Source organism: Phacochoerus africanus, chromosome 5, assembly GCF_016906955.1.
Source record: "Phacochoerus africanus isolate WHEZ1 chromosome 5, ROS_Pafr_v1, whole genome shotgun sequence".
Lineage (NCBI taxonomy): Eukaryota > Metazoa > Chordata > Mammalia > Artiodactyla > Suidae > Phacochoerus > Phacochoerus africanus.
In genome coordinates, this window is record NC_062548.1 from 56,354,808 (window position 1) to 56,426,896 (window position 72,089).

The 72,089-nt window shown below is 47.4% G+C and overlaps 1 protein-coding gene across 1 annotated transcript; it reads right to left on the reverse strand.

Annotated features, from left to right (window-relative positions):
• Positions 1 to 9,672: 9,672 nt before the first annotated feature.
• On the reverse strand, positions 9,673 to 47,874 carry IL1R2 (interleukin 1 receptor type 2). The gene is made up of 9 exons (XM_047781350.1): positions 47,650 to 47,874; positions 29,000 to 29,127; positions 27,920 to 28,175; positions 21,905 to 22,085; positions 18,985 to 19,156; positions 16,826 to 16,888; positions 14,416 to 14,551; positions 12,457 to 12,599; positions 9,673 to 9,980 (listed from the first exon to the last, which is right to left on the reverse strand). The coding sequence occupies exons 1-9, from the start codon at positions 47,661 to 47,663 to the stop codon at positions 9,832 to 9,834; spliced, it is 1,242 nt and encodes a 413-aa protein (XP_047637306.1). The 5' UTR covers positions 47,664 to 47,874; the 3' UTR covers positions 9,673 to 9,831.
• Between the last annotated feature and the right edge of the window lie 24,215 nt (positions 47,875 to 72,089).

The window sequence follows — 72,089 nt, forward strand, 5'->3', positions numbered from 1 at the left end:
GCCTAGCACGTGGTCAGGAGGTCATTCTCACTGGTCCCAGGGCACAGGTGAGGCCATGATCTGCTGAGGGGGTTTCTGAAGCGGGGTCACAAGAGAGCTCTTCCCTTGGGCAAGGGGCAGAGGCCCAGAAAGTTCCACGCAAGAGGTCATGGTCTTTGGGATTCTGGCCCAGAACTGCCTGTGCCAATAACACACCCAAGACACCCACCAGACAGGGCCTGAAACATGACTCAGGGGAGAGGACACACAAACTGGGTGGGGAAGAAGGCACCCAAACCAGCCTGGAGCCTGGGCGCTCTGCAGAGATGCCTGCATCCCTCAGGAAAGCATGAAGACCCAGATGCTAAGCTAAGATGCACGGGTGGGCAGCGTTTCCTAGATACTGTTAGAAGAGTGCTGTCACTCACACCTATCAGAGTATCTGGCCCAACAGAATTTACATGCACAGGACGTGGATTCCAGATGAACCACAGGGGACTCAAACCTTGAGCAAGCCTCAGAACCACCTGGAGGAATTGTGAACCCGGTCCCACCTGTTCCCCGTCAGCAGCTCAGTCATTTCCAGTGAGTTTCCAGGCCTACTGATGCTACCAGTCTGGAGTCTGCACTCTGAGAACCCGCAGCCTGTGCCTCCCTTCCCCCCCCAACCCCCACCCCAGGCATCCTTGAGGCTCTGCTGACACTCAGGACCTGGTTCTGGGAGAAGTGTTTGCCTGGGAAATCTGCAGAGGCCAGGGAACAGCTTATTTTAAAATTCAGCCCAAGTGGGGTCAAGGCTGTGATGATCTTGTACTAACACCTGGGGTTTTTTTGAGTTACAGATCCAGAGAACAAACAGGGGTTGCCCAACAGGATAAACATGGGAAAAAGAAAGAAGAAAGTTCCCAGACGAGGGATCAAATCAGAGCTGTAGCCGCCAGCCCACACCACAGCCACAGCAATGCCAGATCCAAGCCACATCTGTGACCTACACCACAGCTCAGGGCAATGCTGGATCCCTAACCCACTGATCAAGGCCAGGGATCAAGCCCACAACCTCATGGTTACTAGTCGGATTCGTTTCTGCTGAGCCATTACGGGAACTCCTGGTGAGGCGGATTAAAAGGTACAAACTTCCATTTATAAAATAAATGAGCCATGGGTATGACATGAACAGTGTGAAGAATACAGTCAATAGCGATGTACTATCTTTGTGTGCAGGCATAACATAATTAGGCTTGTTGTTCTGATCATTTTGAAATTATAGAAATATTGAATCAGCACGTTGTGTAACAGGAATCAACAATGTGCTATGGGTCAACTATACTTAAAAAACCAAACACACACATAGAAAAAAAAAAAAAGAGATCAGATTTGTGGTTGTCAGGAGTGAGCGGTGGGGTGCAGGAGGAATTGGATGAAGGCAGTCAAAATGCATAAAATTCCAGGCATAAAATATATAAGTACATGATAAGTATAATTCACACTGCCTTATGTTATATACGAAAATGGTTAAGAGAGTAAATCCTAAAATTCTTATCACAAGGAAAAAATATATATTCTACTTTTTGACTTTTGTATCTATAGGAGACGGATGTTCATGCGTATGTTCAACTTATTGTGATAATCATTTTACCATGTACTGCGTAATCAAATCATTATTGCCATATACTTTCAATGTATACAGTGCTATATGTCAATTATATCTCAATAAAACTGGACAGTAAAATAAAATAACATATAAAGGTGAATTGGAAGTCCAAGGCCCACCAGGCCACCCCCTTCCCTACAGAAGAAAAGCCAGCCCAGACTACAGCCCTGGAAAAGCAACCTCCTTGCTGAGCTGAGCAGGAAGGAATTGTGGAGGAGGAAACAAGCTCAGCATTTTTGAGGTTTGGTTTCTTTGTACTTGAACTTACAAAGGCAACATAATTTAATCTTTGAACTTTGTCCCCTTAAGAACTTGATAATGGGCAAGTGTTGAAAATCAAACCTGGGTGACAGAAGAATATTTTACAGCCTATTTGGATCCTGCCAAGGCCCCAGATAGAAAGGTCTATATCTCTGCAGCACTAGCTCTCCCGCCGATGTTTGCCAAGTTTATAGCGATGGTTTTACTGGCTTGATTACGACTTAAAAAGCATATTTGATCATCTCCTCGCAAAAAAATAAAATTGAGAGGATATTTATTTTGTTGGCTCTTGACTTTTGGCCATGGGATTTCCGTGCAGAAGATGAGCTGGGCACAATTGGAGTCAGACAGGCTGGGCATAAGTGTAGTCACTGCTGGTTTCTGATGCTTTGACATTCAGGCCTTGCTGGCCCTAACTGGACTTCCCCTCCCCATGCTAGCCAATTCCTGGAGCACACTTTTCAAATGCAAATGAACCCATTCAGGTCCACACCCCAACCAACTTCTTTATCAACTCAGGGCCACTATTCACCTGTCCAGAAGTCAGACAACCAGGGAGAGTCCCACAGCCCAAGAGCCCACTGAGATTATTCAAACCAGCCAAGGCTAAGCCTACACACCCCCTCCTCACTCACTCCTTCTCAGAAACCACAATAAAAGCCATGTTTTTCCCCCATTGCCTCTGCCTCCTGACCGGTGCTGGTACTTCCCCATGTGGCCCTCCACGGCTTGGCACATCCCTTCTCTCGGGATCTGTAAGAAACAATCTCTCCAATGACAGCTTCTCCTCCTCTGTTGGCCTCACCACACCTGAATGATAACAAAACCTACATTTTAAAAAAAGGTGCTCTGGGACTGGAAAAAGCATTGGGTGACTTTCCCGCCTTGGGGAGAGCATGATTTTGCAGCTCATTGAATTCACATACCGTTCTTAACCACTTCTGAGCCTTCTGGAGGCTAAATCCATATTCCCAGCACCTCAGAAACATCCAGAAAGCACACCTGTATTTCCCGAGCAAGCAGCCTGGGGAAGGGTGGGTGGGACTGTGTTGATGGGCTGCTCACCCCCATTCCTGTGTGGTGAGTGGCACCCTGGCTGGAGTCCCACAGTCCAAGAGAACAAACCATGGGCAACTGTAGGCGAACACAATCACTTGCATCCCCTTTCTGGTGCTTCCTTCCATGTGGACATCTCTCTGCCCCTCACAGATGCGACATGTTTCTTGGATGAGTCTGGAGTGGAATTGGACAAATATAACTCAGCCCTTCTCGGGAGCCGGGCTGCCCCCCCAGAAAGCAAATACTCCCTCTGCTCCCCTTTCCTGCGCTCTGGCCAAGGACTTGCTCCAGCTTGGGGCCAGCTGTTGTCCAGCTGTGCTGAGTTCTGGGATTCCATATTAGGAAAATTCATGCCTGCATCTAAGCCATCCTCTCTGTGATGTCATATTTATTTTTTTTATTTAATTTTAGTGGAGTATAGCTGATTTACAATGGTGTATTAGTGTCAGTTGTACAGCAAAGTGAATCAGTCATACATGTAAATACATAAATTCTTTTTTTCCCATGTAGGTTATTACAGACTATTGAGTAGATTTTCCTGCACTAGACAGTAGGTTCTCATTAACCATCTACTTTATACAGTAGTGTGTATATGTTTTTCCCACTCTCTCAATTCTTCCCTCCCCCCAACCATGTTACCTGTGGTGACCATAAGATTGATTTTGAAATCTATGAATTTCTGTTTTTTAAAGTAGTTCTTTTGTATCACTTTTATTATATTCCACATATAAGTGATATCATATATATTTGTCTTTGTCTGACTTACTTCACTCATTATGATCATCTCTAAGTCTGTCCATGTTGCTGCAAATGGCATTATTTTATTCTTTATTATGGCTAAATAATATTCCATTGTGTATATGCACCACATCCCCTTTATCCATTCCTCTGTCAATGAACATTTTGGTTGCTTCCACCTCTTGGCTACGGTAAATAGTGCTGCGATGAATATTGGGGTGTGTATGTCTTTTCAAATTATGGTTTTCTCTCAGAGAGATGCCCGGGATTGGGATTGCTAGATTGTATGGTAGTTCTATATTTAGTTTTTTAAGGAAATTTCAGCATAGAAGGTTCCCTCTTCTCCACATCCTCTCCAGCATTTACTATTTGTAGGCTTTTTGATGATGACCATTCTGACTGGTATGAAGTGATACCTCATTATAGTTTTGACTTGCATTTCTATGAAGTATTTTTTTTTTCTTTGTAGGGCTGCACCTGCCACATATGGAGTTTCCCAGGCTAGGGGTCAATTTAGAGCTGCAGCTGCGGGCCTACACCACAGCCACAGCAATGCCAGATCTGAGCCATGTCTATAGCCTACGCCACAGTTCACAGCAATGCTGGATACTTAACTCACTGAGTGAGGCCAGGAATTGAACCTACATCCTCAGACTATGTCAGGTTCTTAACCCACTGAGCCATAGTTGGAACTCCACTATGATGTAATATATAAACTCAGTGACCTTAGGTTTTTTCATCCCTCAAAAGTGAGTTTACCACACCACCTTGTAGATTTGGGGGAGGGGGCTGAAGACTAAATTGTGTAAGACCTGGAAAATCTTACTCACTGTAGACACCTAAATGTTGTTTTCCTCTTCCCTCTTGCTTTTTCCTCACTGCCACAGCTAAAGCTCCCCCCACCCCTCAGGCCCTGACCCCAGCTGAGCAGCTCCTGACCTCAGGTAGCCTAACTCCTTGGCCTCCCTCGGGGCCTGGTAGCAGTAGCCTGTGCCATTCCTGAAGAGCCATCAGGAAGCCCCTCTGGGAGTTTCTCTGCAGGAGGGTTGCCTTGCTTTGCTTTGTTTGAAGAGGAATGAGGCAGTGGCTTCGCAGGCTGGCCAGGAAGGAAGAGAGACAGCTCCATGGCCGGGCCCATGGGAGAGGGGCTGCTGGTCCATCACCACCACCACCACAATGCCTGGCAGGCCACGTGAGCCATGGAAGGGGGTTTTCTGTGAATGCGCAAGACGGCTCCTGGCACCGCAGCTACCAGAGGCCACATCCCAGGGTCCTCCAGACACCCCAGCACACTCTGTGGGGTGACAGTCACCATTTCAAGGAGCCCTGATGAGATGGCACGGGCTGCAGGTGCCAGCGAAGGGGGTTGACAAGAAGAGGAAAACAACCACAAAAGCACGAGGCCCATTATGTGTCCAAGTGAGTGGCTGACAGGAGTTGTGGAGACAATCAGCAAGAGTTTGGGAGCAGGGGGGTAGGAGCAGAGAAACCTGAAGAGTTTCACTGATGGTGTCCTGTTTGTTCACAGAGGCTGGCAAGTCCCAGAAAAAAACCCAGGTAACACAATTTCTGCCTCCTCTCAGCAGAAACTTCCTCAGTGTCTGTAGGTGGCAAGGACATGCCAGGTGCTGGGGCTCCTGCCCTGGAGGGTCTCATTAGAACAAGCCCACCCTCTCTGAAAGGGACCTGTTCCCATAGCATATGAAATGCTTAGCACACCAAATTTAGTTCTGTTTGTGGGAATTATCACGGGTGCCTGCTACCGGTGTCCACTGTCATCCTCAGTCATTTCTTGGGGAGGCAGCACATGATAACATCGGGCTTGTTTTTCCTCTGGGGAGCACAGAAGTGTGAGGCTATCACGTGCTAGTTACTGCCCAGGCTCTCCCAGTTTTGTAGGAGGAGGTGAAAAAAGTAAAAAGTCACCTGCAGAAAGTTAAACCAATAGAATCAACATGAAATGGATGAGCTCAGCCCCATTGGTTCTTTTTTGTTGTTTCATTTGGACTGGAAATGGAATTAGCATGGAATTAGGTCAGAATCCTTGGTTCAAGACATATATTCTTCATCGGTTCAAGAGTGGCCTGTTTCTTAACCTGCTTGATAAGAACAATAAGAAGCCACCACCCAACGGGAGACCTAAAACATCAGGAAACTTACATCTTTCTTGCTTATTTCAACCTAATATATTCATTATCTTGAAACTTGGCTTTCTCATTCTCCTGCTTTCTTAAAATATAGGCAATTTTAAACCCTTAAAATCACATATGCACTCTTCAAATATAGATACATACACCCACCTATAGTTCAAATATAGTTTTATCACATATGCGTTCTTAAATATATGTTAATAATGTATGTACAGGTGTGTGTTTAGAGAATTTGGCTTTAGTTGTTTTTCACTTTATAGAAAAGGACATCAAGCTATACATAAATGTTTCTGGGACTTATTTATTCAATAAAATAGTTCAAAGTTTTATCCATATTATTGCGTGTGGCTGTAGTTATCATTTTCACTGCTATAGAAGATTCCACCAAGTTGAAACACCTGTTTACATGCTCATCATCTCATCTACTGGGTATATGGGTTGTTTCTGTTTTTTTCTCCTCTGTCTGATGGAAATTTTTAAACATACTCAAAAATAGAGAGGATGGTATAAGAAACGCCCCACCCCCACCCCACGCCAGGACCAGGGTTAGCAATCATCAAACACACCGCCAATCTTATGTCACCCCCCACCCCCACCCAGCACTGGATGATTGTGAAGCAAATCTCAGCTCTATCCGTAAGTATTTCCACACGTCTCTTAGAAAAACAACAACTCTGCCTTCAGTATGTAACAATCCCAGCATCACACTTCTACTTGCTCTTCTCATAAATCAGTGCCCCAGATTCCCCAAATGTCTCCCTTGTTTTCTGACCCCATGGCTCACAGTCAGAACCATGGGGGAGGAAATGCATAACCAACCCAGCAATCAGATGGAGCCTAAAGGCGGCTCTTGTGACTGCAGACAGCTGCTTTTCTGGGTCACCGCTGAAGCTGCCCCAATCTGAAGGTGAGGTGCTCGGAAAAGCTCTGGAGGAGGGGCCCCAAGAAGGAGGTGGGATGAGCACCGCATGGCAGAGGAGCCCAAGACCCAGGAAGGGAGAAGCACCTGCAGCGGCTGTTCACAGGGTCCTCGCCTGTCCCTCCATCTCCAGCCCTGCTTCCTATGCCTTCCCCATAAAGTTTCTGGTTGGGGCTAAAAAGCCTTCTTCCTTCTCTCTCCTCATCTGCTTTGAAGACTGATAAAGAAAGATAGAGAAGAAGATAATAACAAGGAATGTAAAATTAAGGGTCAAATCTGCCCATAATCTCCTTGGTCCAAACCAGCCATCAGCAAACCTTTTCTGTAAAGGGCCAGATGGTAACCATTCCAGCCAGAGCACCCCGCTGAGCTCTGCCTGCAAAGAGCAAGAGCAGCCCTGGACATGGGTGGATAGACATGGGTGGGTCCTGATAACACTGCATTTAGAGAAACACAGGCCAGGCTGGATTTGGCCAGAAAACTAGTTTGTCAACCTTTGGTCTAAACAATACAACTACTTTTATTTCTGTCTGTTCCTCCTACAGTTTTTAGTTATTAAAGAGCTAACAACACTCCAGGAAGTATCCCCACTTTTCAGATAAGAACGCTGACCTACCGTGAGATGAATGGTTTTGCCCAGGATCGTGGAGGCATAGCTTGACTTGAAACCAAGAAATCTGTCTTCTAAGTCCTTGTTTTTTTCTCGTTGTGTAGATGCAAACAGATTTTAATATTGTTGCACCGTAAAAACCGCTGTGTAGTCAGGCTACCCGAGATGGCTGTTCTCTTGTTCTTTGTACATTCCAGCTGGACCAGTGCCTGCCTCACCTGCAACCCACTCACACCACCAGGCTTGCCCCCTGCCCCAGCTAGTTAAGAATAGCTCCACCTCCTAGTTTATTAAAGGGAAATGCCTGCCCTCATGATGAGTTTTACCCTGAGGGGCTGTGAGGGATGCGGTTTCCCTGGTAACTGAGGAGCCCATCTGACATCAGTTCTCCTGTAACTGGTAGCCTCCTTCTCCCCAGAGTAGTGAAGATTGCTGCTCTGTCCTGCCTGATATCTGCCATCCATGGTGGGGTGTCACTCCAGGACTTTTTGCCTCTGCTGTGTAAGATGTCCCATCCAATAAGCCATTGACATCTCTGTTGCTGTCTCCAGGCTCTTCCTTGGGTCTCGAGGCTGAGCAATGACTGGGCTTGTAGGCCTGCAGGGTGCAACCCAGTAATTGTATAAAACAATTTTTGTTTTGTTTATACAATTCTTCCTTCACATTATAAATATTCTGGTCTCATACTCTTGATAATTATCATTTGTAACTGATACATAATTTACTGTTTTCAGGATAGTATATTTCACTGAACACTTTCTCAGGTCTAATTGTCATCTCTTATTGAATTAGGTCTTCAATTCCCAGGAGTAGCAGTACCGGGCATCTCTATGACCCTCGTAGAGGGTTGCTGGGAAGGGGAGTGCCAACTTGCAGAATTTGCCAATTTCTGTGGTATAAATACTCCCACAATAGCCAACTTTAAGCTACCAGCGTGATTTCACTGAACAGAGTTGGAAGAGGTGCCACACTCGGCTCTTTAAGAAGGTGCAAGCTGGCTCCAGCACCCCATTGGCTCCACACACATGCCTTGTCACTCCCAGTGCCAACCCACACATGGACTTGCAAGGTACAATGGTGACTGGTTTGTAATGACCTTGGTATCACCTTTTAAATTGAAAGGGTATGTGAGTGCTTTGGTACTCAATGCTCTTGTGCTTATATCTCTGAATATTACTGAAACCAGGGTTCCATTGTGTTTCTTCTGCCAAATCCCTACTCACAATCTTCTGTTTGGTTCTGATGCCTTTCTTAAAACCTTGAAGAACTCTGTGTTTATAGTGATTAATGCCTTGAACTTGTTTAACAGAATTTCATCTATATTTTGCTTCTATTATTTTATTATGCAGAATTTGCTTCTATTATTTTATTATGCATAATGAACCCTGTCCATCTTGACTCTGGGGAATAAAGAATCCCCAGGTTCTTGGTAGGAAACACAAGATAATTCATCCTATTTTGTTCTAGTCTATACATAATTATTAAATGCCCAGTGGAGGCAGGCTTGATTTAAGGTACTGAGGATACAGCTGTGACCAAAATAACATCTCTTCCCTCATGATGCCCCCATTCTGGTGAGGAAAACAGAAAATAAATCAGAAAATATATAATGGATGGTCTGGTGGTGATAACAGCTATAATAACACAAAGCAGAATTGGGGTTCAGAAAGGAATGAAAGTTCTTTATTAGGGCCTCTGGGAAGGTCATATTTTAACAAAGATTTGAATAGGAGAAAGTGTGAGTCATGCTAATTCTCCTGCAATTTGATTTTTTAAATCTAACCCATTAATTCAGCTGGAATTTATTTTTGGTATATTATATAAAAGAGGCTCTGATTATTTTCCGCCCAATGTGTATGCCGTTATCTCAGTATGCTTCCTTTCTCTTTATTTTCAGAAGTTGTGTTATGAAGTTGAATCCACTTCTCAGTTCACTAATATGTTCAAACATGCATTTTTCCGACCATCTCTTTGAATGACTATTTTTTGGATCACCCTTTGGAAAACACATACCAGTTCTCATGGATTCTTTCTCTTTAAGACATCAAAATAATCCTTTTCAGCTTCAAAATGAAATTCCATCTTCCGGAAAGGAAAACTCTGTCTTAAATCTCTTTGTTATCTGTAACGCCTTCCATGTATCTAATAACACATATCCCAAAGAGATTTTTAATATATTTTGCGAAATGAATAAATGAATTTCAAAACTCATTTAGATGTTTTCAGCTCTTATTCAAAGGGCGCCTCACACCCACCCACGTGCACTTAGGCTCCCGTGATTCAGTTTCAGAATAAACTTTACATGAACATTTCAATCTTTTATTACAAACCCACTATAAACAGAGCAGCTATGTTAAACAACTGAGGAAAAGAACAGTATCCTTCACAAGCCAGAGCTGCTTCCATAAGAAAGGACATCACTGGATTGGAATTATTTAACTTCCTTTATTTTACTGGGACAGGACTAGGAATCTTGATGGCCAGTCTTTAACTCTACTAAACCATAGGTTTTTCCAGTTCTCCGTTTACACCGTCTGTGCATCCATATTCCTCCCAAAACCAGGATGATGAGGGAGAGGGGGGCCAGCGCAATCCCCCAGGAGAATGAGGCAGCTGTGGGAAGAACAGAAACATGAGGGGCGAACATACTCCCACTACCACACAGGATGCTGTGCCCTTTCCCAAAAGGAAGCAATCAGGGTTTGTTTTTTCTAAGAAATGCATCCTGATTTTCAGAAAGTACGTCCCTTACCCCAAGATCAAGGATGTTTTAGGGGAACAAGCAAGGTAGAACAAGTAACTGGCCAAGAGATGTATCAGGGGTGGGAGTGGGGGAGGTTGGGTTCCAGGGTCTGACTTTGCTTCCCCATCAGGCAGCATCCAGTACGGTATCTGTCTAGGTCTCCAACTGGCCAACTGTGACATGGCCAGGGTTCCATTTGCCCTTTTCCAATGAGCGTGGGTGTCTTGAGGATTCAATAAAATAACAAAGGAAAAGAAAACCAACTTTGAAGAAGGGAGCTTTAGGTGTAAAGATGGTTGCTGGGATCCAGCTATTTCATATTCTACTCCTTGGCATCTCTGTGCTATGAAACTATAGGGAGCAACTAGGGATAAAAATTAACAAACACCTTGGTGATGGGGCCAGGGTGCCACCTTGTTAAGCTATGACTTATCCCAGTCTGTGGAGGCACTCAGGGATCAACACAATCTCAATGATTCTTAGACCTTAAAATCCCATGAGGCTTAGAAATGAGTGAAGCTTTCATTTTCTGAGCAGCTACATGGAAGCACCTTTTGGCCCTGGTGAAGGTCTTCAGCTGGGCCCTTCGTTGATCACCCTTGGCCAACACAGCGAAGGACACACAGGGATAGGGCTCATGCTCTAGCCACGCCTGAAGGTTTCCAGCATCAGGACCAGGCAAATCATGGCTTCCTTTGGGTCACTATTCTGAAACCCAGCAGTGGATCCTGCGTTCTGTGAAATCCTCCATTTCCATGGAAACAACCTAGGACACCAGCCTTTGCCTGTGTCCTAGGACAGTGGTTCTTCAACTTGAACATGAAAGGAGCTTGCTAAACTGCAGTCTTTGAGAAGCAGACTCCCAGACTTTGAAAACAAACTTATGGTGACCAAAGTTGGTGGGGGGCGTGGAGAATAAATTAGGAGGCTGGGGTTAACAGACATGCAATACTATATATAAAATAGAGAATAAGCACTCAATATTCTATAAGGGAGTCTATAAGGGAAAATAATCTGAAAAAGAATGGATATATGTATTTGTATATATATAACTGAATCACTTCGCTGTACGCCTGAAACTAACACAACATTGCAAATCAACTAAACTCTAAGATGAAATAAAAATTAATTAAATTTTAAAAAGGTAAAACAACTAGAAACCAAAAAAACAACTGCAGTCTTTGGCCTCATCCCAGCAAATCAGACCAGGTAGACGTGGAGTGTAGCCCAGGGATCTGCATTTTCAACCACTGGCTCAAGGGAGGACACTGGTGCTCACCAACCAGTCAGAGAGAAGACGTGTGATCATTCCTGCCCTGAGGCTTCCTTAAATCCTCAGCTTTCCAATTAAAAGTATGTCTGGAGTTCCCACTGCAGCACAACGGGATCGGCAGCATCTCTGCTGCGCCAGGATGCAGGTTTGATCCCTGGCCCAGGATGGTGGGTTGAAGGATCCAGTATTGCTGCAGCTCCAGTGTAGCTGTGGCTGGGATCTGATACCTGGCCCAGAACTCCACAAGCCATGGAGCAGCCAAAACAGAAAAAAAAAAGAAAAAAAAAAAAACAGAAAAACAAAGCCTGTCTGCAGCTGCCTCCTCCACAAACATGGAGGATGCTGAGCAACATGTCTTTATTGGTTGTGCAGCCTGCCTGGAAGGCAGGGAGGGCCCCCGCTGGCTTGCCTTCTCCTGGGGGCTGTCAACAGACTATATCACCTTATGTCTCCCTTTCCTGTTCAGTGCTCAGACAGGGAGGAGAAATCCACTTGTCCAAATGATAAATCAGGTTTTTCTTTTCCTCTTTTTGAAACATCCTTCCATGAGCACTGGGCTGATCTAGCTCCACTCTTGTACTTTATTTCCTGGAAATTGATGGCTTTAACCCTAAAGTGGCCTGAGTCCTAGGTCCTTCCCCATCCTCTGCTTTGGGGAGGGTGAAGTTTTTCAACCTCAGGATAAAGGCATGCCAGCCTCCTCAAGGGGTCATGAAAGTACAGTGGGTCCTGTGATCCAAGCAGAACCCCAAAGGGACATGGGGGGTTGGGAGGGGTTCTGGTTAGGGTTTGTTTGTGTTTGGTTTTTTTTTTTTCAGTCAATCAGAGCATCATTGCTATCTTTTTTTCCAAAAATTTTTCCTCTTTAAATTTGCGTTTGAGTATAAACTCCCCCAGCCAGGCTCCACTCTCTCAGAAAAGTCACAAGAAATGAGAGCATTGCTTTGTGTGCTCCATTCACAGGAAACTCACAGGCCCTCCTAAGTAACCATCAGGAGGATCAGCTGCTTTATTTAGCATCCACAGAACATTCAACATGTAGCTTTCCCCTCTAACATGCCCCAGATCCATACCTTCTTTGACTGTGGTACGAAGCGTCTGGAAACTCATGGTATTAATGACAACACATTTAAAATCCGTATGCAAATCCTCTCTTATGACTCTTTCAAAAATCAGTGGCACTTCAATGTAGTTCTCATTATTTTCTGAGTATTCCCTGAGTGAGGAAAACATTTAAAATGTCAAAGGCCAGCTTTGCCTTTTCCACACAGGCACCTTCTCAAGGCTTCACTGCACTTCAACGGACGTCAAGATTCACCAAGCTGGGGACACTTGCTATTGCATTTGTTATTTCTTGGGGAGAATTTCTAAGCCTGTTCCTAAAGGTCAGAGTGACACTGAAGATGTTGGTCCCTGTGATAGGACGCTTGTAACAAGGAGACCTTGCAGGAGCCAGCTTAGTTGGGATAATCGGGAGGTGGGGATCACTTTTTAAGTCCCTTAACGAACAAAGAAACAGTAGTGGGAGTAGAAATGTCGAGTTTTGGGAAACAGGACTGTATCACCAAGAAATGATTTGCATGTGGAGGGTAGGGAGTTTCCAGGAATCCCATCCTCCACAGGCTCTCATCTTATCTCCATTCACTGCCAACTCTCAGCCTGGAAACTCAGGTTCAGAGCTGCAGGCAGCAGACAGGCTGTGGGGAAGGGCTAGAGCAGCAGCTAAGCATCATCTAGCATCTAGAGCATCATCTAGCATCTAGCAGCATAAAGAGCAGCATCTAGCATCTAGGCAGCATCGCCACATTTTGTAATGGAACAGGAGTCCAGAGATGCTTTACTACTCTCTGTTCATTGAATAAAAATCTCTGTGACGTAGACCCACCACTTTTTTTTAACCTATGGGGAATAAATAGGTGCCTTTAAGTAAACGGGGAGCATGAGTAAGCTGCCATGCGGCATGCGAGTTCTGCCCAAGTATTTCGCAACAAGGATTCGCAAGCTGTTGGGCTAACCACACACAATTTCTATCCACTAAATTGCATCCAGAGAGATCTCTTTTGCGAGGTCTTTCCAAAAAGACAAAAATCTGGCAAGCCAAAGTTCAGGCCAATTCAGAGTATTGAAAACATATTTTAAAAAGCCTTTCTAACCTGGAACACTGAATGGCTGGCCTTTCTCACCCGCAAATGGTTCCCATTTATAAGGTCTGACCGGTCTACTTTCAGAGTGAGAAAACATTTTCCAGAGATGAATGCTTATGAGAATAGAATTCTCTCTTTCTTTTGTAGTAAACTTCCTTAGAGACAGTAGCAGCCCACAGCTCCCTGAGAAACAGAGGAGGTTCTCAGATGCCGCCACTAAGTCTCAGAGTCTCTTGTTAAGGGCTGTGAACATGTTTGACTCTCAGCTTGCAGAGTCAGAAATGGAAATGTCTTTTTTTTTTTGTCTTTTTAGGGTGCACCCGCTGCATATGGAGGTTCCCAGGCTAGGGGTGGCATCGGAGCTGTAGCTGCTGGCCCACACCACAGCCACAGCAATGCCATATCCGAGCCACATCTGCAACCTATACCACAGCTCACGGCAATGCCAGATCCTTAATCCTCTGAGTGAGACCAGGGATTGAACCTGCATCCTCATGGATACTAGTCAGATTCGTTACTACTGAGCCATAATGAGAACTCCAGGAATGGAAATGTCTTAACTCAAAGTAGGTGTTTAAAAACTGCAAAACTCAAGAAAGACATGTTGGATTCAACAGCTAGAAAAAGTAACACCAATACCAAGGACTAGGCTACAACTCAGAGACTTACAAGTGTCAATGCTTAAGAACAGTTGGTAATTCTTAGCCAAACTCGATGTTTAAGATGCTAAAAATCCAACAGATTAAAATGAAAAAAATCATTTTGAATGTGGTGGGTGTGTCTTATGGGTCGCCTGGATGGGACAATGTCTCGTAAAGGCAGAGTGGTGCCTACAAAAGTCCCAGGACAGCTCTGCCCCAGGGTCAGGGAAGATCTTGGCCCACTTACTGGCGCTGCCCCTCAGTCACGCGGCCTCCCTGGTAGGCATCATCTATGTGAGTGTTGTTGGCCATCCACCATAGCACGGTGGTCGTGGGGATCCCAGCTCCCAGAAACACCTTACATGGGATCGTCAGTCTCGAGCCTGCAACAGCAGAAGACAGCGCATCAAAGTCAGAACGCAGCCGGGGGACAGGGTCAACCCAGCTCCTCGCAGCCACGAGCAGGTCTGAGCAGTGGACACTTCCCCACCTCTTCAGACACCTCACAGGGTAATTCTTTTCTTAGAAGGACAATTGGGTCCCTCTAGCAATTCTGTTCACCTAGAGTGCCGCCATTTACCAGGTGTCTCAGGCTCTGTCCACTTGTCCTCGTTGCAGATGGAGACACACATGCAATGGCTTCCCCAAGGCCACCCAGCACCCACAGAGCATCTGAACTCCAGGGCTGTCTTCATCCACAGCTCACACTTGTGGCCTCCAAAAGCCCAGATGAATGTGTGGATTCTGACTATGCCCCTTGCTGGTCTCAGCCCTCCTGTTTCCCCCGGGATCCCTCCAACCCAGATCATGCTCATTTAGGATTAACCCTCTCAAAGGCTGCTGTATTTGACATGAATGGTGCCTCCTATAGTTGTGCAACATGATGGTCCTGGGTCCCCTGCCTCAACCACGACACATTATATACATTTTGGGGGGGGGGGGTCATCAAAGGGAAGGAAGAAGGGGGAATAAATGAAGAAATCCCTCCCATTTGTTTCCCCTTGTGGCTGATGTGCTGCCCTGTGGTGTGTTCTTGAATGCACCTGCCCCATTTCAAGCTCAAATGCCTGCTTTCTTCCCTTGCCTCACACCCGTGATAAGCTTAAAGAGTTCTCGGCCAAAAGCAGCCCATTAAATCGAAGCTCTGTGACTGCCACACACATCAGTGTATGCAAAGCGGTGCAGCAGGAGACTCAGCTCCATTCGGCTGGAGAACACAGAGGAACTGGGACGCCAGGGCTCCAGTCAGCACTAACCCAGGTCCCTACATCCCCAAGCTTTCAGGAGGCGGTTCCAAGAGCCAAGGCAGCCATCAGGAGCTGCAAGTCACACGTCAGGCGGCAATCCTGGTGTCTGCATAAGAGGCCTCCTTCTCACGGTAGCCAAAATTAAAATATAAGCCCAACACCAAACAGAAGAGATAGATAGGTGATAGATTAGATAGAGAGAGAGAGATACATAGACAGATAGATAGATAGATAATAGATGATACATAGAAAGCTAATAGATGATAGAAAGATAATAGAAAATAGATGATCAATGGATAGATAATAGATGATAGATAAAAAGATAATAGCTAGATGATAGATAATTGATTGATTGATTGATAGACAGACAGGACTCTGCAGCTAGGGTTTAATAAATGAGCTTAAGACCTACAAAACCATTATACAAAAACAAACACACAAAAAAGGTACAGGCTTCACAGATTCACAGGCCTGAATCTAAACCCCAGCCTGACCCAACTGTGGCTTTTTGACAGACACTGAGCCAGTGACCAGTAGGGCACCTTTCTTCTGGAAATTGGGAGAAGTAAGATCTTCCCACAGGTTGGATGTTGGCATCAAATGGCATCTTATTAGACTTAGCAGTGTTCAATAGTAATAATAACATTCAATAATGTTCAGTAAGAAAGTGTGTGTCAGCCAACACAGGAAAAAATGGTGGAAAATGGCAAACTCTCAACCATTTTCATTATCTCCCTTGACCCACTGACCAGCTGTTGTGGCAACAGGAGACTGTCTGGGATTGGGGTGGGAGCAGGAACATGGAATCAGGGAAACACAGAGCACCAGCCAAGTGTTGGCAAAGTGATTTATTTTTTTGCTTTTAAGGGCTGCATCCACAGCATATGGGAGTTCCCAGGCTAGGGGTCAAATCAGTGCTGCAGCTGCTGGCCTACACCACAGCCACAGCAACACCAGATCTGAGCCGTGTCCACAACCTACACCACAGCTCACAACAATGCTGGATCCTTAACCCACTGAGCAGGGCCAGGGGTCATCCTCAGGATACTAGTTGATTTTTTTTCCACTGCACCACGACAGGAACTCCCAAGTGAATTATTTTAAATATACTGCAGGCGCAGACCCTTAATCTTTTCCCACTGTGTATAACTACCAGAATGGTCTGATGTTTGCCTTGAGATTTTTGTAGGTGGGGTTTTCACAAAGCAAAATATACCTGTTTCCAAAAGGCCATTTCTGACAGTGCTGGACAAAGGGAAATGTTCCCTGGCCTTTGTTATTTCAGCCTCTCCCACTGCAGAGGGTCTCCACCCAGGACCTGCACACCCCAGGGCGGGCGTGATCGATGACACAGGGGTCGCAGGACCCGACTTTGGGACAGCAGGCACCCGTGGGGATCATGGCCCTTACCCAGTGAAGCAGATATGGTCTGGCGTGGGGAGATAATCACGGGAATTGTCTCCTCTTCTTTTTCTGAGAAAGACACAAGGAAGAGAGTCAGGAAGGAAAGCCTTCATTTGAAATGAGGGTGAAGTTCTATTGTTTAGCTAATTAACTGAATTGTCCTCTGCAACAGGGCCAGCATTTGTGAGGCTTGGAAAGGAAACTGGTTCTCCACCAAATTGAGCTTCTTGGGCCAATGCCTTTCCCAGAAGACAGATTCCTGGAAGAAGCCACAGTTAAACACACATTCCACCAAAAGATGGGGTAGTGGTTAACCATTTCCCTCCCCAGCCTCCTGGAGGAACACTTAATAGGAACATTCATCATGTCCACCAGAAAGGTTTTACCCTAAAGTTTTCTGGCCCTAAAGTTCATCCCCCCACTCCAGCAGCGCCTCCCCAAGTGCCTGCAGCAGGACACTGGCGTTACCTACAAAAAATTCAATATGAAAAAGGCACAGGGGCTCAGGAACCACCTGTCTGAGATGCTCACTCCACACTGAGGGACAAGCAGAGTGACCCAGCTTGGGGAAAGCGTCCTGCTCACTGAGAAGACTGGCACCTCAGGGAGGAATCAGAACCCAGCTCTCCCAGAGTCAGGTCTCCTGGCAGCTTGAAGAAACCCGGGGCAGGAGAACTGGAGCCAAAAGGACAGCATGGGGCGGATGAAGGGCTGCGGGTCTCCACCTTCACCTCTTAAAGAGCATTTGAAACCCTAACAGGAGGAAGCATTAGGCAGCATCCCAGGAGAGCCCAGGGAGCAGTTGGCTTCTCCACCATGACGGTGACCAGGAGCCTTTCCCTCCCCAGTCACAGGGCTGCTGCAGGGAGGCTGGGGAGCAGGGAGGGGGAAAGGAAGCTTCCAGGACTAGATACGTCAGCGGGTCCACACTCTCTATGCATCAGCATTGCCTGGAGGCTTGTTAAACACAGATTGCTAATCGTTTCTAATTCAGGAGGTCTGGGATGGGGCCTGAGATTTTGCATGTCTAATGATACCCAGGTGATGCGCTGGGTCTGAAGAAGGACCACCGTTTAGGAACAGCGGAGACAGCGTAATCATGAAAGAATAATGCGTGGGCTGGCGCACCCTTGTGTTCATATGCAGTATCACATGAATAGGCTAATCCTGGGCCCCTTCAAAATCGCAGGAGTGGAGGGATTCTGCCATCTTCCACTCCCCCTTCGGGGAGCAAGGTGTTAATGTGCACGAATCCTCATAGAACAATCAAAGAAAATAGAGATTTCCGCTCGTAGGAGACATGATTTTCCCTAAAGTAACTCTGAAGCTCTGGACCCTCTGGGAGAAAAAAAAGTCTTTTTCCCTCATAGACCAACAATGTAACCTTAATCGCTGTAACGATTAAGGTTCCGACCTTAATTGTTGGAACTATGAAGGAACTATAGTGGAAGAGAGATTTGGAACTATGCAGAGCTCTCATCAATGACATCAATTGTGTCGTCATTCCATGTATAAAAGTGCCATATTCTCCAGAACAGGGGCCAGGACTTCAAACTTTGTGTGGCCCTTCCCCCAGCCTTGACATCCAGCATGTAGGAGGTTTGGAAGAAATGATGGACAAATTTGACATACTGGTCAATATTGTCCACAATGTAGTTTTTAGGTAGAATTCATTTAAACCAATGAGAGCCCTCCCTTTTCTATAAGCCTGGTTTCATAGGTAACTAGACATGCCCGGAGAAGACCAAAAAGGGCAATTTTCACCCGCCCTGCCAGTGCATAGCCTTGCAACTGAAAAATCCAATACAATCCTAGTATCCTAGAATCATACCTAAAGTTATGGCAACTGTTCTGACGGCTGGACCTGGAGGTGCAAAGGGACCTTCCAAGTGAGCCAGCATTTGGCCCCCTCTAGTGGTATGTGTTTTAGCCTCAGACTGGGAACTCTGTCAAATATCTGGGGATTCACTTTTCCTCATGAAAACACCCTGCTTCCTACATTTCCAAGTGTCACACATGTCTCAGAAGGCTGATACTTAGATGTCATATCTATTTTCCTTTTGTACAAAGATAGTCAAGGAATTCTAGGTGAAACCTGATTTTTTCCTTGCACACTTGTCACTAAACCAGGGTGAAGAAAGGCATCTTCCACGGCTTGTACTCACTTTTGATACGGAGTTTGATATTCCTAGTGATGTTGTATGACCTTCCTCCATGGGCAAATGTCATGGCACAGGTGTAATAGCCCGCATCCTCCACAGAGACATTGTTTACAAGTAAGCGAGTTCCCCTCACACTCAGAAACTTCTCACCACCTTGATCCAAAGGGACAGACTCCTTATGGGAAAAAGGTTTTCAGAGTTACACTCTATCCTAATTAACATCTCAAAAGCTATGAACAGCATATGTAAGTATTATCAATCAATCACTATCGAATTTGCAACCCATGAAATACCCCGGCATTTACTTTGCAAATATTGTCCTTTGGGACATACTTGGGAAACTCCAGGAGGAGTGCTATGATGTAGTCACGATGACTTGGAGAACAAAATGCAGAAGAGATAATGATGCATTCATCACTTTAAAAATCATTTCCATTTTAGGAGGCAGTAGAGATGGAGAAAAAAAATGCACGGCAAAACTAAATATGAGAGATGAGGCCTCATTTGGATGGACAAAAGGCACTGTGGGGTCTACAGAACAGAACCAGCCAGAGGGAGGCCTTCAGTAACAGAAAAATCTGAATGAGATTTGAGAAAACATTCCAATGAGCACAAAATGTTCTCAGGAACATTTCTTTCAAAACCCTGATGATTACAATAGTCAAATATAACCCTGAGTCATTTCAGAGTGAGAACACAGGCATAACTAGAAGAGTTTGTCAACCACATGGCTCATGATGTCCAACTGTACAGTATATTTAATTAAAAGGAGAGATTTCATTGTTCCTAACATGGGTGGTCACAGATGAAGAGAGCCAAACAGGACCCAGCAGCACCATTCTTCAGAGGCCCACGTGTCCCCAGGGCTCCCCTACTGGGCAGGGCTGTGTGGGTTGGGTCTGGCCTCCTGGGTTAGAGATTTGGCTTCACCCTCTTCCAGCTGCATGACCTTAAGCACATGCCTTACGTTTCCATGTCTCCATCCCCTAACCTGTAAACTGGAGATGTCAGCCTTCCCTACCGCATCAGGTTCATGTCAGGGAGCTTAGTACAGACTTGTACACAGTATGTGCTCAGTAATGATTAGCAGTATTAGGTTGGGAATGAAGATTATTAGGTGCCACCAGGATATCCTTATCCACCCATATTTGCTGGGGACCATTTATGTGTCAATCATGGCAGAGGATGCTTCACACCTGTCCTCCATCTCATCTCAAAACAATGCCAGGCAGTGGACTGATGCCCTGCCGTCTTGCAGAGGGAACAGTTTTAAGAAATAAAATAACGGACCACGGCTGTACACCAGGTCAGTGAAGAAATAGAAATTTAGACCTAGACTGGCCACCTCAAGAACCTCTGCTCTTTCCTCCAAGGTAACACTTCTCATGTGTCCTCTTCCTAAACCAAGAGCCCCATAACTGGGCAGGCTAATTCACTGGGGCTAGCTACTTACTTTCTCTAAAAATCAGTTAAAAGTTTCCAATATTAGGAGTTCCCATTGTGGCTCAGTGGGTTAAGAGCCTGATTAGTATCCATGAAGATGCAGTTTTGATCCCTGGCCTTGCTCAGTGGGCTAAGGATCTGGTGTTGCCACAAGCTGTGGAATAGGTCATGGATGTGGCTCGGATCTGGCATTGCTGTATCTGTGGTATAGGCTGACAGCTCCAGTTCCAATTTGAGCCCTGGCCTGAGAACTTCCATATGCTGCAGGTGTGGCCTAAAAAGAAAAATAAAGTTTCCCATATTAAATTGATATCCTAAAGATAACATGTAGTTATAAAACCAGTCAACTGGTCAATCTATTTTTTGATTAAAGTGTTAATTTCTATCAATGTTTAAACAAATAATGGTACTTTTCAAAATCAGCCTATGGTCTGTATCAGGGGTTGGCACACTTCTCCTATAAAGGGCCAGGTAGTAAATATTTAAGGCCCACAGTCTACATAGCCTCTGTTCAATACTCAACTCTGCCTTTGTAACAGGAAAACAGAGAAAGAAATGGACATGCCCATTTCTTTCTCTGTTTTCCAGTTTATACCCACTGGAATTTGAGTTTTATATCATTTTTAACATATGACAAAACATTAGTCTTCTTTTCATTTATTTTAATTTATTTTAATAATTTCATTTATTTTAAAAAGTGAAAGCTATTCTCAGCTGGCACACATACAAAAACATGTGGGAGTTCAATTCGGCCCTGGCTGTGGTTTGCCCATGCCTGGTCTAAGCAAAGGAGCTGATGACAACATTCATTCAGCCAGACAAGAGAGGAAATTGATTTCTATTAACTTCTTTAACCTAAAGGCTGATTTTCATGTGCTTTTAAAAAATTCTATTAACATGTATACAAAGCTGTTAAATAATTTGTTCTAAACTTCTACAGACAAACAACAGAGTAAAAAGCTATTTTCTCCAGCTGTTATGTATTCTGCATTCATTTCACATTCTGTCTTCTCAAATCACTTTCTGAAGATATTTACCCAAGCCATATAAAGACTAATAGAACATGTATATATTTTTTCTTTTCTCTTTAGGGCCGCATCTGCAGCATATGGAAGTTCCCAGGCTAAGAGTCAAGTCAGAGCTGCAGCTGTCAGCCTGCACCACAACCACAGCAACGCCAGATCCGAGCTGCATCTGTGACCTCCATCGCAGCTTGCAGCAATGCCAGATCCTTAACCCACTGAGTGAGGCCAGGGATTGAACCCACATCCTCACAGGTACTAGTCAATTTCTTAACCTGCTGAGCCATAAAGGAAACTCCAGATTAATGGAATATATTAATAATGGCCCTTTTAAAAATCACTGGTTTAAAAAAATAGAAATATAAAAGTGAATGTGTTATCTTCAGAGTAGGTATTTTCTACCTGTCTTATGGTTAATCAACCCATTTTTGTTAAATCATAAATTTTTAAAAATGTACCTTGTACCACTGAATCTTCACATCTGTTTTATTATGGATGAATTCACTCAGATCAGGGCACACTAATAAGCCAGAGGTTGACATGGGTATAATCTGCGGGTATGACATGAGAGACAGGGAAGCTTCTGTCTTCTCGAAGACTCCAAGCTCCACAGACATTTCATCACAGTAAGAGGCATTTCTGAATTAAAAAGGGGAAAAAAGATAATGAATGGCAAGGCACAAGGAAAGTATAACTAAATGAGATTAAGAATAATTTCCCCAGAGTTCCTCTTGTGGCTCAGTGGAAACAAATCTGACTAGTATCCATGAGGATGAAGGTTCGATCCCAGGCCTTGCTCAGTGGGTTAAGGATCCAGGGTTGTCGTGAGCTATGGTGTAGGTCACAGATGCGGGTTGGATCTGGGGTTGCTGTGGCTGTAGTGTAGGCCGGCAGCTGCAGCTCCAATTGGACCCCTAACCTGGGAATCTCCATATGCCATGGGTGAGGCCCTAAAAAAAAAAGGACAAAGAATAATTTCCCCAATCTCATACATTCTGCATTCTTCATTTCCCTCATTAGAATGAAATACTTCTGTCTCTGGTCCTTTTGAATCTTTGGAGCACAAAAAAAAAAGTACCACACCATAACTGTCATATAGAAGCGGTGATATATTTGGTGTGTTTCCCAAAGGACCCTCCACAAGCCATCAAGGGCCACTAAGAGACCCCCACACCCTCTTCAAAGGGGCCTAGACCCCTCCAGATTCCACAGGTCCTTGAGCATAACCCCAACAAACTCCAACTTCCTAGTCCAGGGAGCCTTATCCCGAGGGAGAGACTGTGTCCTAAAAAACACTGTTTCCATATAAAGAAAACTTCTTTATTTCTCCTAGAAATCATTTACCAACTGAAGTAATATTTCAGAAACTGCTGCAAACTTTGTATAAGATCTAGAAAAGATTTTTGCAATACTACATGGGAGAAATGAACTTGTTGTTTGATCCTTTTTTTCGGGGGGAGGGGGTTGATCTAACAATAATCTCAATGTCTTCATTCTCTCAAGACCCTAGAACCAGGGAAAAGGCAGAGGCAAAATGTCAACAGAAATTGAAGCACAGAGGAAATGGAGGGAAGGACAGAGGCTATTAAAACAATTTCTTGGAGTTCCTGTTGTGGCTCAGCAGTTAATGAACCCAACTAATATCCATGAGGACGTGGGTTCGACCCCTGGCCTTGTTCAGTGGGTTAGGGATCCAGTGTTGCCATGAGCTGTGGCATAGGTCACAGACTCGGCTTAGATCCTGCATTGCTGTGGCTGTGCTGTAGGCTAGCAGCTGCAGCTCTGATTCCAGTCCTAGCCTAGGGACTTCCATATGCCATGGGTGTGGCCCTAAAAAGACAAAAGACAAAAAAAAGCTATTTCTTGAAGTAGAAAAACACAAAGATATGATTATCTCAGTTAAGTTCCTGGCTACCTAAGAAACACAGGACATCAAAAGAGACAATGAGAATGTGTACATTATGGGGTTGGGGAGGGGGCAGGAAACCCAGAGAGCAAAACCTAAAACAATCTACAATACAATCCAAAGAAGGAAGAACAGAGAATGACACAGCAATCTGCACACCAGGCAGAGAGCCCTCATTAGATACCAAATGTGCCAGCCCCTTGATCTTGGACTTTCCAGCCTCCAGAATGAGAAAAATAAATGTCTATTGATTAAGAAAAAAAAAAGAACAAAATGTGAAAAATATAATATGTGAAAGAAATAAGTGATAAATGCTTACTACCTAAAAGCAAAAACAAATCAATGCAAATATGTGAGGCCACTATCTATGTTATAGGTCATATCTAGTTTAGATAAAGGAAAAAGATGAACCAATATTTTATGCACAAAGAAATGCAGGAGTTCCCGCTATGGTGCAGTGAGTTAAGAAGGAAGTTGGAAGCCCAGGAGGGCTGTGGGAAAAGCCATAAATTGGGCATCATTTCCATAAACCAAACTTTGTAGATGTATGGAGAGTTACAAAGCTGTTCATGTAACCGACCCAATAATTCCCCTTGGGCAACACACTCCGTGGAAATAACCCAAAGAAAGACGGGACTGGGGGTGGGGAGCCATTTGTTCACCATTCATATTCTCCACGTAGTGTGGCAGCCCCACAGCAAAGAGTTTGGGGTGCTGCTTGGTTCAGTGGCCTCTGCTTGCCCACCCTGATGGACAGAGTGGCTCTGTGGGTTCTAGGTTACAGAACTATAAACATCACAGGAGTTGGACAGTTTTAGGCCCTGGGACCATAAATGCCAAAGGAGATTCTGGCAACTGCTGGTGATTCTGACCTTATTAGAACCCAATCCTAGGCTGGAAGGGAGGTTTAGACAGCAGCCAGGGGAACTCTCCCACAAGCTAAGAAATGTTAGCCCACATGGGGTTTCCACGGCCCTCAATCTCAGATCTCTTTCTTTTGACCAGAATAGAAAACAAAACAAGGTGTTAGGTACACATGTTTTAATCAAGTATAAGGGCAGACTTTTAAGACAAACATGACTCAGCTCACATCTCCCTGATTTTTGCATATTAGCACCTCAGCAGTAAACAAATATGGCATTTGGGTAGAGAATGGGCATTTCCATGTGTATACTGACTACTTGCCAGGGTCTCCCTACTCCAGATGCTCTGTGATTTCAGACTCCTGCCAACTGACCTCCTACCAAGGGCAGAACCGAGGCCCATATCAACTCAGAAGACTGAGGTCCTACCAGATAGGAAATGAGGGCTGAGATCCACATCCCTATCACCCTGACTCCAAATTCCATCCTTTTTCTATTAAGTTTTCCTAGTAGTGTTCCTTGGGGGGGGATTAAAATTTTTAACACTGAAAAGGAAAGAAAAACTATGCATTTATCATTACTGTAAAATCAGATATCCACATTTCCAATACAGGCACCTGAGATTGCCAGCCTGCTTCCATTGCCAGGATTGAAAACACACACACACACACACACACACACACACCACACACACACACACATGCCCATTATCATCATCATCATCACCATCTAGGACTGGGATTGATATCATCTGAAATTCTCCAATTCACCAGTCATTTCTTTTTCTTTCCTTTTTTGCCTTTTTTTAGGGATTTGTGGACAGCATATGGGAGTTCCCAGGCTAGGGGTCGAATCGGAGTTACAGCTGCCAGCCTACACCCAGCAACACAGGATCTGAAACCTACACCACAGCTCACAGCAGCACAGGATCTCCGACTCACTGAGCAAGGCCAGGGATCAAACTCCCAACCTCATGGATCCTTGTCTATTCATTTCCACTGAGCCACAACGGGAACTCCCGACCAGTCATTTCTATATATTAAGAATGTCACTTTCTTTGGTTCTCTTTGCAAATGTAAATACCTGTGGGTATTGTTTCTCCTTAAATGAGTTTATGAAATCTGGAAAGACTCTAAGGCTGGCTGATAGAAAGAATGATTATAGCCTTGAGGTTAGGATAGAGGTCGCAGCTGGAGAGATAAGGTTAAGAACTCTATTTCACCATTGGGCCAACAGTCTGGCCTCCTCCTTTCTGAAGAACTAAGCCAGGAGATGTTTCAGATTGCCAACACTACGCCTCCAACTTTCTCCTTCAAAAAGCAAACGGTATGCCAAGGCCATTCAGTGGAGGAAAGGACAATCTCTTTAACAAAAGGTCTTAGGAAAAGTGGAGAGCCACATGCAAAAGATTGAACTTAGACTATTAACTTACCCATATATAAATTTAACTCAAATGGATCAAGGACCTACACACAAGGGCCAAAACCATAAAAGCTCTTAGAAGAAAACCAGGAGAAAAATGTCTTAGCATTAAGATATGAGTTCCTGGCAATGACATGAAAAGCACAAGCAACCAAACAAAAAAATAGATAAGTTAAACATCATCAACAGTTAAAACTTTGGTCCATCAGAGGTTGTTAGCAGCAGAGTGAACAGGCACCCATGGGAGTGGGGGGAAAAAATAATCACATATCTGGTAAGGGATTAACATCCAGAATATATAGGAAATTTCTACAACTCAAAAGCAAATAAATGACTTGATTTTAAAATGGGTCAAAAGACTTGAATAGACACTTCTTCAAAGAAGATGCACAACTGGTCCACAAAGCACATGCTCAACATTACTAATCATGAGGGAAATGCAAGTCAAAACCACAGTGATGTACTATTTCCCTCCCATTAGGGTGGCTATTATCTCAGCCACACACACCCCCCAAAAAAAAAAAACAGAAAATAATAAGTGTTGGTAAGGATGTTGAGAAATTTGAACCCTTGCTAGAGGGAATATAAATGCTGCGACCACTATGAAAAACTATATAATGGTTCCCCCAAATTAAATATAGAATTACCATGTGATTCACCAATTCCATTTCTGGGTAGATACTCAAAAGAATTGAAATCAGGGACTCAAATTTTTGTACACTCACGTTCATAGCAGCATTATTCACAATAGCCAAAAGGCAGGGGCAGCCAACGTGTCCACTGAGAGATAAATGGGTAAATAAATGTGGTCTATTCGGTCGACACTTTTAAACAACATGTACTTGAACTGGTGGGTCCACTTATACAGGAATTTTTCTAATAGTAAATATTTCAGTGGCACACAATCCACATTAGTTGGATCCACCGATGCTAAACTGTGGATACTGAGGAACCATAGCTACTGAAGGCTGTCTATAAGTTATATGTGTGTTTTTGACTGTTAGGGGTTGGTGCCCCAGTCCCCATGTTGTTCAAGGGTCGACTGTACATATAATGGAATATTATTCAGCCTTAAAAAGGAAGGACGTGCTGACACCTGAAAGACATCATGCCTAGTGAAATAAGCCAGTCACAAAAGGACACATTATGTAGAATTGCACTCATATGATGTACTTGCAACAGTCAAGTTCATAGAGACAGAAGGCAGAACAGGGGTTGCCAGGAGCTGGAAGGGTGGGTGGGAATTGAAGAGCTGTTGTTCAGTGGGGGGCAGGGGTTCAGTTTGGGAAGATGAAAAGAGTTCTGGTGCTGGATGGGGGTGATGGTTGCACAACACTGTGAATATATATAACACTATGGAACTGCACTTCAAAAGGATGGAAATGGCAAATTTTATGTTATGTTGCTATTACCACAACTAAAGGGGAAAAGAACAGCAGGACAAAGAGGAGGGGACCCCATGTCAGGACTGTGGGTTCCAGCCTCAGCTCCACACCCACCACCTGGGACCTTCATTAGTGAGCTGGGTTCCCCCACACATGCAACAAGCAGGTGGATCATCTTCTTCCTAACATCTCCCCAGGCCTCCAGTTCTGCTGTCTTGCACCTATTTATGGGGGTCCTTGCGGATTTAGCAGTGAACAAAATAGACCATGGAGTTCCTGTTGTGTCTCAGCGAAGATGAAGGTTCAATCCCTGGCCTTGCTCAGTGGGGTTAAGGATCTGGCGTTCCTGTGAGCTGTGGTGTAGGTTGCAGACACAGCTTGGATCTGGTGTTTCCATGGCTGTGGTATAGGCAGGCAGCTGCAGTTCCAATTCTATCCCTAGCCTGGGAACTTCCATATTCCAAGAGTGTGGCCCTAAAAAGAAAAAAAAAAGAAAAAAGAAAAAAAGAAACAGACCAAGTCCCCATCCTCCTGGAGTTTATGCCCTAACAAAGTAGACAAAACTTAAACATATAAACTCATGTATGTGTGTGTCAGGTGAAAAAAAAATAACAAAAGAGTAAGGAGAGAAAATGCAGGTGATTTTCTGGGAAAGCAGCCAAGGATGGCTTTTCCAAGGGGGTGACACCTGAGTAAAGACTTCAGTGAAGGGACAGAGGGAACCTTGAGGACATCTGGGGGTGCTCTTGGTAGGAGGTATTTCAGGAATAGTGAAGGAGCCGTCAGGTGGATTCCCACCTGTGCACTGGATCGTGAAGGCCAGGTGGTCATGGAAACACCCTGCAAGCATCCGTTCTGCAGGGGCCCCTCCTCCCCCCTCATCCCCAAGGGGCTGACCTGACAGTGCAGATGTAGGTGCCGGAGTCCCCCTGCAAGGCTGGCACAATCCAGAGAGCACCGTCCTGGACCCACACTCGCGTCTTTTCTTCCCCTGGGATGGTCGTGGAATCATTTCTACGCCATGTCACATTGACACCGGCGCTGGCAGAGTCCCAGTATGGCACCTGGGGACACCTCATGGCCACAGGCTCCCCTTCTACCTTGAGCCTGGTTTGGGGATGCTTGCCACGAAAATGGCAGTTTCCTGCAGCCACTGAAGGACAGAAAACCCACAGTCATGCTTTGGGTCCATCTGAAGAAGCCACAGGCCCCAACAATGTGGCCTGGGGGCCACCTAGGGGCCCCAGGAATCCCTCCTATATGAAGATCTCAAAAGTCCTGAATAACAGCTTAGGGCTGCCATGGATTCCAGTCTGTATTTTGCGGAAAAGGTTAGATCAGGTTCATATGGCGACAAAAAGTTTGGCCTAGTTTTGACTTGTGGATGTCTTATCGTTCAAAGTCAATCTTGACTGAGGTCAGAAAAAAAAAAAAAAGAGAGAGAGCTTAGTTCTGACGGGACATAACAGTTAAAATCCAAAGGTTCCTTTTATGAAGGGCAAAGGCATGGTCTCCTTGGTTTGCTCCTTGGGCAGGAATGTCCAATGCCCAAGGAAAGCTCACCAGCAGAGGACATGGGCAAGAGAAAGTCTCCACCTCTTACGAGGCACCGATGTCCACACCTTGCTTTTTTATTCCTTTCTGTGGCTATACCCATAGCATATGGAAGTTCCTAAACTAGGGGAAGCATCGGAGCTGCAGCTGCCAGCCTATGTTACAGCCATGGCAACCCCAGATCCAAGCTGCATCTGCAACCTACACCACAGCTACAGCAATGCTGGATCCTTAGCCCACTGAGCGAGGCCTGAGATGGAACCCATGTCCTCACTGACACTGTCAGGTCCTTAACCTGCTGAGGCACAACGGGACCTCCCCACACCTTCCTTTTTGATAACAGCAGAATCTCTCTTGTTAAGCAGCTTCTTTCCCCAGAGAAGTTACAGGCAAGCCCTGTCCAGCTGAAGCAGTGACTATTACCTGTGTGTTCTTCAGGCTGAATGACGAAGGCAGAAACACCCACTGTCAACATGGACCAGATGGCCATTGCTCCCCAAAACTTCAGGAGGACACAGGAAGGGGAGACCTCAGGTCCAAGACCCCGTAGCCTAGAGGAGGAGACAGAAGAATGACCAGAAGCCACCAACACCCCAAAGAGAGAATTACTTGAAGATGATCCCAGCAGCAGATTCTGGACTTTACACCTGATGATGGAAATCTCTTTGCCTAGATTTCTTAACAAGAAAACTCAAAATAAATTTTTTATTGAAGTTTGGTTGACTTACTATGATTTGTGTTAGTTTCAGGTGTACAGCAAAGTGATTCAGTTATATATATATAAATATATATATATATATATATATATATATATATATATATATATATTCTTTTTCAGAGTCTTTTCCCTTATAGGTTATTATAAAATACTGAGTATAGTTCCCTGTGCCATATAGCAGGTTCGTGCTGGTTATCTACTTTATATATAGTAGTGTGTATGTATTCATCCCAAACTCCTATTTTATCCCTTCCTCTATCTTTTCCCTTTGGTCGCCTTCAGCTTATTTTGTAAATAAGTTCATTTGTATCAATTTTTTAGAAGCCTATATATATGAGCAATATCACATGATATTTGTCTTTCTCTGTCTGAACACCCCAAACTTTTTTTTGTCTTTTTGTCTTTTTAGGACCGCATCCACAGCATATGAAGGTTCCCATGCTAGGGGTCCAATCAGAGCTATAACCAGTGGCCTACACCACAGCCATAGCAATGCCAAATCCGAGTCGTGTCTGTGACCTACAACACAACTCATGGCAACGCCAGATCCTTAACGCACCGGGCAAGGCCAAGGATTGAATCTGTGTCCTCAGGGATGCTAGTCAGATTTGTTTCTTCTGAGCCTTGATGGGAACTCCCAGAACACCCAAAACTTTTGGATTTGCTCCTCTACATCAATTTCCACTTGGAATAAGAGTTCCATATCCTAATGGTCTCTCCTGCAGTGTGTTTGGCACTCCCTGCCCCTCAGCCTGAGATGCTCTTTCCTCGGCTACAGCCACTTCTACGGTCTTGGGTCCAATATCAGTCTTTGGGAGGTCTTCCCTGGCCTTCCTATAAAATTACACCACCCTTTGGCCCCAGTGTTCCATGTCTTCTTTCCAGTGCCACTGCTCCCTGGGGCATTCATCATCAACCACATCTCTTTCCTCCAGCACAGAAGCTCCCTATGTGCCATGGCTACTTTAATTTATTCACAGCTGTATCCTGAACTCCTGTATGTTGAGTGAAGGGATGAACGCATGACTCCCCAGAAGTCACAAGCTCCTCCTTGTTTCCTTGTCAGCGAAATTCTCCTACAGTCCTTATGGATAAAACACCCATTTCACATAGTTCTAACATCACCTCCCAAACTGGGACAACCAACTCTTTCGCCTTAAAATATGATACTCATCCCAAAGGCATGTTGGGCCCCAAAGGCCATGTCCACGACAATGAACAAAGTTCACAACTCCTTCAACAAAATATGATGTTCAGCTATGTGTGAAGATAGTCTTTCCTCTGATACAGCTTCCAATGCAAAATAGCATGAACCTGACTTCAGGAATTTTGAAGGTAACTGTGTAAAAATTACAGTTTTAACAACATTGAGAATGCCCAGATAAACTCAAGTCATGGCACTGAAACCTTGTAGCTCTTACTGATTTTAATTTATTAGCTACTGTGTTCTCTGTCTCAACTCTTCCTTTGACCTCTCCAACCAGCCATCATCACATTCACTCTGAATTTACTTCCTCCCGAAAAACAAGGGGTTCTGTGTACTCTCTGATCTAGGTGCATCTCAGAGGAAAAGGCAAAATAAGGGCCCCAAAGAGAATCACTTACAGAGTTTATAAGCATCCCTCCCCACCACGCTCCTGAAGGCTGGAGCACCAGTTGCCTCTACATCTGCCCGTGGTCCCTCTCGTGCTGTATCATGGTGACCTATTGAATGACTAGCCACTGCCCCAACAATACAGCTAACAAATCAGCCCCAACTAAATGCCATGCGGCAATAGTCATGTGTTCTGGCTCCCAAGTCTATGGGTGAGATGGTGGTTGGCTGACCTAGATTAGGCTGGCTTAGGCTTGGCTCCAGGTTCAGGTGGGATCCAAGTCAGCTCCATGGGTATCCCATGCTCCTGGGACCAGGGACTTCCTGGGAGGTGATGTTCTCAGGTGATGGCAAAACACAAACAAGGTGGCACAAGCACTGGAAGCCTTGCTCAGAACGAGCTCGCCCTCGTCTGCCCACATTCCGTTGGCCAAAGAAAGACACATGGCCAAACCTGCCATCTGAAGGGTGGGGGAAATAACCCACCTATAGTGGGAGGAGCTGCAAAGTTACACCAGGAGGAGGGGCATGGAGTGGGAGCAATTATGGACACACCTGCGACTCGTCTGGCTACCACGGGTAGGGGTGGCCCCAAGGACAAGGGCCTGGTCTTATTCCCAGTCCTCGTGGACTGCACATTTCCCAGCCCAGAAAGATCAGGGAATATGGATGATTGGAAGTCTACCAGGGAGTCTGCAATGATGAGTGAATCCAGAAAAAATATCCTTACCACACGTCTCCTCCATTTCCTCGAAAAAGTTTGACTTGGTCCCAGTTCCCGGCACAGATACCATCCTGAATGGCTCCTGGTAAACTCAGACGGCTCTTAACTGGCCAGGGCAGCACCAACAGAGGAAGTGACCCTTGCACTCTAGAAACCACCCCCATTCGTCTGCCCCTGGGGCTGTCTCTCCTAAGCTCTTCCTGCTTCCACAGGGTCCTATCCTTCATGTATTTCTGAAATACAAACATTTCCCATGACTTTACCTCCAACCCCACCCAAGGATCACTGGGCCACTTGCTTTGTGTAAAGCTCACTCCAATACTGCCCATGTTGCTTTGTCTTTTGGACAGGGATTAGCTTATCACATCCCTGGCTGTACTGGTCACAGCCAGATTCACTAGTTTCTCTAGAGAGGAAAGAAATAGGAGTTAAACACAACCACATGCAATCAAGAACCCACATCCAGGGAGTTCCCATTGTGGCGCAGTGGTTAACGAATCCGACTAGGAACCATGAGGTTTCGGGTTCGGTCCCTGCCCTCGCTCAGCGGGTTAGCGATCCGGCGTTGCCGTGAGCTGTGGTGTAGGTTGCAGACGCAGCTCGGATCCCGCGTTGCTGTGGCTCTTGCGTAGGCCCGGCGGCTACAGCTCCGATTCGACCCCTAGCCTGGGAACCTCCATATGCTGCAGAAGCGGCCCAAGAAATAGCAAAAAAAGAGCCAATTAAAAAAAAACAAAAAAGAAACCACATCCAATAATACAAATGAAGTCCAAGATGTGGATACAGGGAGCAGTGTAACAGTGACGGCTGCTGTGCTAAATACTGAGCACCTGTTCTATCTCTTACCCTCATGATGTGACTCTCTTGCTAACTGAGAGATAGTACAATAGAGGAGATTTAAGAAGTGCAGTAGCTTAGCCAGTATCTTCTGGCTATTACACAGGGGCTGAAGTTTAAAACCCAGGACTAGTGATTCCAAAGCCCTTATTCTTCAAAATTACAGTTTCTGTGACAGATGAGAATTTCCTCCTTTGACATCTGTGTTACCTGTCTGCCCCCATAACAGAGCCCCTGCTTCTTAACTAGGCACGTCATCATCCCACACAAAGACTATGTTTCCCAGCCTCCCTTGCAACTAGCTGTGGCCATGTGACAAAATTTGGGCTGATGAAATATTAGTGGAAATGTTTGCTCCTCCTGGGAAGTCAGCTTAAAAGTCTCCTCAGTCTAGAAGATGTGGAATGTGTATACATGCAATATTATTCAGCCATAAAAAAGAACAAAATAAGCATTTGCAGCAACAACATGGATGCAACTAGAGATTATCACACTAAATGAAGTAAGCCAGAAAGAGAAAGACAATACCACATGATATCACTTATATATGGAATCTAAAATGTGGCATATGGGAGTTCCCATCATGACTCAGTGTTAAACGAACCCAACTAGCATCCATGAGGATGCAGGTTCAATGCTTAGCCTTGCTCAGTGAGTTAAGGATCCAGTGTTGCCATGAACAGTGGCATAGATTGCAGACATGGCTCAGATCTCACATCACCATGGCTGTGGTGTAAAGCCAGTAGCTACAGCTCCAATTCGATCCCTAGCCTGGGAACTTCCCTATGCCATGGGTGTGGCCCTAAAAGATAAAAAAAAAAAAAACAAAAGATAAATAAAATAAAATGTGGCACAAATGAACCTATCTACAAAATAGAAGCAGACTCACAGACATAGAGAACAGACCTGTGGTTGCCAGGGGGGAGGGGGAGGGAGTGGGACGGGGAGTTTGGGGTTATAGAGGCAAACTGTGACATTTAGAATGGATAGATAATAAGGTCCTGCTGTACACAGAGGGAACGTATCCAATCTCATGGGAAGATAGTATAAGAAAGGGAATGTATGTATGTATGGTATATATACATATATGACTAGGTAACTCTGCTGTACAGCAGAAATTGGCACAAACACTATAAATCAACTATAATAAAATAAGGTCTCCTCAAAAACGTAAATGTCTCTGCCTCAAAGTCTGCCTGCTTCTGGTTCAGGGCAGATACAGTGGCTACACTGAACCACGTGCAGACCACATAAAAGCAGTAGAAACAAGCTAGTGGAGCCTGAGTCCTGAGGGCTTTGTGGAGCTGCCTCCTTTCACAGCCATGGTGATGTACCTGATCTCAGTACCTTTCCTTTCCAGAGTGTGTGAGCAGGACCCCAGAGGATGGGGCCCTGCCAGGTTGTGTCACACATTGGGTTCTAACCGGTCCCCTTTCTGAGACTCAACTCTTTCAAATAAACTGTGCTGATTGACGCTAAGAGGTCACCTCCACTCTCCTCCCATGAAAGCAGCCCCCAAGGGTCAGGATCAGCCTCAAATCATGTGAAGTTTTGTAATGTTTTAAAATCACTTTGACAACAAGCGTCAAGCTACGTCCACAGAGCCATGGAGCTGGGAGGGTCTCAGGGAAATGTAGTCCCACCCCTTTCATTTCAGGTGATGAAGGTGAGCTGGACACTAACCCTCTTCTCAAAATCTACATCTGCCCAGGATGAGATATAGAGCTGATTCAACAAGAACCGTATTCCAGTGGAACTAAATCCTACACTATAGTTCTCCTCCAGGACCGGCCCCCTCCCTGTCCACCCCCGACCCCCACCTGGAACCCCTAAACCCTGACCTGAGCCCATTAGCTTTGCCTGGGCTCCCTAACACCCCACCTGGACCCTTAGCCACATCTGGGCCCCCCTACTCCCAATCTGCACCCATCAGCCCTGCCTGGACCCTCAGCCAAGACGGTTGTCTGTTTCCTCTCTGTGGACTTTGGCACGAAAACTGCTTTCTGTGACCTCTCCAGGAAGTGGCTTCAGACAATTAAACCACAAACGCATAATAGTGATCATTTTCAATAATCAAAACCTCAGAAGAAGGCTAGGACTGGAGTTGCCCTAGTGTGGGAAACCGTGGGTCTTTGGCAGGCCCAGAGGAAAAAGAATTCATTCTCGCAGAGGTTTGCAGCAAAACGTTATTTCCTGCCCTACTTTCTTCAAATGTGTTTTTAAATTACAGGCAATTTGACATTTCTGCTTGAATCTGAGATGAACTTCTTACTGGAAAAAAGAGAAATTTTAAAGGGCAGCTGGTTCCAAGTATTTGAGTTCCAATTCTAGCTTTGTTTTTTCTTTCTGTCCAATAACCCAGTTTTCACCCAAGAACACAGAGGAATAGGATGCAAAGCAGGGCCAGGCATGAGAAAAGGACCAAAAATGTGTGAAAAGTTAAAGAAAACAAAAAGAATGCAGTAAGGGTGGAAATTGCTGATGGATCAGCTGGAGCCAAGGGTGTTGGGGCAGGGGGGTGCGTGAGGGCTGAGCAGCACCCCCACCCCCCACCCCCTGCAGCCCTCTCTAAGGACCAGGTGACCGTACCAGCCTATGACCCTCAGTCTATCTCCTGCTCAGGGCAGCACATGGAGCCTAAGGATGGTAGATGTTTCTTTCACCTTTTCTTTTAATTTTGGAAAATTCCAAGAGACTAAAAAGTTGCAGGAATAGTATAACACCAGTATGTGTTATACCATCTAGATTCACCAGTTTTTAACATTTGATTTATTCTCATTCTGTGTGTGTGTGTGTGTATGTATAGAAAGTTGCAGATATCATCAAACTTCACCTGCAAGTATTTCAGAATGTATTTTTTAGCAGATTGAGGATAAATAGGAAAGTAAATGATAGCTCTAGAGATAAATCTTCAGGCATTGAAAGGGAGTAAAAATGTTAAGTTATAGTACATTTGAGTATCACTCTTCATTCACCCAGAAGATAAAACTTTTCTTTGTTTCTCTCTTCACCTGATTCCTGGAATGTTTGTTTTGTTGTTGTTCTTGTTCTTGTTGTTGTTTTTCATCTTTTTTTTTTTGTCTTTTGCCTTTTTAGGGCTACACTCACGACATATGGAGGTTCCCAGGCTAGGGGTCGAATCAGAGCTACAGCTGCCAGCCTACGCCACAGCCACAGCAACAAAGGATCCAAGTCACATCTGTGACCTACACCACAGCTCACAGCAACACCAGATCCCTAACCCACTGAACAAGGCCAGGGATCAACCCTTGTCCTCATGGATGTCAGTCGAGTTCGCTAACCGCTGAGCCACGACAGGAACTCCCCATTCCCGGAATGTTTTAGGCAACTGTCCATCTCTGAGTCAGGTGGCACAGTCATCCAAAACCCAAAAACAAGGTGACAGATCTTGACTATGAATGAAGACAAATAGCTCTTGGCTTTATGCATCCAACTTAGTCACATCCAGTTTGCAAAACAGACTCCTAAAAATCTCAATGTATTGTTTGAGGCATGTGGCATAAAACCTCCTGCAACCTATGGGGAAATAAATGTTACAACAAAAAAAACTTGGATCCTGCTGTGTAGCACTGGGAACTATGTCTAGTCATTTATGATGGGGCATGATAATGAGAGAAAATAGGATGTGTACATGTATGTGTAACTGGGTCACCATGCTGTACAGTAGAAACAAAAATTGTATTGGGGTAAATAATTTTAAAAATTAAATTAAATTTTTAAAAAATTAAGCTTGGAAATTTTTCTTAAAGTGCAAAGCTGAAGCAAAATAAAAAGTGTTTTGCATTCGTGTTCAGCATTGGAGGGGTAGGAAAGATCCCTTAGCTTCAGATGCATGACCAGGTTTGGGGCAGCTTTGGTTGAAAAATGTCCTGGCTCAAAGCAGAACCCTTGATAGGTATCCACAAACTATCTTTGTTGTATAGAAAGAGAGAAGCTAGTGCTTCCCTCCCCCCGCAAAAAAAATTAAGGGAATTCAGAGCAGCACGGTGGAACTGTTCTGTGTGGCTGCGTCATAATCATAACACCTCCTTGTCCTTGACCCTGGTGGGGTCCAGGGGGCAGATGCACTTACTGGAGCCTAAGGCACAGGAAGACCCATCTTTGGCAGAACCAGGTATTGGGCCACGTTGGGCTGAATCTCAAGGGGGAGAATCCAGTAAGGCTAAGACCTGGATCCACCAAGCTCTTACACTGGCTCTTCTATTTTACTTTCTGCCAATAAGTTTTCTTTCTCTCTAAACACCCCCAGTCCCTGTGAAACCATTTGAACCTGACACGCTTCTGCCAGAGGAACTATTAGTCAAGAGATACAGCAAATCACCCCTCCACCATCTCCACTCTCCTACTCATCAAACCCTCCTTTTACTCGCTGCATCTAGAGTAAGCCCTGGTCGTTCAGAGCCCCCCCAAGGCCTGGACCTCAAGCAAAGACATTTCCTTCACCTCTTCCTGCATCAGCCCCTCCCATAGTGGACCCCCCAAGAGGACCACTCTTCTAGCTCAGAACAGTTGCCATCCTCCTCCAAAATGACAGGCATGGAAGCTCTCCATGAGAAACCCTGGGCACCCCACAGCACGAATCCACCAAGCTTCAAACTCTCCCAGCCTGATATTATGTAAGAGGGATTCACTGCTCTGCCCAACTCTAGAAGGCAACACTCAGGAGTCAGGTCGAGCAGGTCATCCCCATTATAAACCTGAAGCAAAGGAGACAGACTTAGACACATTCAGTTCAGTTCCCCAAAGCCACAGAGCCAATGGAGTGATGCAGTGGGATGTAAATCTGTGTCTACACAATCCTCAGTCCTGGGACTGGTTCTCCGCTCTGTAGAAGCATCAGCCACCAGAGTGAGAGGGGGTTTCAAAAGCCATGGTGCTTAGCAGCCCACCCAACCAGTCTTCCCAAACCAGCATCCTCCATAGATGGCCACCCTTGCCCTGCAAAAGACTAATACATCCAGTCTTGGGGAGGTCCTCGTGAGCAGAAACTTCTGTCATTTCAGAATGTAGAGGTGCCTTCCCTTCCCCTAAACTCCATGCATTGGCCAGAGTCCACCCTGGGCAGCTCAGAAGTCTTTCTGCATCTTCCACCAGTCCTGAGGGTCAGGAGTCTACACAACAGAGCACTGTGGGGAACACACGGACTTGGGGGCTGGCAGAGCCAGTGTCAATCCTGCCTTCTTCCAGGGCCAGCTGGATGGTTCGGTGCCTTGGTGAGGCTCAGTCTGCTAGTCTTCACAGTGTCCACAGCCTGGCATGCATCACAGGAGGGCATAGGGTATATAAAGAGATTGGCACAGTGCCAGCCAGAGAAGCCCTCCATAATCGGTGACTCTGGTCAGCATCTCTGGAAGTAGACCCAGAATCTCAGAAGTTATTTGCTCAAGAGCACACACTGGCAGAACCTGAGCGGGAAGTCAAGAGCTGCCCTGTCTGCTGTGTGCCTCACTCCTGCTAAAGGACTGTCACACAGCCCCAGAACATTCAGGTATCAGCATCAGTAGCTTAGCTAACCCCAGGTTCTATATTAGAGAAATGCACCACTCCACCACTCCACTTAGAGGAGTCATGGAGCCTGTGTGCAGAGCCAGAGTAACCGAATTGTGTTTAACATGCATACCGAATTGTGTTTAACATGCATACACACACACACACACACACACACACACACACAAACTTCCTCTCTCTCTCTCTCTCTCTCTCTCTCAAGGCCTATTATGGAATTCTCATGCTTTCATTTGATGTCCTAGTGGAAGAGTTTTTAAGCACACAGAACAGGAGATGGAAGTTGGATTCTTGTCATCACGCAACTATTAACCTGCTTTGTGACCTTGGGCAAGACACCAAGCTATTTACCCAATCTGGGTCGTGGTTTCTTCACCTCTAAAATAAAGGGTTGGGCTGCCAAGAACCCCCAAGCCCCTCCCAGGAATAAAACCCTAGGATCAAAGTCAGTCTGGATTTGAGTTGAGGCTTCAGTCCTGGGCACACATTCAGTTTCTTAAGCACCAAGTCAGGGGCTTCATCTGAGAAGCCCTGAACCGGGTCAATTCACTCGTTTAAGGTCCCCTAGCCAGCAAATGGCAAGGGCTGGACTCAAGACTCCTGAGTTTCCCTGGGTGCTGGCATGTCAGCTCTGTGGGCTACTCACTAGGGAATGTTCACTAGAATGTTAACCAGTCCCCGGACCCCTGTGCCGGCAGGAGGCTGGTTATGCCCAGGTGCATACCCTTTAAACAGAAAGCTGCTTTCTACCCCTTGTCATCTGACAATAGTAAACACTGCAGATATCTGAATTATCAGTTATCCAGAAAACCCACCCATCTGAAACATAATGCAGTTAAAAGACCAGGCCAAAACGATCTGAACAGCTGAAAGATAGCCAGTAGGATGCTGGCACCTGAGCATGTACATTTTACTCGCAGAAGAAATGTGAAGCCCTCTTTCAGAACCTTCTTGTTTATTCATACACATGTGGCTATTGTTTCTCAGGGTGGCAGGTTGTATTGTAAAGACAAACACAACACTATCCCATCCCAAGGGGTCTTCTCTGATGTGACCACAACACTCGGCCTCTCATCCGAAGGTGGAATCCAGCTTGTCCAGGATCCCTTGAATGTGGGCCAACCGGGGACTTTAATATAACTAACAGAATGGTGTTGGGTGAACGGTGAGGAGAAGTCAGAAAAGGCCACTCAGGGGGTTCCTGCTGTGTTTCAGCCGAAATGAATCTGACTAGGATCCATGAGGATGTGGGTTTGATCCCCAGCCCCGCTCGGTGGGTTAAGGATCTGGCATTGCCATGAGCTGTGGCGTAGGCTACAGATGTGGCTTGGATCCTGATTTGCTGCAGCTGTGGTACATGCCAGCAGCTGCAGCTCTGATTTGACCCCTAGCCTGGGAACATCCATATGGTGCAGGTGTGGCCCTAAAAAGCAAAAAGCCAAAGAGAAAGAGAGAAAGATAGAGAGAGAGAGAGAGAGAGAGAGAGAGAGAGAGAGAAAGAGGAGAAGAGGAAAGAAAGAAAAAAGAGAAGAAAAAAAGAAAGAAAAGAGAGAAAGGAAGAAAGAAAGACGAGAGAAAGAAAGAGAGCAAGAAAGGAGAGAGAGAGAAAGAAGAAGGAAAAAGAGGAAAGAAGAAAGAAAGAAAGAAAGATAGAGAAAGGAGAAGAAAAGAAAGAAAGAAAGAAAGAAACGAAAGAAATATCATGTGCTGGAGGGAACCATTCGAATGAAGTACAATTCATATAGGACATATCTTTCTTTCATGTCATAATACTCAATAGATAAGCTAAAAGAAGAATATCACAATACAATATGACTGGGAGGGTCGGGGTCGAGGAGATCAGCAAGTAGGCTCTGGGAGGAAGGAAGCACCTTGCAGCTCCTACCTGGCTTTCTTGGGACGCCTGCTCTGAGGGAAGTCAGCCACTGCGTAAACTGTCCCACAGCCCTAAAACCAGCTTGGAGGGAGGTCACAGGTCAGGGGTCAGGTCGACCATCCCAGCTATGCCCAGCCTCCCAGGGCTGCCCTCAGCCATGTAGGTAAAGCCTCTTAGGCTCCACAGATGCGTCAACTCACCAGCTGAGAACCAGTGACTGACAATCACAATCGAACCACGTGGAGCAGGAGAACCATCTATTTGAGCTCCTCTCAAATTCACGACCCAGAGAGTATTGGAGCCACAATAAAGTGTTTGTCTTAACTCGGTTCTGGGGCAGCTTGTTATGTAGCAATAGGTCACCAGGATGCTCGGCCAGAAGCAGGGTAGAGGTAGCAAATCAGAAAGTGAGGAGGGAGGGGGCTGATGGAGGAACATGCCCCCCCCCAAGAAGTGGTAGCCAATTTCCCAATAACAGGAGCGAGAAAAAAAACTACTGACAGATGTAAGCACCAGAGCATATAGTAGTCAGAGGCCTTTAAGAGCAGACACAAAAGTCCCCTCCACCTCTCTGTGCCCTCCTGAGAGTATCCAGATGTTATAGCACAAAACACATGATGTCCACAATGATGTCCATAAGTCTGTCTCACAGGAGCCTCTTTCTCCAGGACGGAACAGTCCATAACACATTTGATGAGGACAACAAGCTAATTACCTTCCAATGTATTTCCCTTCTAGATACCTCTGAGTCCTCAGCCACCACGGCCTCCCCAGAAAGGGGAAGAGCAGAGGCCACCTCAGAAAGGGGGGAGGAAGAGGCTGTGACGCAGGGGGTGGATAAGTAGGAAAGTGGCTGCTGCCCCCACTTCCTGGTTCGAAACCTGACTGCCAAGAGGGCAGACAAGAGCAGGGAACTGAGAGTTGAGGGGCTTTGGCTCTGCGTTCAGATGGGGTCCTTAGAGGAATCCCATCCACCGTAGGAAAAAGAGGAGCCCGACCAAGATGGGGACACTGGGGAAGGAAGGGGATGATGGCCAGGTGGTTTTGATACAGGGATGCTAGGGTCCATTCCTGGCTAGCCTCACTTCTTTGCTGATGGGGATGAGATCCAGGTCTCCCCTCGCTTCCCATGGACAATGGGGGTAAACTGAGATCTGAGCAGCTATGGGGCTGCTCTGATGAAGGACAAGGTGAGCTAGAGACTGCAGGACACTCAGTCCATAAGGAGCAGTGTGGTCAACAGTGAGGAAACATGTGCTGACCAATTGGTAAATAACGCCCTACTTGAGCCCTGCTCTCTCCATCTCCTGCATCCCCTGGTGCTCCCCTGAGATCCTTGTGGTCCAGCAACATAGGGCAACATCTGTTCTGAAGGGTCAGGGCTCCTGCCTGGCTGGTTGGTAAATATTCCAAGTATCCCCTGCACAGGTGGCTGGTCTGAGTCAGAGGAGAAACAAGGCCATGGCCAAGATGCAGGGGACAATGGAGCCAGCAAGGGGCACAGTGGGACCCCATAACCACTGCATCAGCTCTGACTCCCCTGAAAGACCCTACTCGGGTTTCCCAGCAGTAGACTCAACAGGACCCTGAGTGACCAGCCAGGTCCAGAAACATCTCCGTGGAAGCCAGTGGAGGACACCACCTCACTCCCCAAGGCCAGCCAGTGGACCAGCCACCATCCCTATCACAACCTGGGGACACTGCTTCCCTAGATCTCAGACTCCTTCCTGGCCAGAAGTAGTTGGCGAGGTCAGAAATTCTAAAAGATCCAGTATCTACCCAAAAGAGACCGAATAAATCCAAGATAGGCAGAGTGTGACCAGCCTGGATGGGGACAGATGCACTGACCAGTTAAACTCCCCTTTCTGATAAAAAGGGGCATTGGGAGCCACATGAGGAGAGTCTTATCAGAGAAGCTATTAAAGGCACATTTTTGTGACATTGGTTGGCAGTGAGTCCAAATTCTCACCACGACATCTATATTTTAGAAAAAAATCTTTCCACAACTGTCAAAACGGATGAGGTTTTCTTTTCATACGTTGAAAGATCATTTTTCACCCTCTGGAAAATACACCCACCTAGAATGTCTTGTCCTAAAAGGGTCACAGAAGGCACAGTTTCCCCCAGCCCTGGGTCCAGCATGGCCATGAGAGCAGATGACAATCAAGCCAAAAAAAAAAAAAAAAAAAAAAGAAACCCAACCACAATAGGAAACCCAAGCGATTTTTATCTACATGGGGTGGGGAAATTCCTGGGCACAAGAAACCCCAGACTGACTGGGTTTTCCACAGATCCAGAAAGTTCCACCCAGAAATGCTCTGCTCTCCTCTGAGGCTGGGGGAGTGTTCCCCTCCCCCACATGCCCCTCCAGCTTCCTGCAGGCTGCCAGGCAGCCAGCTGGACCTCTGGCTTGACAACTGCCACCTGAAGTTGGACATCTGCATTCAGACGAGCGGGTACCATCTGGAGGCTGCTCTGGGCGGCGGCACAAAAGACTTCATTCTCTGCACCCGTGAAGTCAGGCATGGCCATGTCACGGGTTCGAGCAGGAAGGACGAGATCACCCCCAGGTGTTTCATTTCTGGTGCCTCCACACTCCTGCCTCCATGACCCTGAGCCCTTGTTTAAGGATGTCCATGTGCGACAGTAAGACCACCTGATAGGAGGCTGAGGTTTCCTTCCACCCATGCAGCCACTCTCTTGTTTCTGAACCTTGTCTCTGTGTCTCCTCTGGTTCAACAGGAGAAACATCGATTTGCATCTGTGTCAAAACAATCTGAGGCCGACAGGTTGTCTGCAAAAGTTCTCTTTTGAAAATAGCCTCAAGTGGCTATGAAGGGCAGTCTGACACCGCTGCCCCGTGACAATGACATGGGCTGCGCAGGAAACGAGTGGGCATCGGATTAAGCTACTGAGCTGTTTCCAGTTATGTTGCAGTGTAACGGCAGACACAGCAAGCAAAGAGAAGAATTGGGACATGGTATTTGTTTTCACTGTATCCGTTGCAAAGTAGCAAAGGACCACAAACTCAGTGACTTGAAACCAGGCCCCATTTTTAGTTCACAGGCAGCTTGTCTGATCTCAGTCTCTTGCTTGGATGGAAGCTACTGAGGGTCTCACAGGCGGACATTAAAGCTCGGGGGCCACCATCTTTTCCTGCCCCAGGACACAACAGGACATTCCGTTCCCTCAGGGCCTGTGGGACACCTCAGCTACTTCACATCTCTCTGACCTCTGGACTCTGACCTCTATACCTTTTTTTCCTTTTTTTTTTTTTTTTAGGGCCACACTCTGGCATATGGAGGTTCCCAGGCTAGGGGTGGAATCAGAGCTATAGCCACCAGCCTACACCAGAGCAACAGCAACACCAGATCCGAGCCATGTCTGTGAACTGCACCACAGCTCATGGCAACACCAGATCCTTAACCCACTGAGCAAGGTCAGGGATGGAACCTGCATCCTCATGGATGTTAGTTGGGTTCTCTAACCGCTGAGCCACGACAGGAACTCCACAGACCTTTTTTAAAGAGCCCAGCTGTTTTGGCCACCCAAGATGGTCTTCCATTTGATTATCTTCAAGTCAGCTGACTAAGAGACCTAAAATACAGATGCAAAATTCCCTGACCTTTGCTGTATAAGGTAACTTAGTCATGGGGATGCCATCCCATCATGTTCACATAACCCACCCTCATGCAAGGGGAGGGGTCATACAAGGCATGACCAGTGGGCAACGGGGGTTGTGGGGGTGCATCTTAGAACTCTGCCAACCACAGTTGAGAAAACATTCTGATGAATATGAGCTCTAGAAAGTTTAGGACACATCCAAAGCCATACATGGACTTCTTCCTCACTCCCGAGAAAACCTCATCCCAAATATTCTAAAGCCTTCCTACTCAAACCCACGGACAAGCATCAAGCGCATCACTTGTGAGAAATGCAAAATGGTTGGCCCCAACCCAGACCTAAGGAATCAGAATGAGCTGCATTTTAACCAAACTCCCAGGTGATTTAGAAAACCTTGATCTTTAGGAATGGCTTACCCTCAAATAAAGCATTCAGATACCCACATAGATTAAGAGCAGAGAGAGTATTAAGTTCCTGTGCCTGATCACCCTTGGTGATCATCTTGGTGTGGTTTCTGAAATTCTGGCGTCAGAACCTCATAATCTGATGACGATGATGACAATGAGGATGAGGAAGACATTGAGGATGGTGGTGACTCTGAGGATAGTGATAATGATGATACTGAGGATGGAGATGGTCCTGAGGATGGAGATGGTCCTGAGGATGGAGATGACAGCTAACACTTGCTGAACATCCACTCTATGCCAGGTGCTGGGCAAAGTCTTGACATGTACAATTTCTTTGATTTTAGATACTATTATTTTCCTTTTAGAGATGCAGACATTGAGACCTACAGGAGCTAAATAACTCCTCCAAGGAAATACAAATAGAAGTGGCGGGGGGGTCAGGATTCAGCACTCATCCCTTTAACCTTGGGATGATGTAAACAGACTGTCACAAGTTGACAAAGCTAAGTATGGGAATCACAGACTGGGGGTCACAGCCCTGTTCAACATGTGCATATGCACTTTTTTCAGCCAGAGTGGTGGTGTTATTTTTCATTGAATGTCTTTTTCCCAGGGACAAACTCATTCCAGAGGGACCCTCACAGATGTGATTTACTGCCTGGCCTCTGAACACACTCAAGCTAGTAATCCCCAATTAAGTTCCAGTATTCTTAAATTTCCTCTTGACATTTCAAGAAAAATTTGAATGGAATGAATACTTCCCAGAAGTTCTTTAAAAGAGCCAAGGGCCCTTGCTCTCAATCCATCCATTTCGTCGGACCAATGAAACTCACATCTAGAAACATAGAGTTATGTGTCCAAGTCATACAGCAAGATAATACCCAGATTTATAAACTGGGCTCTTTTGATGACCCACAATCAAGAGCTGCTAATTTACCTCCTGTTTAGGAAATAATTTATGCTCAATATGAAACAGAGGTTCTTAATGAAAAGGATGCCCCGGAAATGTTTCAATGGAGTTTTATACAGATTCTCAGATTCCTCTGCTGTTCATGCTACTGGTGAGTTAAATGCAGATTTATCTGATGATAAGAACCATCAAACAAATGCCATGCTCAGAACACAGCTCTGAAGGGAGAAAGTCCCTGAATAGTTTATGAAGGTGGGATGGTGCAGAGCATAAGAGAGTGAGTGGAGCAAGGGCTCTCAGCCTTGGCTAAACATCAGAGCTGCCTGGGAAGCAAAAGTCTGCTGATGTCTGAATCCTAACCCCAAAGTTCCTGATGTAACTGGTCCCAGGTACCAAGAGTTTTGAAAGCTCTCCGGGTGATTTTAACACTCAGCCAGGCTAAGCACGCTGAGACAGGGACTCAGAGATGTTAGAGGATCAGCATGCCCCCATCACTATTCTTCTTGGGACCCCACTAGATTTGGCCCATCAGCTGATCACGGAAGCTTCCACACCCCTTTCATTTTGTCACTGCCCTCTTCTTCCCACCTTTAAGCAACATTCCTCATCATCAGATTATTAGGTTCTGACCCCAGAATTTCAGAAACCACACCAAGAGGGTTGGGGTGATCAGGGACAGGGATTTAATACTGTCTCTGCTTTTAATCTACATGGGTATCTGAATGCTTTATTTGAGGTTAGCCTCAAAGATCAAGGCTTTCTAAATCACCTGGGAGTTTGGTTAAAACGCAGCTCATTCTGATTCCTTAGATCTGGGTTGGGGCCCACGATTTTGCATTTCTCACAAGTGATGCCCTTTGAGAACAAAACTGATAGGAAACGGAGGTCTAGCTGGGCTCACGGAAAAGGGCTCGCTTGTTTTGCTGATTTGCCCCTGGATAGGAAACCTCCTCTTAGCTTCTAAGGAAGTGGTTCTCAAAGTCCCCAGACCAGCAGCATCACCTGGAACTCATTAGAAACGCAAGTCCTCAGCCCCCTTCCTCCCCTGCGCCACCGACTGAATCCAAAATTCCCAGCAGTTTCAGCAATCCATTTGAACAAGCCCTTCAGGTGATGCTGAAGGAGGATCAGGTCTGAAAGCCACTGGTCAGAGGCACTGTCATGATCAAATGTCCCCCATATAAAAAGCAGGTGACGCTGACATAAAAAGACCACCCGAATCTGCACTACACACTTGCCCTTCTTCAACTGTGCTGTCACTAGAGGCTGTCCTGGGGGAGGGGGGCAGGGATAGGGTCTGAGCGTCCTGGTCACTCAGGCTTGGTTGTCAACCAGCTGGGCTTTGAGGGCGCGGTCAGAGTGGAGATGTCGAGGATGCTGGCAGGGGCGGAAGGAGGGGTCCCAGGCCAGCTGGGAACAAATGGGTCAGGGACTAACCTCACAGCCCTCCCCCACCATGCCACCACCCAAGCTCCCTTCTTGCCTGTTAGGACATCCAGAAGGGCTAGAAAGTAGGAAATGCAATTAAAATGGACTAGACTGTAATGAGGTTTGAAGGATGGTGGCTCCCCTTCTATGGTGCAAGTAGGAGAGGTCCTTGAACTCATGGAGTGGGACCCCTCCCTCTTAGAAGGTGGAGCTGGGGCTGGGGTACAGTTGGGCTGCTGAGGGCTGCCCCAGTATCCTGCCACTTAACCTGAGCTGAGGGAGGGGCACAGAAGATCAGGACACTCCTCTGCCTCATTTAAAGATGACAGGACCTGACCAGGATTAGGGGCAGGGCGGGGGCCAGGGACTGGGAGGGGGAGGGGCAGAGGGCTGGATGCCAGGAAGAGGAAAGGTCGTGGGGGCGGGGGGGGGGCAGGGAAGAGTAGGATTCGAGAGCGGGGATGTCTATGAGAGGGAGCCTTTCGGGGCGCCCTCCTTGTGCCTGCACTATATTCAAGTTTGGTGTGGTTCATTCACACGGCCCACCACCTGTGACCCTCGCCATCCAGTTCACAGCTTACAGAAGGGGAGACTGAGGCGTTGTGCGGCAGGAGGGTCAATAAATTGCGTGGTTTATTTCATTATAATTGAGGGTAAAAATGATTTTTTACAAAGAATCCTGCCTGATTTTATTATTCCTTCTCAGTAAAGAATCAGGAGCTACAGATAAGCTTTCTAGTTCCTGGCTGTTGCGAGCTGCTGGCCCCTGGCAGAATGATCTCAAGTCCGTGGTACTCCTGATTCACTGCACCACAGGACTTTAAGAAGACAGTCACCATACAAACGTGTGTGGGCATCTCAGAGCTGAGACTTGAAGCTGGGCGCTTTAGCCTCTGGACTCACACTTAAGCTCTGCCTGCTCCTTAAGACAGCCGAGGGGCTTGGTGCTCAGCCGGCACTGAGAGCTCAGGCATTAGAAAAGTTGCTCGTGCATGAGAAAAGAAAGCACATCCCATGATCCTTCCAAAGAGGAAAGCCGCTCACCCAGTGTCCTTCTCACCTGAGCTGCAGGAGACTGTCTCAGCATTGCCTTTCTCATGCTGGTTGGACTGCGGTTCTGCCTGTCCCTTCCAATCCTAGAAGGTCCTTAGCAGCCCTCTGATCCAGCCCCCTTTTTGACAGATAGACACACCGAAGCCCCAAAAGGTCAAGGTCACCTTCGCACAGATGAAGATCACAGAGATGAGGAAAGTCACCTGGAGGAGGCCCCGGGGGTCCAGAGACATCAGGAAAGCCCCATGAGGTTCCCTCCAGAAACGATGGAGCCAGGTGTCCTGACAGCCAGTTCTCTCTGTCTCTCCCCCCTCTCTCTGCGTGCCTGACTCTCTGATTCTCTTTCTCACTTTTGATCTCTCTCCCCACCTCTTACCTGCAGCTCTGCATCTTTCACCTGGGGCTTCTCTCCCGGGAAGGCTGCCAGGCCCTTCGCCCTCCGTAGAAGCCCAGCAGTTGGGCAGGAATTTATATTCTCGTGTCCAGGGATTTCCCAATCGGGCTGTGTCACTCCTCCTCCTGGGTGGCTGTGAACACACCTTTTCCCTCCTCACTGGGAGCGCCCTCCTGGCGGCCGTGCTGGCTGCGTGATCACTCGGATGGGGAAGTGGCCAAGGAAATTCTGTGTAAGTTTCCCTATTTTTTGTGACTCGTTGAAACTTACGTACTTCCAGCTGAGAGGTGGTTTTCGAGTGATGTGACCACGGCCCCATAAAAAAGAAAAGGAGGCCTTGGGACTTTTAACTAGGGAGATAGTTGCTGTCGTCCCCGCCTCCTCCGCCTAGAACCCTTCTCAAATTGGAGGACCCCCTTCCCCAACTCCCAGGGTAACTGTTAGTACAGGATGGGATTGATTTTCTAAATGTTTATCATAGTTTGTGCAATTTGGCAAGCTGAATCATTTGACCCCTGAGATGGAAATTCAGTCCTAAGTCCTGTCTGTACAAAGCCAGTGTGTCCTATTCCCCCAGCAGACTCAAAGCTGGTGCTGATGGAGCGTCACTGCCCCCAGGAGCTGGGTCCTATGGAGCTAAAGAGAGAACAGAGCCCTGGGGTGGGTGGGGGTGAGCCTGGACCTCTGCTGCTGGATGAAAAAAAAAAAAGACCTTCCCAAATGTTCTTAAAAATCCACATTACTAACCTTAATGGCATGTCCTGGCTGATTTATTCAGACACCGAACTTCTTCCTGGTGAAAAAGCAGATACAGGATCTCTTTTAGAGAAATCTTGGGAATTTCATAATGAAACCAAATGGCTCACAGTCCAAAGGGCCCCCCAGCCCTAGTTTTATCCTTTGGCTAACAAGGAAGCTAACTCTCAGGGGGTCAAATAAAATCTGAGAAAAACACAATATTGGAGCCAGAGGAAAACTTAGAGATGGTCAAATCCACCCTCCAGTTTAAAGGAGGGCAAATCACGGTCCAGGCACATAGGAAGCCCACAAGTGAGTTCCCTTTACTGATTTAGTGTGTGTATAACTTTATGATGGGGGGTGTTCTTATGGAAGCTGGGAATACCCCCCCAAATAGTGCTGGGCAAAGGGTAAATGTTACATTGTATCCATGTTGATTCCCCCCCCCCACGCTGCCCCCAACAGGTTGAGGCACAAACCTTTGCTTCTGTTTCATAATTTTGACATGGTTGAGATTGAAGAGTCAGTGTACATTTGGGATCAAGCCAAGTAAGATTCAAGGGTATGAATTCACCCCAGCAGGTAAATTGCCCCCAATACCATCATCATCGCAGGATGAAGGGCAGGCAGCTTACTGAGTCCTCTTCACACTGTCTCTGTCATCAAGCAAGCACATTGGTCCAGCTGACTCGCCCTGGTTGAGACTGGATTCACGCAGTGGCACAGGGCAGCCCGCACTTGTATAGCCAGAGAGGAAGTGAAATCATGCAATGTGCCTTTGGCTGTGCTGAAGGGTAACTGCTGGTCTTGTGATCCCTAAAGAGGAATTTACATAACCTCACTTTTTTCTATGGGAAACCTTGATCCTCAGGCCACAAGAATTGCTTGAAGAGCCCTTTCAAAAACTAAGGCCTCAGACTCAACAGCCACACAGGAATAAGTCCCCAGCCTGCAGCCGTGTGGGCAGACCTACCACACTTTCCTTTATCACCTTCTTACGAACTGAAGGTCAGTGGCAACCTTGCTTCGAGCAAGTTTGTCGGCGCCATTTTTTCCACAGCCTTTGCTGTCTTCACATCTGTCTCACATTTTGGTAATTCTCACACTCTTTCAAACATTTTCATTATTATTATATTTGTGATGGTGACCTGTGCTCTTTGATGTGACTCTTGCAGAAAGATTAGAACACACCAGAGGCTCAGATGAGGGTTAGCATATTTTAGCAATAAAGTGTTTTTTGAAGAAGGAAGGTACATTTTTTTAGACATAACGCTATTGCACACTTAATAGGCTAACATAACGTTTATGTACACTGGGAAACCAAAACATTTATGTGACTCACTTTTATTGTGATATTTGTTTTATTGCCATGGGTCTGGAACAGCCTTGCAATTGCTCCAAGCCTACATTTTCTGCATCCTTCTCTCCCCTCCAGGGCCTGCACTGACCGGTTTCCACTATCACCAGTGCATGGGTTCAATTTCTCCACCAACTGATGGGAAATAAACAAGGCACAGAATGTTCTATGGTATCTCGAAATCCTCTGAGGTTTGAGGTGAAGGCCACCCAGGATGTTTATTGCAAGGGTTGAAACAATGAGTCTTCATTTTTTAGACTCAGAGGACTTTTCAAAGTCTGTTGTGGTTCAGAAATCAGCAACATCCTCTGAAAACCCTGCAGCAAGATTACCACCCCTTTCCTCCCTTGTGATGGGGAGGCAAGGTTATGGCAGGCGATAGACATGGGGCGAGGATGGCCTGTGTTGGCCACTACGCCCTGTATTACAACGCGGGCGATTTGTCCCTGGTTTTATGGGATTGCCTCTATCACATTATCCCCATAAATCCACTCGTTCTTATCAGATCAGATTTTTCTCATTCTGATTCGACAAAATATGGTCATTGAACCCATAAGATCAATTTAGCCATCAGACCCCATAAAATGGAAAATTCTAAGGCCTGCTCTGGTCAGCAGGACAATTGCAGAAAAAAACTCCATCTTACAGAAGAAGGAGAAAAGTCCTTCCCTTCCCATAAATCACATACAAATCAACTAAATAAAAATGAGACTAGCTACTGCAAATGAGCTTCAGTCTCCTCCTCTGTAAAAAGAGCAGGTTTAGGTCAGTGAGTTCTGTATGAGCTTCCTTGGCTGTTGTAACAAATGACCACCAAAAAAGGCTTAAAAAAACACCACCAGGGAGTTCCCGTCGTGGCGCAGTGGTTAACAAATCCGACTAGGAACCATGAGGTTGTGGGTTTGGTCCCTGCCCTTGCTCAGTGGGTTAATGATCTGGCGTTGCCGTGAGCTGTGGTGTAGGTTGCAGATGCGGCTCGGATCCCATGTTGCTGTAGCTCTGGCATAGGCCGGAGGCAACAGCTCCGATGCAACCCCTAGCCTGGGAACCTCCATATGGCGCAGGAGTGGCCCAAGAAATAGCAAAAAGACAAAAAAAAAAACACCACCAATGTCCATCAACAGATTAAGAAAATAAGAAAATATGGTACATATATGTAATGGAATACTACTTGGCCATAAAAAAGAGCAAAATAATGTCATTTGCAGCAACATGGATGCAACTAGAGATTCTCATAGTAAGTGAAGTCAGAAAGAGAAAGACAAATATCATATGATATCATTTATACATGGAATCTAAAATATGAACCTATTGGAGTTCCCATCATGGCACAGTAGTTAACGAATCTGACTAGGAACTATGAGGTTGCAGGTTCGATCCTTGGCCTTGCTCAGTTTGGGTTAAGGATCTGGCGTTGCCATGATCTGTGGTGTAGGTTTCAGATGTGGCTCGGATCCCGAGTTGCTGTGGCTCTGGCATAGGCCGGTGGCTACAGCTCTAATTAGACCCCTAGCCTGGGAACCTCCACATGCTGCGGGAGCAGCCCTAGAAAAGGCAAAAAGATGAAAAAATAAAAAAATTAAAAAAAAATAAAATATGAACCTATCTACAACTCAGAAACAGACTCACAGACATAGAGAACAGACTTGTGGTTGCTAAGAATGAAGGGAGAGGAATAGATAGTGTGGGAGTTTGGGGTGAGTAGATGCAAACTATTACACTTAGAATAGATTAGCTATGAAGTCCTACTGTATAGCACAGGGAATTGTCCAGTCTCTTCAAATAGAACATGATGGAAGATAATGTGAAAAAGAATGTATATGTATGTATGATTAGGTGACTATGCTATACAGCAGAAATTGATGCAGCACTGTAAATCAACTATACTTTAATAAAATAAAATTAAAAGACAAAAAAAGAACAAAACAAAAAGAACGCCACTGGATTTTCCTATGGTTCTAAAGGTCAGAAGTCCAACCTGGACCTCAGGGGCTGTCCTCAGGGGGTAGGCAGTGCTGAGTTCTTTCTGAAGTCTCCTGGGGAGAATTCTTTTCTTACCTTTTCCATCTCCTCCAGGTTGTCCTCTGCCCATGACAGAAGCCCCCCATACATCGTCCCTTTCCCCCTGCTTCCATCAGCACATGGCCTTTCCCCTTTGACCTTCCTGCCTCCCTCTTATAAGGACTCTTATAACTCTCTTTGGGGCCCACCCGCATAATCTAGAACAATCTTCCCACCTGAAAGTCCACAGCTTAATCACACCTGTAAAATCCCTCTTGCCGTATAAGTTACTGAAATCAGAGGTTCCAGGGATTAGGATGCTGGTGTGTTGAGATGACCATCTCTCAGCTTCCCACAAGCTCAAAGACACCTTCCAGTTCTCAGAATCTGTGCCTTAGGGTGTGGGCAGAGTATGGGAAAATGGGCTGTATAAGTATGCACTGGAACAGCGCAGTTCCCATCACACCTAAGGGCGGCAAGGAGAGCATGCACAGAGCCTTCCAGGGCTGTAGGAGGGAGCTATTCAGTGCAGACAAACTTCACCATGGAAAGGCCTGTTCTGTGCGGCTCCTCCCTGGCTTCCTTCTCACCGTGGTTTCAGTGAGAGACATGGAAGAAACGAGACCACTAAGGGCCGTTGCCCACTCTCCCTCCCACCTGCCCATGGCACCTGGAGGGTGGCCGGGGACCTGGTGGGTGGATGCTGGGCCTGAGTCAGGCTTCCTCTCCCTGCCCCCACCCTGAACAACAAGAGCTCCCCACTCCCCAGCCCTCCACCCATGAGCCAAGCCCTCCCTCTGCCTTGGGCTCAGGAAGCTCCAGCAGGCCCCACCTGCTCTGATCTGGAACCCATTCCCTGCAGCCCCATTCCCACCCCCATGTCCCTGCTGCCCTCTGCCTCCCCCTCCCCCTCTGGGCAGGGGACAAGGGGCCTGTCCAGGAGAAGAGTCCTAGAAGCCAACCTCCCAGGGCACTGCTGGGCCACTCACAGCAGATGGAGCCATGCTTTCTACCTGGTGGGGGTGGGGGAGAAACATTTGTTCCCTTGGAACCAGAAAGGAGAAGTTTTGCTGTCACAGGGATTTGACTTATAAAAGAATCAGCAACGCAATAATTATTCAGCCACCTCTTCCTCCGCTGCTGAGAACCAGCCCAAGCATCCATGCATCAAGTGTCGACGGGAAGACATCACTGGTCCGAATGGAAGGCGAAGTCCTGGATCTGGCTGCCCTCACCACCCTCCCCTCTCCTCCCTGCCTGATCCCCACTCCCCACCCCCATATCGGTAAACCCTCAGTTTCCATGGAGCCCAGGGACCGTTCTCTGCTTTCTAACAATCTCATGGTGACACACAGAACGTTTGCTCAGCAAGCGCCTGAACGCCAGGCTTCCAGGAAGCAGGGATGGTGGGTGAATCACCCTGCCCGGCCCAGAAGCACCCATGGCCTTCTCATCCATGTGTCATGTTCTATAAGACACACGGACACCCCACCTGTGTGCGGGCACTGGCCGGCCCTTCTGACAGGCATGCAGACTCCATGCAGAGCCTGACTGATTTGTCAGCTTCCGAACACTCAAGGGCCCGCAGGGCAGGCTGTCACGGGCAAGCTGGCTTTGGCCGAGGGCCCTGGGTGAAGTGACTCACCAAGAGGATTCTGGTCCCTCAGAATCCTGGCGAGGGCCAGCCCCCCTCGCTTTCACAGGATGTGCCATTCTGTGTGGTGACTGGCCAGCCCGCCTCACCCAGCCCTGCCGGTGCTATTTCATTTGCACCCCGGGCCTGAGGGGGACCGGTGACCACATGCCACTGCAGCTAGCCTCAGGCCACCAAGCGCAAGCCAGGGACCCCCCCAGAGAGGATGAGGAAGGGGTCACCCCCCCCTCCAACCTGGCAGGAGAGGGATTGGCTGAGCTTGGAGGACGAGGGCCAGGCACACAGCAGTGCACAGAGTTTGTGGACGGGACAGCGTGTTTAGAAAAGAGGCTTGAAAATGAAACTGGCTGCCCAGCTCAGAGCCAACAAGTCCCCCTTTTACTGCAAACAACCCTGGCTCAACTGAGTCTTGTATTAACCAGGTCTGTCTTCCAGCTTTGACAACCAGGACCCCTGTAAGGGCAAGCCAGTTCCTAGATACCAAAACCTCCCCTGCAAGCATGACTCTCCAATACCACCAGCAGCCCAGAGCCCACACCCACCTGCCCCCAAATCTGTCCACTGGCAGGTCCATTTCTCCTCTGATAAAACACTTTGATGGCATTCCTATCTCTTTTGGGTTTGGTGTTTTTTCCATTTTTGGCCACCCCGAGGCATATGGAGTTCCTGGGCCAGGCATCAGATCTGAACCACAGTCTTTACCAAAGCCACAGGGCAACACAACATCCTTAACCCACTATGCTGGGCCAGGGATTGAACCTGCATCCCAGTGCTCCCAAGACACCACCAATCCCATTGTGCCACAGCAGGAACGCCTTTGGGTTGAGAAAAGTAGATGGAAACAATTTTCTCTATACCCCATCAGGCTGTCCCAGAGCACAGCAGACCGGTAGGGACAGCAAAGCAAGTGCCACAGCTGGAGGCAGGGGACAGCAGAGTACAGCCCAGATGGTGGTGGGAGGAGAGTACTGGGTGAGGCAGGCAGGATCGGGAGGCGGGGGGGCGGGGGCTGCCGAACCCTGAGCAGCAGTTCTTAGTGTGTGGCCCAGATGACAGCAGTGCGCCCTGGAGCCTGTCAGGATAGCAGATGCTGAGCCCTCACCTCAGTGCACTGAGTCTGGAACAAGAGCAGGGGCTGAACCACTGCTGTTAGGCACGCCCTCCAGATGCTGTTGTGGACAAGATTTGAGAAGAGCTATTTCAGCGGTTCTCACCTGCAATGGCCCATGAGAGGCACTGACAAATTCTTACACTAGGCCACTCTCACCAGTGAGCTGTGGGAGGCATAGAGCTGGGCTGGGCAATGCTTTCAAGTTGCCCTGGGGTCTCTGTGCCACCCGCCAGCGTTGAGAGCCACTGCCTGAGGCCTTGGACCACTCACATCCTCTAGAGCAGTGTCTCTGGCTCCTGCAAGGAGAAAACACAAATGGATGAGAAAATTCCAGGGCTGACTCACCGAGGACAGCTCCTAAGGAAGACACAGTTGATGTCAGGGTTGCCTGGCTTGATCAGAGAAGGCCTCAGAGACAGCTGAGCTTCTCATGACCCACTTCTCATCAGGTCAACCAGAGGGATCAGACTCCAGCTCACAGCAACCAAGCTCAGACAAGGCCAAGGTCAGGGTCAGCATCCTGTGCATTCATGTTCACTTCTTCAATGTGTTTTTGAGCATCTGCCCCCAACCCAGCATTGCTCTTGGCCCTAAGATCTCAAGCCTAGTGGAGGAAAATGACAATAATAAAGAAGTAAACAAATGGATGTCAGTTTCTAGCAAGTGAGATGCTAGTTAGGCAATAACTGATGCTAAGGTCCTCTGCACAAGACATTTTCTCCCCAAAGCAGAGTCACTCAAATGCCATTTTTCCCTGGGCTTGGCCTGGCAACCGGCATTTATCTATTCACCCATGGACTCTGTGGTGCTTCATCTCGGGATCTCTCAGGCTTATCTAGCTACACTAGCCCAGTAAAAGCAGAGCCATCAAGAGTGCTGGCACTTGGTGGGGTTCCCCTTGTGGCTCAGCAGGCTAAGAACCCAGTGTTGTCTCTGTGAGGATATGCGTTCGATCCCTGGCCTTGCTCAGTGGGTAAGGATCTGGTGTTGCTACAAGCTGCAGCATAGGTTGCAGATGCAGCTTGGATCCTATACTCCCGTGGCTATGGTGTAGGCCTCCACTGCAGCTCCAAATTGACCCCTAGCCTGGAAACTTCCATGTGCCACAGGTGTGGCCCTAAAAAGAAAAAAAAAAAAGTGTTGGCATTTGAAACAGGACTAGCATGAAATTTATTCTAATTCCATCTGTATCAAACAGGGTTGCTAAGTGAAAAGCAATATTATGGCAGGTACACATTACAGACTCAGGGAAAGTAGTCACATATCATAAGGTGATGATGCATTGATAAAAAATCATAATTAGTTCTCTATTCAGAACATTCTGTTAGCCTGGATCCATCTTTAGAGTATACTTGACAGACTTCCAATGGCTTTAAAGAGATTCATCCCTCACTACTGCAGGCTGATCTGCTTCTCAAAACAATGACTTAGAACCAAAGGGGCACTAAGTGGTCTCTTACCTGAATCATGGATTTGTGTCTTTCTTTCCAGTATCTGGATGGAGATGCAAAAGCCCTTTCCTTGATGGTCCAAGGAAGAAGCCCTCACCCAACAACAGCTCAAGAGGATGATGTCCTACCCCAGTGTTCATTGCAGCACTGTTTACAACAGCCAAGGCATGGACACAACTGAAATGTCCATTGGCAGAGGAATGAATAAAGAAGATTGGTGCATATATTCAAGGGAATATTACTCAGCCATAAAAAAGAATGAAATAATGTCATCTGAAGCCACACGGATGGACCTAGAAACTATTATACTAAGTGAAGTTTGACAGTGAAAGACAAACATCATAGGCTATTGCTTATATGCAGAATCTAAAAAAAAGGGGGGGGGATACTAATGAACTTACTTGCAGAACAGAAACAGACTCACAGATTTTGAAAAACATATGGTTACCAAAGGGGACAGGTGCGGGGGAAGGGGAGGGTGGACTGGGATTTGGGGATTGGCATATGCAACCTGAGTACATGTAATGATTGGCCAATGGTAACCTGCTGTGTAGCACAGAGAACTCCACCCAATATTCTGTGATCATCTATGGGGAAAAAGAATCTGAAAGTGCACATGTATAACTGAATCACTTCATTGTACAGCAGAAATGATCACTACCTTGTAAATCAACGATACTCCAATAAACCTTTAAAAAAAGAGGATTATGTCCGACAGTCATCCTGGCCACTCTCCCAGTGACCAAGAAGCCAATGTGAGGGTCTTGCATATGGGCAGATGTGCCCTCCTGAGCTGCCCTCCTGAGCACCTACCCAGAGGAGTTGGCCCAGGAAGGGATGCTGAGGAATTCCACCACCAGATGTTACTGTAGCCCTGAGGAGGGTGAGGAGTCTGCCAGGGTCTGTAGGATTCAGTCAATCAGCTATTAATCCTCTGGGGATCTGAGAACCCCAAGGGCTCCCCAGCCCCAAGCTCTGGCTCCTCCGGACCCTGAAAGACAGAAGGAGGCAGCCAGACCCACTCTAACAAGCAGCGAGGAGCTGTCCAAATTTCGGGCCACCTTGGGCCAAATTCCAGTGGAACTCAGCGAACTCTTAGCTGAGTTTTTGTTTGGTTGGGACACAGTGGGTTTTGTCCTTGTACTTGGAGAGCCACAGACCCACAGGCTGTGGGAGTAGGCAGAGGTTTGGGGCCACCCCAGGGCACCCTCTCCCTTTGCAGTCGAGGTGGTGGGATTTCACCCAGATGGAAGTCAGAGAGCTGAAGTCGTCGCCTGCTGCCCTCTGAGTATTTGAGCCTTGACAGCTTTGGCAAAAATTCTTTGGCAAAAGAGAAGGAGAAAATCATTCTCCAGATGAGGCTCTGATCCTTCAGGGTGCAGGTGGCTGCACAGGGCAACGCTGGTGGTGGCCTCACCCAGAGCCGTCTCTGGGTCCAGACTGATTTCAGTTCCTCTTCCAACATCACATCCTTGGCAGCTGTCTAAACCTGCATTTCTGCAACACTGAGTAGGAATAGCTCATGGTGGGAGCTATTCCCTCTCCCACAGCACTTACTAATCGCCCGATTCTGTTCCAAGCACTTTAGTTATATATCCACTTACTAATCAGCCCAACAGCCCTGTGAAGTAGGTATGATGATGTATTAGCCACCCATTCTACAGAGAGAGAAACTGAGGGATGTAGCTGTCAAGTATCTTCCCAGAGTAGCACAGGTTATGAGTTGACTTGTCTTTTGGGGAAAAAAAAAAAAAAAAGACATGTTGGTGCCCTAACTACCCCCAACCCAGTACCTCCAAATGTGACCTTAGCTGGAATCAGGGTCTTTACCAAGGCAACCAAGTTAAAACAAGGTCATTGGGGTGGAACCTAATCTAATATGATCAGCATCCTTACACACAGGAGAAATCTGGACCCAGAGACAGTCACACAAGAGGGAAGATGCACACAGAGGAGACACCTGTGGGAGTGGAATGATTTGTCCTGCAAGTCAAGGTACCCAAGGAGGGCTGGTGACACCAAAAGCCAGAAGAGGCAAAGAGGCACCCTCCCCTGGAGTGACCAGTGGCCCTGAGGCTGTAGACATCTTGACTGGGGACATCCAGCCTCCAGGATCCTGAGATAACTCACTGCTGATGCTCTAAACCACCCAGGAGGAGTTCCCATCATGGCGCAGTGGTTAGCGAATCCGACTAGGAACCATGAGGTTGCGGGTTCGGTCCCTGCCCTTGCTCAGTGGGTTAACGATCCGGCGTTGCTGTGAGCTGTGGTGTAGGTTGCAGACTGTGGTGTAGGTTGCAGACGTGGCTCGGATCCCGCGTTGCTGTGGCTCTGGTGTAGGCTGGCAGCTATGGCTCCGACTCGACCCCTAGCCTGGGAACCTCCATATGCCAAGGGAGCGGCCCAAAGAAATAGCAAAAAGACAAAAAATAAATAAATAAATAAACCACCCAGGAGCAGTGGGTCATGTGGGAGCTGAGCTTCCACCCTGGGCCCTCTGGTTCTGGAGCCCACTCTCCTTACCCCCCAGCACAGTGTGGTGGTGAGGACACTGCCAGATCAGTGCCAGGACACAGCGTGGCTCTCACGGGCTGGCGGTGGGGAGGGAAGAGGGAGCAGAGAATTCCACAGAGAGGCAACAGGCAGTGTGGATAAGTGGGCCATCCACATCCTCAGAAGATCAAAATACACCAAGAAAGGAGTTCCCTGGTGGCTCAGCAGGTTAAGTATCTGGCATTGTCACTGCTGTGCCCTGGGGTTCAATCCCTGACCTGGGAACTGCCACAAGCCTCGGGCATGGCCAAAAAAAAAAGAAAAAACATGAAGAAAGATGAGAAATATCTCCAACAAGACCAAACCATCCCCTAACTCCCCAGCCTGTAGCAACACAACCGCTCCCTCTGGAATGTCCTATAGCCTGCAGGATGGGATGGGTTTGTTTATGTCTTTTTCTAACCTATACTTCACTCTGACAGTTGAGCTTATCACATTCCATCAAGAAGCTAATTGCTCTGCCCCTCTTGCCAAGTGGAATGAGGCCAAAGCAGGATGCTTTCTGAGGTCGACAGGAGAGAGGCCCTCTCCAAGCCTGGTCACCCCCCAGGGTGGGTGCCGAGTCCCAGGCCCAGCACAGCAAGAGGGGATGCCAGACAGAAGGACAGGAATAAAGTCTGCACACTGAATCCCAACAGCCACCCAGAGATAAAGATGCTGATGCTGGAGGGCGGGGGGCCTCAGTCATTAATTCACCAAGCCTGTCCCACTTTTTCTTTTCTTTAATTGTTTCTTTTTTTTTTTTAAGGCTGCACCATGGCATATGGAAGTTCCCAGGCTAGGGGCTGAATCAGAGCTGTAGCTGCTGGCCTACACCACAGCCACAGCCATGCAGGATCGGAGCCACATCTGCAACCTACACCACAGCTCACAGCAGTGCCAGATCCTTAACCCACTGAGCAGGGCCAGAGGCTGAAGCCATGTCCTCATGGATCCTAGTCAGGTTTGTTACGGCTGAGCCACAGTGGGAACTCCCTAACGCCCTTTTTCCAAGCACCTGCAGAGTGCAAAGAGCTAAAGGCAAACATGACAATGATTCTCTGCTACGTGGTGGCCCTGGACACGACCCCTAACCTCTCTGGGCCAGTTTTCTCTCCTGTACCTTGAAATAATGATGGAATTTATCCAGGGTTGTTTCAGGATTAAACCAGCATCTGGAAGAGCACAGTGCATGAGTAAAGCACCCAGTAAGTGTCAGCAGCTACACCCAAACTCGCCCCAGCTCATGAATACCCTGGGCACCAGGAACCAGCATGAAGCATCCTGGCTTGGGGCACCCAGAGAAATGGCTGGTGGGAGGCGAAACCCCTTGGAAACAGCGCTCTGTGTGTCCAGGGGTGGAGGGATGGCCTGCACCTCCCAGCCTTGGCTGCTGTGGCTCCCAGTCTGGCCCACGTGCCCCGCAGCACCCCAGGATCAGCCTCCTGCAGTGGGAGGAATTAGGGAGCTCTGGGCGCCTGGCTCCGAGTTGGGTCAGCCGTGCCAGGAATCTGTCCTGGATCTTTCTCCAAGTCAGGCTGGGACCTGCAGGCGCTGCTTCCTTCTGTGCACGGGCATCGGGGGAAGAGGGGCCAGGAAGCGAGCAGAGCCCAGTGCTTAGAAGGCAGTGACCTCTATGGAAGGCAAGGTGGGAGGGAGCCAGGGATGGGGGGAGTCGGAGCTGATGAAATGGGCCCCCTTTGCCCGGCCGCAAGTATCTCTGCATACCTGCCAGAGTGATCCTGGCTCCCGGGATGGCCTAGGGGGGTGGGCAGGACCCTGAGGAAGCAGGCCATCCCCACAGACCTCTGGTTCACCATCCACTGTGCCTTTCCCACAGCCAGGGACAGAGAACTGATGTTTATCAGGCCAGTCCTGCAGTGGGACTGAGGGAACTTCCCTTGGCTGCAACCGGTAAATGACAACAACCAGGGAAGACACGAGAACCAGTGATCCAGCAGCTCCACAGGCCACCAATTTCCAAGAAAAGCAATTTCAAGACTAACTTTTGCCTCATCCACAAGCAGAGCTTGTGTAACTAAACTCCCACATTAGCAAAGACAAAGGATGCTCACACACCCTATTCAGCAGGCTCAGGAAAGTTCTCCTGTGCTCCGGACCCCACCTGGCATAAATATCCATTCAAGCTGAAGCCAGCATCACGCAGCCAGAGGCCACCTGGGACCTGGGCTGGACACAGGATGAGTAGGGAGTACTGACAGCCTATTCACACAGGAGTGGAGACCATTCTCGGCAACAGGGGCCTTTCGTCTCAGCCACAAGGGCCCAGGAATCGATAGTATCACACACATCAGTGGGTCACAGTTCTCACCCCCAAATCCATCCTGACTTCCTCTTCGTTGTCAGCTGCAACAGAGATGACAGGGAGCTTCCTCGGGCAGCCAGGCTTTTTACTAGAAAGCCCTTGACCTACATCCTGGGCTCTCCTGACCACAGAGTTTGCAGTCCCAGGGCACAGCTTCATCTCAGGATGGCACTCGGAGTCCCACGTGCCCACGTGGTTTCAAAGGCAGTGACCTGAGGCAGCCTGACTGGAGGTTCCCACCGATGATACAATCCTGAATCCAGTCACAAGCAAGCACCGGCCAGGGATCAGGGACCTGGCATGGAACAGCACCCTACCCTCTCTGAAAGGGTCAACATTGCAAGACACAGAGAAAGGCAGTGACCTGGACCCTGTGAAGGAAGCTGAAGAGAGAGGACAACCAAATGCTGTGAAGACCTTGGATTCCCCTGGGTTCCAACGAGCATCACTGGGACAAATGGAGGAATCTGTGCAAGGTCTGTAGTTAGATGACAATATCACGCAAAGGACCTGATTCTGACCATAGTGCTACAGTTCTATAAAAGAATTCCTTGCAGAATTCCCTGGTGGCTCAGTGGATCAATGATCTGGCCTGGGAACTTTCCCATGCCATGGGCATGCCCCTCCCCCCAAAAAAAGAGAGAATAACATTTTAAAAAGAGAATTCCTTGCCTTAGGAAATACACCCTGAAGTATTTAGTAATAAAGAGGTGTGCCTGCAACTTACTCTTCAATGGTTCAGGAAAAAATAATATACATGCACACACCAGAGAGTCAGTGGATAGGAACAAAATAAACACAATGAAATGTTAACTTTTGGGGAATGGATGAAAGATGTGGAAATTATTTTTACTATTCTTGAAAGTTACTCTTTGCACTATTTTCCTAAGTGCAAAATTAGGTCAAATAATTTTTTTTTTTTTCAGTTAAAAGTTAACACCTGTAACTCCATCCCATCCTGGGCTGGTTTAATCACCTGCTCATGGACCTGGCACTCCTCCTCCAATCCTGGACCTTCTGCACATACTTGGGGCTATTCCACTGAGGGCTGCCATGAAGGCCTGCTCACCAGGTTCTGGGGACTCCTTGACTTAGCAGCTGACCTACAGGGGTCCACAGGTCTCCAAGATTCCCAGGAGCCTAAAGCAGAGGTCAGGACCCCCCACCTTGTGAAACTTTCTCCCATCTCCCCACCATCGGGGTCTAAGAAGGACCCACCACAATTGTCCTCCAAGCCTTGTGTCACCCCACTCCCCACCCCAATTTCATTCCAACCTCAGGAGCTACAAGAACTGGGAGGGGGTCTGAGTCAGGAGCCCTCTGAGATGATGCTGCCCACTTGGTTGTAAGGTTTCCCCAAGGCACAGATCCACACTTTGGGGGAAATGAACCAGGACCACTCAAAGGAGAACCAGCCAAGGCTCAGCATTCAGATCTAGGAAAACAAGGGAGTCGGCCACCAACATTTGGCTAACCAGAAGCTCGCATCCTACATGCTTGGCAGGGTGTGTATTTGACTTTCTCTGGTTGGTCCTAAGTCGAAAGCAAGGACAAAATTTTGGGCAGTTGTCAGTTATTAATCAAAGCCTGGCCATTTGGGACCAGTTGTTATAGTGATTACTGTTTCGTTAACCAACTAGTTGCTGTAGGTTGTGGATCAGAGTTCTGTGTTTATATATATTCTGGCTATCGTTCACTCATGGATTCACTCTTTTCATTTCCAAGACCAAAGACCTCTGCCAGTCCTCAGGGATCTCAAGTCCCAAAAGTCCAGCTGTACATGGAAGGTTTCTAAGGAGACACCACAGATGGATTTTGTGTGTTTTCATGTCCTCAGTCCTCCAGCAAAAGTCACTGGAGCCTGTGTCCCGGGGGGTCAGGGCATTTCCTCAGCAACATCATTTCTGGCCTCTGAGAGCTGCCATTGCCCCAGCATCTCAACAGGGCCTTTGCGCCAAGGTTCCAGGCTTCCTCCCCAGCGGTGGCACGTTCCCCCCACCCCCGTAAAAGCTCTGACTTCCTGGGAGCCCAGCCAGCCTGCTCTCTGCCCTTCATGTTAGCCCAGGTCTCAGGAGTCAGACCCAGGCTCAGGCAGGAAGCATGACCAATCCTCATTTCGGGTGCAGCCCTGCACAGCCCTCTTCCTCCAGGAAGGCTTTCAGGTACGCAGAGTTCCGTTCTTATTTGGGCAAGTGTGTGTGTGTGATGGTCATGACTAGAGGTTTCATTCATTCGGAGTCTGAACTATGATTCTTAAACTCACCTTCCACGCCTCTTCCTTTCTCAGCAGTCATTTGCAAATCACTTCCCCAAACCCTGACTTGTCTCCAAAACTTCCGAGTGGTAGTGAGTCTGTGGTGCAGACACAGAGCTGCCCAAGTGTTCTCAGAGAGCCCAGACCAGCCTCCAAGATCCTGCAGCCAGGACACTGGCCCCATCAATCTTAGATGCAAGAAACTTTACATTTCTTGATTTTTTTCCACACCGAATGAAAGCTAGCCCTGAGCCCACCCCCTCCCAATCACAGACACACATACCTTTGTCAGAGGTGGTGAGAAATTCAGTCTCAGGGTCAAACAAGAATCCAGAGGAAGGACCTACCTCATTGTCATTATTTTCACTCTGCCCGGGAGCCACATGAAAAATCCTCTCTCAATAGATGAGCCCAGCCTCAAAGCCCTTCATCAATCTCAAAGTCAATCCTTCACTTCATACCTCGTGTCCAGGGACACCTGCAGCCATACATACACACACACACACACACACACACACACACACACACACACACACACACAGCATTAAAAGATACCTTTGAGGAAAAAGTAAAACCATGACTCTCACACAATAAACATTTTTATTTAAAAGAGATAAGGGATGCATGCAGATGTGATAACCAGATCAAAGGAAAAGACAAAACATCACAGATCTGTGTGGAAAAGGCAATGTTGGGATGAATTGCCAATGGAGACAAAACTGGTCTTATCCAAGTGGGCAGGGGGAAGCTGGTCAAGTCTCTGGGACACCATTTACATGCCAATCGGTTTCCTACAACTAACAAAGACTTGTAGGATAGCTGAGGCAATGATCAGGGCTAGACTCTGATCACCCAACTCTGAAGGCTGTATTGTGGGTGATGCATAGTTTGATGAAACACTTGTTTTTCTCCAACCAAACCCCACTGAGCTCCACCCTTGCCCTCCCAGCCCTCTCTCACCTGGGTCAACCCAGGCAAATCCACTGCCGTGGGCTCAGATTCACGGGAGGGGCAAGGGGCCGAGGGATGGAATATGCAGACAACGGCCACACCATAACAGGCAAGAAGAATTCTGACCACAATCTGCAGTAACTGGCCCAGGAAGCACCCCATTATCTTCAGGAATAGCCCAGGAAACACCCCGATTATCTCCAGGAACAGCCCAGGAAACCACCACCATTATCTCCAGGAACAGCCCAGGAAGCCCCCTCCATTATCTCCAGGAACAGCCCAGGAAACACCCCCATTATCTCCAGGAACAGCCCAGGAAGCCCCCTCCATTATCTACAGGAACAGCCCAGAAACAACCCCATTATCTCCAGGAACAGCCCAGGAAACACCCACATTATCTCCAGGAACAGCACAGGAAGCCCCCCATTATCTACAGGAACAGCCCAGGAAACAACCCCATTATCTCCAGGAACAGCCCAGGAAACACCCCCATTATCTACAGGAACAGCCCAGGAAGCCCCCCATTATCTACAGGAACAGCTCAGAAAGCCCTCTCCATTATCTCCAGGAAAAGCCCAGAAAGCCCTCTCCATTATCTCCAGGAACAGCCCAGAAACAACCCCATTATCTCCAGGAACAGCCCGGAAACAACCCCATTATCTCCAGGAACAGCCCAGGAAGCCCCCTCCATTATCTCCAGGAACAGCTCAGGAAGCCCCCTCCATTATCTCCAGGAACAGCCCAGGAAACACCCCCATATCTCCAGGAACAGCCCAGGAAACACCCCCATTATCTCCAGGAACAGCCCAGGAAACAACCCCATTATCTCCAGGAACAGCCCAGGAAGCCCCCTCCATTATCTCCAGGAACAGCCCAGAAACAACCCCATTATCTCCAGGAACAGCCCAGGAAGCCCCCCATTATCTCCAGGAACAGCCCAGGAAGCCCTCTCCATTATCTCCAGGAACAGCCCAGAAACACCCCCATTATCTCCAGGAACAGCCCAGGAAGCCCCCCATTATCTCCAGGAACAGCCCAGGAAGCCCCCCATTATCTCCAGGAACAGCCCAGGAAACACCCCCCATTATCTCCAGGAACAGCTCAGAAAGCCCCCTCCATTATCTACAGGAACAGCCCAGAAAGCCCTCTCCATTATCTCCAGGAACAGCCCAGAAACAACCCCATTATCTCCAGGAACAGCCCAGGAAGCCCCCCCATTATCTACAGGAACAGCCCGGAAACAACCCCATTATCTCCAGGAACAGCTCAGAAAGCCCCCTCCATTATCTCCAGGAACAGCTCAGGAAGCCCCCCCCATTATCTCCAGGAACAGCCCAGGAAGCCCCCTCCATTATCTCCAGGAACAGCTCAGGAAGCCCCCTCCATTATCTACAGGAACAGCCCAGGAAACACCCCCATTATCTACAGGAACAGCCCAGGAAACACCCCCCATATCTCCAGGAACAGCCCAGGAAGCCCCCCCCATTAGCTCCAGGAACAGCCCAGGAAGCCCCCTCCATTATCTCCAGGAACAGCTCAGGAAGCCCCCTCCATTATCTGCAGGAACAGCCCAGGAAACACCCCCATTAGCTCCAGGAACAGCCCAGGAAACACCCCCCATATCTCCAGGAACAGCCCAGGAAGCCCCCCCCATTATCTCCAGGAACAGCCCAGGAAACACCCCCATTATCTACAGGAACAGCCCAGGAAACACCCCCATTATCTCCAGGAACAGCCCAGGAAGCCCCCTCCATTATCTCCAGCAACAGCCCAGGAAACACCCCCATTAGCTCGAGGAACAGCCCAGAAAGCCCTCTCCCTTATCTCCAGGAGCAGCCCAGGAAACAACCCCATTATCTCCAGGAACAGCCCAGAAAGCCCAACAATAATCCATGTACCAATTAGCCCCAAGTAGCCAGGACTTGGTTAGTAGCCAACAGTTGCCGTAACATTCGCCCCCTCTCCTGCGCACTTCCCACTTAGGACCAGCCAGAGAAAGCCAAATACACATTCCCAGCCAATCACATAGGACACCTGCCTCCAGCTTCCCCACCCCAACCACCTGCAACCAGGGCACCCTAAACCTCCCATTTTCCACTATCCAGTTTTCCCACATCCTCTGTCTGCTTCTCTCTGTCAAAATGAAGCAATGGTGACCTTGTTATCACCAGCTCTGCATAAACAGCCTTTGCTTTTCTCAAGTGGGTTGTTTTCACTCACTTTCGCAAGTCCATATTCTGTTCAACAGCATGTAAAGTGTTTAACACCCTACAACAAGAGAAGCCAGAATTCAAAATCCAAAGGCTCCACCTGCCTACCTGTACTGGAGAGAAGAGGACACTTACCTTGTTCTTCCTCTGCAGAGGCCAGAATAAGATAGTTATGTAGCCAAAATCAGCCTCTGTACACCGGCACCAATTAAGTCTTAGAGACGGAGTTTCTAAAAATCTACTCTCTCTTTTGCTGTTCTGTTTCTATTGCTTTGCCAGGCAAAGGGGGCCACAGCAGGCTAACGCCCTCCAAACTGTGTCCTCCCTTGAGAGGGGATGACAAGGGATCTTACAGGTTTAGCTGGAAAAAAACAGAGTTATTGTTAAGAATTAGGGGCCCTGCATTCTTGTCCCTCCCTAGATCATTTCAAAGTCATCAAGGCTGGAGTCAGATGCTCCAGTGATGGTTCCTGGTGGTCTTTGAGGTGATCACACCTTGACCTTCTCTCTGCAGTGATGATGGCTCACAAAAGGAAGGGGTGTGAGGGAGGGTTTCCAAGGAGAACACTAGGCACCACTATAACTCTAACTAGAAAGAAATCATTAGTAAAAGAAAGCACTTAAGCAAGGAAGAAATCATTGGCGAAAGCCAGTTAGAGTAAGTGAGAGGGCCAAGGCCGGGCATAACATCTCAGACTATTTTAACTTGTTTTTAACTGTACCAATATTTGCCAATCATTCACTCTTGAGTCAGCTTCTTGAGACTAAGGGGGAGACCTGGGAGGCTAAAGGAAAAGCCTTTTACTCCAAAACACGAGGACAAAAGGGCTTGTACATGGTTTCGGTTACACTTCACCCATCACCCTGTCCCCTAAGATGGGTGCAGGGGCCTGGGTAATCAGCACGGTGAGCCCCAACCCCTTCCTGGCCCCAAGTGACTGCCAAAGGGTAGAGCTGCAACAACACTCCTATAAAAAGCATCTGAAACCTTCAGCACCTCCCGAGCCCACCTGCCCCCCTACACAAACCTCCCCTATCTGCACAGTTTCTCCTGGCGATCGCAGCCACAGGACCACCTATCAGCCCCACCCCATCTCTGCTCTGGGTCCCTGCGACAGCTGTCTGATGTCCATCCCGTCGTTGGCCTTGCCCTTTGGTAAGACATCCGACTCTGCTCAGAGGGCTGTCCAGTCTCTCACCTTAGATGCCAGAAGACCCTCGTTTCCAACATCTGATGGCAGGTGGTACTGAGATGGATCTTCCACTGGAGCTTTACTTACAAGCCTGGGGTGGGGGCAGGAGGTAGGGGCAGAGGTGGGCAAGGATGGAGAATGGAGAAAAAAAGGAATTGCAAGAGGTCCTGAAATCCTTACCCCACCCCATCTCCCCACCACCACCCCAGGGGGGCTTATCAGGAGAATCAATTAATTGTATTCTCATGTGCACCATTTAGAGATTCAGTTTTTGATCCACAAAATAAAAATTCATTGACAGCATCATGAATCCACTGTGGCTTGTTGTATCTGTACATTTTCTCAATTGCCAAATAAGCCAAACATTGTTACTCTTATCAAGTAAGAGACTGAAGCTTTTTTGCATGACTTAAATCTCTTAAGCCTCCGAGCCCCCAACCCAAGATCTGAAGACCCCAGCCCTGGAGTCCCCTGGGCTCTGGCTCCCCTGGAGTTTTCTGAGACAGGAATAATCCCTCTCCTGTCTCGGTCCCAACCCTGTCACTCCCCAACACATTGTCCTTGAGCAAACCACAGTCTCTCTCAGGCTCCTTCCACAAAGAAAACACAGCAATAGTTTCCTGACCAGCTAGCTCTCCAGGCTGATGTGGGGATCAAATTACATGGAGTATGTGGATGTTCCCTGGTGGCCTAGCAGTTAAAGGATCTGGCATTGTCACTGCTGTGGCTCAGGTCACTGCTGTAGCAGGGGTTCAATCCCTGGCCAGGAAATTTCCTCATGCTGAGGCATGGTCAAAAAAAAAAAAAAATTTACATGGAGTTTGCGAATGTTCTTTTTTTTTATTATTTTTTACTTTTTTATTTTTTGGTCTTTTTGCCATTTCTAGGGCTGCTCATGTGGCATATGGAGGTTCCCAGGCTAGGGATCAAATCGGAGCTGTAGCCGCCGGCCTACACCACAGCCATAGCAATGCGGTATCCAAGCCGCGTCTGCAACCTACACCACAGCTCACAGCAATGCCGGATCCTTAACCCACTGAACAAGGCCAGGGACCGAACCTGCAACCTCATGGTTCCTAGTCGGATTCGTTAACCACTGAGCCAAGACGGGAACTCCTGTGAATGTTCTTTGAAAATAGCTTGAAAATAATCCCCAAACACACAAATAAATAAATGCAACCATAGTCATACACATAGAAGATACTATTATTATGAATATCACCTTTCTTCTTTCCATAATTCTTCTGAAAGGGCTTGGGAGGGAGGGGAACTAACATTAGTACAGTATTTGCTTTTTATAAGGGGCTATTTTTTCATTCAAGGGAAAGGAAATGGGGAAAGAACTAACTTGGGCTGGGCTCCAACCCCACTACTGACGGTTGTGTGACTTCAGGCCCTTGATTTAGCTGCTATGAGCATCCTTTTCCTCATAGGTAGGGTAAGAGATGAGAGTGCCTGCTTACAGGTTTTTGGGAGGGTTAAAGGAGAAAAATTCAAAGATAACCCATTACCTTTGGTGTCTGACTTACTTATAGTAAGTTCTTTATTATTACTATTATCATTATTTAAAAATTTATCTTATTAGATTCCCAAAGAGCCAGATTTAAGAAAACCAGCGTGTTAAAAACTCAATTCACAACTGAGTGGCAATTTAGCATCGTGCCAAGCAGTGTGAATATTCCACCCGGTCCACTGGTCTCCACAAGTCTGTAATCCCACTGGGAGGATCGCACACCCATGAGGACAGGCTCATGGGTACCTAATCGTTTGGTTTACTTCCTTGTAGCCTGTGAGCAGCTCATTTGGACAAGAAATGAGACCCAGGAGGAACAGGGGTCCTGCGGTAGGACTCGGACTCAGACACCTCAATGGCCCCCCTAGTGGAGGAAGAGGACGTGGCTCCCTCCTACCTGGGCAAGGTGTTGATGATGAAGTCAGAGGTGCCTGGTGTGAGCATGCGCAGACTTAGGGGTCAGCGGTTGTCCACTTTCCCAAAAGGAGCAGGCTGGTCCTGCAACTCCCTTTGGAGTCTCCTCTGAACATCTTTAAAAGGAGTGGATCCAGCCAGCCGGACAGCAGAGCATATGCTTTAGGGGAGGCAGTATTTTCCAAATACTGGGAAGTTTAAAGGTCCAGAAGATTCCCAAGTTAACAACAATACCATACTTCTGTCCTTGGCCCTTTGCAGCGTTAAGAATGTTGTGAGTATTTTCTCCGTTTTCTCCGTGCGACCCTCCCCACACTGCTGTGGCAGATTCTCTCTCTTTAACAGAGCCAGGTTCAGTGGTTTGCCCAAGGTCACATTCAGAGAACAGCAGCCTTCCCCAGGCAGGCTGACTCTGGAGGAGCCCCTTTGCAAGCTCCTGCCAATGTGAGAAGCACACGGTGGAGGCTGCTTAGAAATGCAGACTCCTGGCCACCTCCAGAGGGTCCAGGGCTGGAAGTGCCAAGAATCTGCACTTTCAACCTGCCCACTTGAGTCTGAAATAGATTTTGGAAGAAAAAAAACTCAGACTGTCCTGGGTTCCCAGGCAAACCACTGAATGAGTCTGTCTCACTTCACTCTCTGGGGTGTGTGTGTGTGTGTGTCCCTCTCCGCCTCTCTCTCATCTCTGAGAAGGAACAAAGAAATCCAAGTGAAAGGAGCCGGAACTGGGAAAATCAACCTATGAGTGTGCTTTTTCTAGAAGGAAGCAGAGGTGTTGCCAGAGGGCAGAGGAAGAGAACAGCGGGAAGAGGGGATTAGAAAATAAAAGCAGACAACCTTCCTGCTGCTCCCAGATTCCAGCCAGGCCCTCAGCACCTGCCCGAGGCTACTGAGCTGGGGCAGAGCCAGGCCAGGGCTGCTGGTGTCTGTTCTTCAGCGAAAGAGTGGGCATGAGAAAATTACCCGCTGAACACCTAGTCTAGCTTCATCCAAATTCCCTCTTGCTGAGAGGTTTCTGCCTTGACAGAGAGGCTTCCACTGGAGACCAAGGATCCTCTGAGCCCCGCAAGGCCAGCTCTCCAACTCTGCAAATGTTAATACTGACTTTTCAGAAACTCAGTTGGCTTTGCATTTCTCTCAGTCCCACATGTCCCGAGCCTGCACTTCATCGCACAGAGACCCCCACAAAACTTACATCTACCCTGGTGCCCCCCTGCACAGCCCTGCCTCACACTGTGTCCACTCTCACTCTAGTCTAAACCACACCCTGAGTCTCCTCAGGCTGCGAGGCGACACCCAGCCAGCTGGACAGTGGCCACCCTCACCTTGTTTCCTACTTGGGGGCTTAAGGGTCACTAGAAAGTAAAAACAAGGGGCTGAATGCCTTGTTAAAAATAAGAAACTTTTCTCTCTCCTTTTTCTTGGGCATTTACTTTAGAAAATGTATAAGTTCTCTGTCTCTTGGAAATGCATGGAAATCCTTTTTAGAATCTAAATAATCCTCTGGGAGTTCTCATTATGGCTCAGTGGTAACAAACCTGACTAGGATCCATGAGGATGGGGGTTCGATCTCTGGCCTCGCTCAGTGGGTTAAGGATCCAGGGCTGCCATGAGCTGCAGATGTGGCTTGGATCTGGCGTTGCTGTGGCTGTGGTGTAGGTTGGCAGCTGCAGCTCCAATGTGACCCCTAGCCTGGGAACTTCCATATACTGTGGGTGCAGCCCTAAATAAATCAATAATAAATAAGCCTCTCACCAGCTTCATGACCCAGGCAGGCATGTCTTTCCCAAGGACTAGCCAGGCCTTTGAGATGGAAACATGGCGAAAATAGGCCTGTCTCCCAGCTTCTGTGGGAGGGTGGGTGCCCACCTTCAGCAGGTGCCAGCCTCCACACTCACTGCAAAGCTCCTTCCTGGCAAGAAGACAGAAGTTTGTTTTTCCTTTGCATAAAATTGATGAACCAACCCAGGTGGTGATTCCAATGACCAGGGAAATTCAAGATGAGCCATGTGGGACAAGTAAGCAGTGCTGACAAGTCCTCACTTGAGGACTGGCTGTGGTTCAGCCTGAGAACAGGGATGTGCTGAGCTGTGTCTGCTTGGCTGAAGGAGCCGTGAGAGTCCTTCCTGCCTCTGCCATCTCTTAGCAGGTGCCCTACGGCGACCATCACATTCTGGTTATGGCTTATCTGATAATAACATCCATTTCTTTCTCTTCTCCCTTTGTGGAGAGATTTTCTGGGTCGGGAACCTTTGTTTTTTGGTTATTTTTTCCTTTTTAGGGCCGCACCTGCAGCACATGGCAGTTCCCAAGCTAGGGGTCAAATCAGAGCTGCAGCAGCCGGCCTACACCACAGCCACAGCAATGTAGGATCTGAGCCACATCTGCAACCTACACCACAGCTCACGGCAACACCAGATCCTTAACCCACTGAGCAAGGCCAGGGATCAAACCTGCACGCTCATGGATACTAGTCAAGTTCTTAACCTGCTGAACCACAATGGGAACTCCTGGGAAACTTTGTTTTTAATTCGTTTTTCCCAGTAGAGCGAACTAGACTCATTTCCATCTCCCCCCAAGCCCTAGACTCTCAGGTATTAGTCCAGCCATTGCCCCCTCCTGGCCTCATATAACACCTAAACAGGAGCCCTGAGAGCTGCTGCCCACCATCTAACCTTGACCAGCTTGGAGGAAGAGGAGGAATGGGAGGGGCAGGA

Coding starts and splice junctions, on each gene's coding strand:
- IL1R2 (XM_047781350.1), bottom strand. Junction 16,889..18,984: donor TATCAAACTCCGTATCAAAA/GTGAGTACAAGC, acceptor TGTCTTTCTCAG/AAAAAGAAGAGGAGACAATT. Junction 9,981..12,456: donor TCGTACCACAGTCAAAGAAG/GTATGGATCTGG, acceptor TTCTTCCCACAG/CTGCCTCATTCTCCTGGGGG.